We start from the raw sequence: 69840 nt of genomic DNA on the forward strand, positions 1-69840 counted from the left end.
CTTCTCTCTTTCTTCTCCTTCTGATATTTTCATTATACATATGTTACACTTTTTGCAATTGCCCCACAGTTCTTGGCTATTCTGTGCATCTTTTTCATTCTTTTTTTTCTTTCCTTTTCAGTTTTGTAAGTTTCTATTGGTACTTCCTCAAGCTCTTCTCAGCCACATTCAGTCTACTGATGAGCTAACAAAGGCATTCTTCATGTCTGTTACAGGGTTTTCTATTTCTAGCATTTCCTTTTAATTCTTTCTTAGAGTTTCCATCTCTCTGCTTAAGTTACCCATGTAGTGCATGCTGTCTACTTTTTCCATTAGAGCTGTTGGCATATTAATCATCATTATTTTAAATTCCCAGTTGATAATCCCAAAATCTCTGCCATACCTGAGTCTGGTTCTGATGCTTTCTCTGTCTCTTCAAAGTGTGTTTTTTGTCTTTATTATGCCTTGTAATTGTTATTGAAAGTCAGATACGAGGTACCGGGTGAAAGGAACTGAAGTAAACAGGCCTCTTGTGTAAGATTTTATGTTTATCTGGCTAGGAGTTAGGCTGTGTTTTCTGTTTACTGTTTGCTGTAGCTGTAGGTGTTTGAGGCTAAAATTTCCTCTGGTGCCCTTGTTTTTGTCTCCTCTTGTCCTTGGGTTTTCCTAGAGAGTTCTTCTCAAATAATGTCTAAGACATGCATTTCTTTCATTTGGATTCCATCATTGTTATCCAGGAATGCTATTGGTGAGGTGGTAAGGTGCAGGGGGAAGAGATTCTATTGTTCTATGATTAGGTCCCAGGGGAGTCTTTTAGTGAGGCTGTGCCTCTGGGCTGTGACCTTCACAAGTGCTTCTCTGTCCCTCCTCGTGTAGTTGCAGTCGAGGGCAGGCCTTGTTATGAAGAAAAGAATGCCCTGGGTGTATTTCAAAATGGCTGTCCCCACCCCAACAGAAGCACAAGAGGAGTTTTCTTTGACCTTTGCTATGAGAACCTAGTTGAGCTCCTGCAGGTAAAACTCATGACAGTGCAGGGGACCCTTAAGACTGAGCCCACCTGGAGGTTTTAACTCTCAACTTTGTCTACACTGAGCCTCCAGCAATTTGTCAATTACAGTTTAAGTTTTCCTACCCTAGTGCCAGCTCCAGAGGTGCACTCCAGTAAAATGTGATTCTCTGTGTCTATCTGTCTGTCTCTTCAATTTTGGAAGCAGCAGTTTGCCCCACGACCTCAATCCTCTGAAAGATCTAAGAAGAGTTGTTGATTTTCAGTGTATTCAGTTTTTAACTTGTTAGAACAGAGTGATGACTTCCAAGCTCCTAACATGCTGGACAGGAAACTGGAAGTCTACTTTGTTTTTTCTTTTTAACATCCCCTTGCCTCCCATTCTTGGCCTTATGGTTTGGGCAAGATTTATCTCACCCCTAGATCCAAGGGCAGGCCCTAATTAAGTTAAGCCTGTCAACGTATCCCATTCCCCTTGGTCAGTGTGATTGGTTCAGATCCAATGGAATATGAAGAAATGTGTGCTAGGGCTTCTGAGACAGAGAAACTTCCTCTCTCTTTCACTGGGATTTGCTAGAAAAGATGTTCTCTTCTCCCCTGGATGTGAGGCATAGGATTTGAGGTCAGGATTTAGGATACAGCCTGAGGGTGAATCCAACATCATAGAAGGTGGAATGGTGTCTCTCCTAGGGCTATAAACACTACCCTGACATTTGTGATAATAATTTCTTGCTTGTCTTTATAGTTTCTCATCTATATATGGGTTTCTAAACAATAGTCTGTGACTTTGCCTGATTTTGGACCTTATAAAAGTGGAATTGGACTTTATGTATTCTGTCTTGCTTCTTTTGTGCCACAGTGTTTGCAAGGTGCATCCCTGTAGTCGCATATGGTTGTAGTCAATCGTTCTGTTGCTGCGTAGTATTCCACCGTTTGAAATACTATTAATTTATATATCCATTTGACTATTGATGAACTGATTGTTTCCAATTCTTGACTACTAGAAACAGTGGTTCTAGGACCATTTTGTACTCATATACAGGTATGCGAATTTCTAGTGAAATTTTTGAGTCTTTATCTTTTGTTCCACCCTGTGAGAATCACTGCTTTTTAGAACTACCAGGCCTATTCTCAATCATTTAGTTGGACCCTTCCTAATTTTACACGGGCCACCTGAGGCGAAGGGGGAGTGGTGACTGGCCTGAGGTCACTCAGGCAGCTCGTGGCATAACTTAGACGACAATCAGGGTCCTTTCCAGATGTAGTCCACTTCTGGGAACCGGAGCAGATATGTGGCTGCCAAAGCTGAAGGGACTTGGCAGAGGGGCACGAGGGTAAGATGTGTGAGGCATTAGCCTCTAGTGCAAAGTTTAAGGGGCACGAAAATACTCAGATCAAGATAAACAATACTTTGGTGCAAGTTTTTTAAAAATCAGACAAGTAAAGCCACTGCCAGCCACCTGTTTTTGTAAATAAGGTTTTATTGGAACCAGGGCCATGATTAGGGTGAGGTGAGTCAGGCAGGGTCGTGAAAATGCTGGGTTGAATCCCGTCTTTATTTAAAATTTAGATATTTTTGTTCACCATGAATTTTTTTATTAATTTTGATTTTTTGAAATATTGCATTAAAATATTTACGTTGATTACTTAGTTTGGGATGCCAGCTTAAATTCCGTGCCAGAAGCCAGCGTCTCACTCGCCTCACCCTAATCCTAACCTTGCATCTCGTCCCTCCTCAATGTGGCCGTCTTAAACCTCCAGCGCTTTCCAGCCCGGCTCCCCATCACCGCCTCCTGACCCTAGGAAGCGCTGTAGTCCAGCCCTCGACACGTCGTTCCCTCTCTCAATTCCCAGGTGACGCGCGCGTCCGGGAGCCTGGGGGAGGAGCGCGCTCAAGGCCGCCGGGCCTGGGTGCCCGGCTGAACGCTCGCTGCGGTGATCTGGCTTAACGGTGGGCACGGGGCTCTACAACTTCTCGCTTGAGGAAAGCTCGCCCCTAGCCGTTTTCTCTCTAGTTGAGGACTGGGATGGCGGTTCCTACGCGGCTCTTTGTGGTGTGCTCACTACTCTGACCGTTTCGCCCCCTTCCCAGGAATGCCAGGGCTCAGATGGGGAAAGTTTTTTGGGAAGTGAGAAGCAAGCAAGACGGGCCAGGAAAAGAGCGCCCCTTGGCCGAGGCTGGATAAGGATGCTCGGGGCCCTCAGCATCCCACTCTCGGGGGCCAGGAGGACTCCCTCATACTTGGCTTCCGGAGCTGGGGTCAAGGCACCTCCTACTCCCGGCGCCCCTTGCGAGGGACTACATTTCCCAGCAGGCCCCTTGGAGGCTGCCGGCGGAGGGGCCTCAGCGGCGTCCCTTTGCAGAGCCCGGCGCCCTGCTGCGAGGACTCGGCCTCGGAACCTTCGTGATCCCTCGTTAGTCGGCCCTCGCGGGCCTGGGGCTTTCAACAGCGCCTTAGATGGCCTTCCCGGAGTTGGGGTGTGGCCTTATTTGGAGAGTGGGGGTGACTGGCTCGTCTCCACTGTGCAGGAGTCTGGCGGGTGTGGGATCTCTCTGGGTAAGAGCTTGCGCAGGGCCGCAGCCCGGGCCTGTTGCCTCCTACCTGGAGCAGGGCGCATTTCTGAAAACACGCCTCTGCCGAGGCCTTTTGATGGGACGCTCCGTGAACCCCCGCAAGCACGTTGGTTGTATCAGAGGTAGAAGGGGCAGGACAAGCATTTCCACTGCCCTTTACAGCTTTCCACCCTCCGTTTGATACTGGCCCTGATATCAGTTTCCCTACATATATGTGATTAAAACCAAAGCACTCCTTCCCTGCTTACTCCCTGGCTTCCTGCCTCCAGAATCCACTACCCACCACGGAGACAAATGGCCAAGGACAACCACCTGGATTTGTTATCTCCTCCTTGCTATGGGCTGGTGGGAAAGCTGCGACCAGCAAGGCGGTATGCTCCCCCTCCCTTGCCTAAAACCCCAAATAAAAACCCTTCCTTTTAGGTTTTCAGGGAGTTTGGGATTTCAGCATTAGCTGCCCTTTCTCCCTGTTCAGCGCTGTGCAATAATAAAATTCCTGTTTTCTCCCACTACACCTGGTGTCAGAGATTGGTTTGCTGCGCAATGGGTGAGTGAACTCACTCCAGGTTTGATATCACATTCTCATCCTGGAGTCCAGTTATTGGGTTAGCTAGCTCATCTGACAACTATTCCTCAAGCAGCGCTTACTGCACTGCAGCTCCTCCTCTAAGAATCTAGGCCTCCTGCTGCTATTCCCAAGGCCTTCCCCTGGATTCTGCGTTTAACACGGCCCCACATACACAGTGGCATAAACACCTGCCTCCCTCGGGTCTGGCTTTCTCAGAACTCTGCACTAAACCACTGAGACTAAAAGTGTGTATATCTCCAGCCCAGAGACACTCATTTAGGCTTAGATGATTTGGTGATAGATTTTGATCATGTAATATTGAGTCCAGCTACAGAGTGCTGCACCCTCCTCAGTTCACTTCAGGGCCTTGACCTTAGTTTCTTAGTATCCTGGACCCATTTCTCAGAAGGAAGGCACTGTAGTGAAAGAAGGATAAGCTGTGGTTACTGAGGATAAACTGAGCTATCCCATTAGTTCAAAGGTTCTCAGTCTTGGGTGTATGTTACTATTATCACTCCTGGGTGCAGCCTGGGCAAACGAATTTTTAGAAAATAATTCTAATGTGCAGCCTAGGTCGAGACCCATTGCTTTAACCCATAGGGCAGACAGGATGGGGCCTGGGATGACCAGAAACACTGGGCCAGGCACCTTCAGCTGGGAGCAGCCTCAAGTTTTTATCCCAGTGTGCTGCACAGATTGTTTTTAGCGTTTTCTCTGTGTCCCATAGTGTGAAAATAATCGGGGAGCCCTGCCCTACAATAAGAAATAGATCTGACAGACTTGTCAGATAATTGGAAGAAAGGCAAAACAACCAAAAAGACCAATAGGAAACACAATAATAGCAGGAAGAGGTAAGGAAAGCCTGGACTAGATTAGTGACAGAAAATGTAGGAGGGGACAGCTGTGATAGTCACAGAAAAAATGATGGATTATGGTGGCTAAATAGATAAAAGTTTTTGACAGCCTGTGGCACTTTTAATTGTCACAGGCTAATTGCACTAACATGTCCCAGCTGACTCCCAGAGGAGAGTTGCCAGGACTGCTGTGGTCTTCCTGTGGCCCTCAAGAGCGTGAATGGGCCGGGGTCGTTGTGTCTGACCCATCCCAGGCACTAGCAAATTAAACGGCAGCCATTCCTAATATAAGAAGAGCTTCTGCTTTGTGGAGACCAGAGGCTTGCTTCTGTGGAGCAGCAGGTGTGCTCCTGGGGATGATACCTACACAAGAGATTCAACAGGGAGAGACTAAGCTCTGTGCATGGCATGAAGATGCTCATTAGAGCTCTCTCTATAATAACGATATATTCCAATAATAAAGAAAATGAATAAAATCTGGTATTTGAAGCAAAAGAATTGTATGTAACCATTAAAATATCATTATGAAAGAATATGAATGAACCAGCAAATGTACATGAGTAAAATAAGAGTGCACATCTTTTTAGAAAGCAAATTTAGATTCAGCTTTGCTTGGAGTAGTTGCCTCTTGCTCAGTATCTAAACTGTGATTATAGAGTAGTTAAAATATGTAGGTATGTTGGCAAACCCTGAAGAAACATGCAAACGTGAAAATATTTTCTTAGAGCAGGTGGAATTATGGAGGAAAGGGGGTTTCTTTTTCAAAATTGTCTTAATGAGAGGCATGGTAACATAGAAATTAGGAGGCAGCTCTCAAGCCAGATTGTTTGAGTCCTGGTTCTGCCACTTACCATATGGATGACCTTTGGCAAGGTTAGGACCTTTCATTGCCTCCATTTCTTCATCTGTAAAATGGGAAAATAGTCTCTATCTTAGTGAGTTGTTGTGAGGTTTAGTCAATATATGGAAACTCTTAGAACAGTACCTGGCACATAGTAAGTACTCTATAAGTACTAGCTATTTAAACTGTTATTGTTTTACTTATACTTTAATAAAATCTTTTAAAAATAATTGGGCAATCAGCATCGATACTCCTGTCTACCCTCCACATCTTAGAAAAAGCTTGGCATATCTGTGCTGACAGCTTTATTGAAGTGACATGTAATAAAATGCACCCATTTTAAGTGTACTGTCTGATGATTTTTGATAAATGCATATACTAGTGTAACCACCATCACAATCAAGATATATGACATTTCCATTACCCCTCAAAGTTTTCATGCCCTTTAGCAGTTAGCCACTCCCTCCCCCACCCAGCCCCATAGATCTGCTTTCTCCCCCTATAAATTAGGGGTTTTTTTGAAGATTGGCACCTGAGCTAACATCTGTCACCAGTCTTTTTCCTTCTTCTTCTTCCCCCCAAAAGTCCCCAGTAGATAGTTGTATATTCTAGTTGTAGGTCCTTCTGGTTGTGCTACGTGGGACGCCACCTCAGTATGGCCTGATGAGTGATGCCATGTCCATGCCCAGGATCCCAGCTGGCAAAACCCTGGGCCACCAAAGCAGATTGTGCAAACTCAACCTCAGCCACAGGGCTGGCCCCCTCTATAAATTAGTTTTGCCTATTGTCAAATTTCATATAAATGGAATACAGTATGCACTCTTTTGTATCTGGCTTCTCTGGTCTAGCATAACTTTGAGATTCATCTATTTGTTGCATGTAACAATAATTGTTCCTTTTTGTTGCTGAGTAGTATTCCATTATACAGATATCCCACAATTTGTTTATCCCTTCACCAGTTGATGGACGTTGGATTGTTTTCAGCTTTTGCCTATTATGAATAAAGCTACAATGCAGATTTGTAAAAACGTCTTTGTGTGGACATGTTTTCATTTTTCTTGGGCAAATACCTAAGAGTAGAATTGCTGGGTCATATGGTAAGGGCTGTTTAATTTACTGTGAACAAACTATCAAACTGTTTTCCAAAGTGGCTGGATCATTTTACGTTTCACCAGCAATGTATGGGCATATCAGTTGCTCCACATCCTTGGCAACACTTGGTATTGTCAGTCTATTTAATTTTAGCCATTCTAGTGGGTGTGTAGTGGTACTCATCATGGCTTTTAATTTGCATTTCCCTGGTGACTGATGATAGCACATCACTTTTAAATAGTACCTCACTCCTGGGGAAGGAAGGAGAGAGATGAGTCAAAAGAATTTTCACCATTTCAAGCTTAGATGTCCAAGAGAGTGAAAACTAATGCCACTGACAGAGTGAAATTGGGAGTCAGCAATTATTTGGCAGAGGGATATTAAATCTGAAGTGATGGCAGAGCATTAAGGGGGAAGTATCCAGGGAGCAGCATGAGTTGCAGGCTTGGAGCTCAGGTAAGAGGTCAGGGGCAGATATCAGTAGAGCTGTGAAGTGAAGCACAAGCAGGGGGGCCCAGAGAGTGAACCGAGGGCCAGGGATCAAGTCTTGGGATTCAGAGAGGCCAGAAGCAGTGTCCCCCAGTCCTCATTTCCAAGTAATGGGAAACCTAGACTAATAGCCTCGATAGGCCTAAAAACAGAATTAGCATACTTCTATATGAGCCACTGGGATATTTACTAGTCTTATTGCAAACTCTCATCTTGGTTAATTTGACTTTTGAGATTTAAAATTACAAGTTTACCTATAGTCTCTTTTTAAAAATTAGACTTTCCAATCTTGTCTGTGACAAATTGTTTAATTATCTTCTTGGCCTGAGTGGCTCCCTTCTGTTAATCACCTTAGCCAATAAAACACTAATGTCTTTTCTTCTGCTGTTGAAGTTGATTCTTTCTTGATGGTTTGTGCTCAGATGTTCCAGGCTAATATGAATGATCCTTCCTTGCTATACTTTCATTCAGGATGAAGATGACAAAAGTCCAAGACAACTAAAAATCTTGTAACCCCAAGTGATGTTTTAAATTAAATCTTACTATCAAGACACACTGACTATTTGATTCTGAAAGCAAAATCTTCTTTACAGAAAACTATCGGTATCTATCTATAAATAGAAAACTATTTATAGAAAACTATCTTCTGTGGTTTATTCTCCCTCTCTGGAGGGAATTATGGTGCAGGAATCTGAAATCTCCAATTTCTTCCACAGGAATTGGGAACAAGAATGAGGACAAGTTTATTCAAGAGGAAGGGCCCAGTAACAGAGAACATCAAGGGATATGCCCAAGAACAGTGTCATCTATTTCTAGACTCAACCTCAAGAAACTTCAGATGACGTTGCCAAGAATCTTAAATTAGAGAAATCTCAAGATAACTCCTTGAAGATTGGAGGCTGGGTACCACTCCCACACTGTGAACTCACTGGTCATGGGAAACCTGTGCCTGGTACAAGACCCTACAGCTGCACCCACGGTGGCAAGAGCTTCCGGCATAGTTACTCTCTGACCCATCATCTTCGAAGTCATGCAGGTGAGAAGCCTTCCCCCTGTCCTGACTGTGGAAAACGTTCCAGCCAAAGTTCCAACCTCCTCCAGCATCAGCAGACTCACCAGGGAGATGAGCCCTACAAGTGTGGGGCCTGTGGGAAAGGTTTTGCTCAGAGTGCATCCCTCATCCAGCACAGAAGGGTCCACACTGGTGAGAGACCCTATCACTGTCCCCAGTATAGAAAGACCTTCTGTGGAAGCTCCAACCTCATTACGCACTAGCGAATCCACTCTGGGCAGAAGCCATATATCCGTGGGGGATGTGGCAAGGGCCTTACAGTCAGTTCTCTGCTGCTGCCTCACCAAGGAGTGCATACTGGCCTGAAGCCCTATGTCTGTCCCCAGTGCATTCTTGCAGATTCCAGATTCCAAGTTCACCCTCCATGGTGAACCAGAAACAGTCATGGCTGCCAAGTTTACCTGTTCTGAGTGTGGAAAGAATTTCCCAGCCATCGGCAAGTTCCTTCGACACCAGCTCACCCGTACAGGTGAGAAGCTTTACATCTGCTCCAAGTGTGGGAAGCGCTTCACCCAGAGCTCCTCCCTGATCCGGCATAGAAAGAGCCACTTAGCAGAAAAGCCACACCTGTGTGTAGAGTGCGGCTCTGGCTTCAATTACCCTGTCCACCTGGTCAACCACCAGCGGATGCACTCAGGGGAACGGAATTTGGCTTCTCTGAGTGCCAGGAGTGCTCCTGTGAAGCACTTGACCAGGCACTGGCAGACTGCCCAGCTGGCAGCTCACGAGGCTGGGAGTGATCGGGCCCAGAAGCTATACAGGTGTGGGACTTGTGGGGAACAGTTTGGCAACAGGCTGCTCTGAAACAGCACAAGAGGACTCATAATATAGACCAGCCCTACCGATGCTACCAGTGTGGCCTTGGCTTTGGAGAGGGCACCACACTCCTTTGCCACCATCAAACCCACACTGGAGAGAAGCCCTGCCAGTGTCTTCCATGTGGGAAAGTTTTCAGCCGGAGATCTAACCTTGCCAGACACCAAAGAACTCATGCGGTGCGGCCCTAGGTGAGCCCTTTCTTTGGTAGCCTTGCAGGTGGACTTGGGGATCAGCGACACATTTCCTTCCTTCTCCCAGTACTATCTGTGAAGGCCTTTCTCTACTATCAGTCTTCCTCAGAAGTGCTGAATGTTTGGGTTTGGTTTTATTTTCTTTTTCCTGAATCCTTCTCCTCTCTCCTTTCCCTCAAACCTCACAGTTTGCAGAAGGATTTCGGGAGGTGGTAGGTGAAATGCAAAAGTACTGAAGTACGGGCATGCCCTCAGTTTGGCCAAGGATAATATTAAGTGATGTCTTAATATCAGTGATTAATAAATTATTTCTCTTATGCTTTTTAAAATGTTATTTTAAAAATTATTTGTTGGTTTTCCCAACAATGTGCTATTAGAGTGAAGAAAAAATGCCGAGTTCCTCTATGAGAATTCAAACTGCAAAGAAGTCCTTAATATCCAGTTTCCAAGCTTGCTCCCCGAGTCCTTGATTCCTCTTTCTCTCATTGCACTGCACCTCCAGCTCGGATCCCATCAGGCACCGCATCCTAGTTCTTCTGCTTCAGAAAGTTTTCTCAAGTCCACTCTCTCTTCTCTGTTGCCAGTGCTTCTGCCTGAAGCGCAAATCCTTGTCATCATTTGCCTGGATTATTACAAAAGACTCCTAATCAGCTCCCCCTGCTTCCAGTCTCTGCATTCTGGCTCATCATCCATAGAATCCACTGGTTAAACTTCTCTCTTTTTTTTTTTAACTTTTTATTAAGATTATGATAGTTTACAACCCTGTGAAATTTCAGTTGTACATTATTGTTAGTCATGTTGTAGGTACATCACTTCACCCTTTGTGCCCTCCCCCAAACCCCCCTTTCCCTGGTAACACCAATCAATTCTCTTTGTCTCTATGTTTAACTTCCACCTATGAGTGGAGTCATACAGAGTTCGTCTTTCTCTGTCTGGCTTATTTCACTTAACATAAGACCTTCAAGGTCCATCCATGTTGTTGTGAATGGGACGATTTTGTCTTTTTTATGGCTGAGTAGTATTCCATTGTATATATATACCATATCTTCTTTATCCAATCATCAATTGATGGGCACTTAGGTTGCTTCCACATCTTGGCTATTGTAAATAATGCTGCAATGAACATAAGGGTGCATGGGACTTTTGGAATTGCTGATTTCAAGTTCTCTGGGTAGATACCCAGTAGTGGGATGGCTGGGTCATAAGATATTTCTATTTTTAATTTTTTGAGAAATCTCTATACTGTTTTCCATAGTGGCTGCATCAGTTTGCATTCCCACCAACAGTGTACGAGGGTTCCTTTTTCTCCACATCCTCTCCAACATTTGTCACTTTTTGTTTTGGTTATTTTTGCCATTCTAACAGGTGTAAGGTGATATCTTAGTGTAGTTTTGATTTGCATTTCCCTGATGATTAGTGATGGTGAGCATCTTTTCATGTGTCTATTGGCCACCTGTATACCTTCTTTGGAGAAATGTCTGTTCATGTCTTAAACTTCTCTCTTAAACCTCAAACTCCAACACTAAATCTGAAGTCACTCCCCTGCTTAAAAGCATTGGTGCCTTCCCCACCCCCACCCCCCACCTCCACCCCAAAATGGCCTGCAGAATAGAGTTCAAATGCTTCTGCACAGCATCCATGGCTTCTCAGTTTGGCTTGCCCAACCTCTGCAGCTTTACTGGCCATGGCCCTTCACACCTCTGGGTCTTTACACTTGTTTTATCTCCCTCAACTGCCCAGAATATGCTTCCCCCTTCTCTGTTGCCTAAACTTATCCTACTGATCACGTGAGCCACAGCTCCACTGAAAGCTTTCCCAAACTCTCAATCACACACTTGGTGTGGTAACTGCTGAAGTGGCATAGTTAACCATCGGAAATGTCTGATCACACATCTGTCTCCCCCAGTAGACTGAGCTCCATGAGAGCAGAGACTCTGATACACTGCCTGACTCAGCAAGTGCTCAGTAAATATTAATTGAATCAAGGAACCACTTCCAATTGCTCAAGGTTTTTATGCTAAGACTCAGGTTTCTTTGATCCTTGTCTTCCTGAGATACAGCGTGGACACACTTGGAAAGTTAACCAAAGTGACCACACTTGATCATTGATTCACCTCCTGTTCAACAGTTCTGTGGTTATTTCTATAGTGATAACAGAGAAAAGCAAGTGAAAACAGTGCTGTTTACTTGGGTCCAGTACATTTCATCCATACATTTGTAGTAATGAGATTACCACACATTGTCAGGTTGGTCTCATCCAATTTTCAGCAGCATCAGTGATAGTACAGAAAAGCCTTCAAATGTATTTTCAGTAATCAGCATTTGTGGTGGCAAAATACTGGTTTAGAAAATATCTAAGATTAATAAGTCACCATTTGGGGGCCTCTTTATATATCAGTTAGCATAGTGAACACAGCACGTAGGATGTGAGATGAAGGTCTCATAATGGGAGCAGAAACTTCAGATTCTTGCCCAAGGTATAACCGCTGTCTGGGCTTGAGTTACACGAGTCATGAGGCCAACTGAGCACCAGTGCACCTGGCTCAGCTAAAATCTTGTGTCCCAGCATTAGATACATATTTCAGAGAAATCAGATTGCAGCCTATAGATAGATAGATAGATAGATTGATTGATTACTGAGGAAGATTGGCCCTGTGCCAATCTTCCTCTATTTTGTGTATGGGACGCCACCACAGTGTGGCTTGATGAGTGGTGTGTAGGTCCATGCCCGGGATCCAAACCCATGAACCCCGGGCCACCAAAGCAGAGCATGCGAACCTAACCACTATACTACTGGGCTGGCCCTGTATGTAGATTTATTTTGATACATAACACTACACTATTAGGAAATGGAAGAAGAAAATAAAAGTACAAAGACTCAACCATGAAACTTTTAGCAAGTTGGACTATATCTCAATATGTAATTTATTTGACTACATTTTAACAAACACTAGATGCCTTCACCTCAAGAGGCCATTCAGTTGCACTCATTAAAACCATACATACTCCAGAATGTTTATTAAAGACATTTCTATCTATCATATCAAAAGAAGGCAAAAAACTTTCAATAAAACATGGATCATAGTACAGGGGAACAGAAATTGAAATTTTGCTGGTGAAAGTTTAGAGATCTTTGAAGCTAGAGGTCCATAGCTTCAAAGAAAATGTTTAGCAATTAATGAAGACTTAAAATCCCAACTCAAGCTGCCTTTTTGTTATTTCATGTAACTGAAAAGCCTAAGGATACAGATCTTTCTCAACTCTGGCACATCTTGATCCAGGGGTTCAAATAATATTAACAAGGCTAGATCTCTCCCCATCTTTCAGGTCTGCTCTGAAAAATGATTTCAATATTGGCTTCAATCTGAGTCTCCAAGTCTAGCTGAAGTACTACTGTGTCTCCATAGTCCAAGAAAGAAGTCCCAAAATTGAGACTCATGGACCTGTGCCCCTCCCAAACCAATCACTATGGCCAGGAGAACGGAATGCTCTGATTGGTTAGGCCTGGGTCATGTGGCCCCTCTTGGAGCTGGAGGAGAGAGTCAACCCCACCTGAACTGAAAATGACAGGTGGTGGAGGTGATTTCACAAAGAAAAGCTGGGGTGTTATTATCAGAAGAAGAAGGCATGGGTGTGTTGGACAGATGACACAAAACAATAGATGTCCACTATAACGAGATTCTAGCCCCTCTTTAGACCGTATCATCCTACTGTCATTAGCCCACTGGTGGCCTCTACTCTGATTCTGTCTTATCTCCAACTCCCTTTACTGTTCACCGTAGCTAACCCATGTCCTGTATCATCATTCAGTTGTCTTTCTGGGACAATGCCAATTTCAAATATTCTGTCCTAGAGCATCCATAAATAAAATTAATATTTAGTAGATCACATGTGGAATTGATCTTTGCTTTGGAAAATATGATCATGGTATGTAACAGCCCAGGAAAGAGGCACAGGAGAAACTGACTCGGAGTCATACCCTTCACCACCAACAGCTGAGGAGTGTCTGAAAACGGGCTAGGATGCTACTCACTGGGGTTTACTTAACAACTGGTAAGGTTGTTCTTCTTTCTGCCTAAAGCAAAGAAAAACCTAAACCTCTAGAAACTGGGAGCTTTGGCAGTAGCCCAATTAATTAATTGTATGAGTGAGAACTTGTGAAACAAGGTGGGTAGAAAGACTGCAGGAGCTGGCTCTGCACTGCCTCTACACAGTGATCAGCCTAGAAAAGACTGCCGCAACAGAGGGCTCTGCGTACCACATGAGGGTGACAGCAGCAGAGATGGGAGCAACCCTCAGGGCACTCACCAAGTACCAGCAAGAAAAGCTCTTAGTGGGAACTTCCAAGCTGAGACAAAGGGATGGGAATCCCCAGGGAACTGTTTGGCAATGACCAACAAACTCTGCGTGGAGAGAGGGGAGCCTAGAACCTTTCCAGGTAAAAACACCACTCTTTATTCCATTTGTCAGGTTTGTGGCTGTCCAGCATCTTTTGAATACTCTTCCTATATTTGGGGATTTTCTCCAAGATGCAATTCCTGCTTCCCTAAGGCAGAAGCTGGAACTCAATTTCTCAGCCTTTCTCAAAGCCAGGACCCAGGCAATGACGTAGGTGTTGCCAGTTCGTGCCCACGTGATTCTCTGATTCAGAAAAGAGCAACTCAAGGATGCAAGCTTCATGAAGAATCCATTTTCAAGGAGGGGGTGAGGGTGGAAGAATCTGGCTTTCCAGGGCAACAGTGATGAAGTTTTTGGCATCCACTGTCCAGCAGTGGAACCGTGGTGGTGTCTCACTGCAGCTGGCCCACAGACTGGTGTGTTTCTGCCTGTGTAGATCACAGGCTGCTCTGGCCACACCAGGGATACTGTGAGCTACCTAAGATTCTCAGTTGCTTATCTTTGTGTTTTGTTTTGCTGTTGTTGTTTTGCAGGGAAAGATTCACCCTGAGCTAACATCTGTTGTCAATCTTCCTCTTTTTTTTTTTCCTCTTCTCCAAAGCCCCAGTGCGTGGTTGTATGTCCTAGTTGTAAGTCGTCTTAGTTCTATGTGAGCTGCCACCACAGCATGGCAACTGACAGATAGGTGACATGGTTCCGTTACCAGGTAACGAACCCAGGCCACCAAAGCAGCGAGCACCAAACTTGAACCTCTAGGCCATCAGGACTGGCTCTTGCTTATCTTTTTAAAACTAGTTAGAGTGAGTTCTGTTCTTTGCAAAGAACTGTGGCTAATACATATACCGAGCTACTGTTAGGTGCCAGACTCTAAGCTGGCATATTTCTATGTTACTTTACTCAAACTTCATAAACATGATTTAAGGTACACATTATTATACATTTTACAGATGAAAAAACTTAGATTCGAAAGGACACAATTCAGTCTACAAATATTTATTAAAGGCCTACTGTGTGCCAGCCACTGGGAAGACAGTATTGAAAAGAACAGTTCCCTGCAACAATAAAAAGAAAGGCATATATTGTATTTTAAATGTCCGCTTACCAAAATAAGAGGCACAGTATAGCAGCTGTCTGGAGAGAAGGACTTCATGCCAGTCAGGCCCCATTTTAAATATAGAAAACCCCTAAAAATAGCCACCCATATTACAGACTCAACAGGTGATTGGCCCAAAAACAGGGGAGGGGAATGTAGGCCTCAGTGAAGGAGAGTCAAAGGACAGTCTGTGGTTCCCGGCTTCTCTCGCGGAATGGCTCTGCCTCTGAGGTCCTTGAGTCGGGGCTTGGCCAGTGCAGCCAAGGGAGACCATGGAGGGGCAGGAGGTGAGTAGGGCTGGGGCCTTACCCTGTCGCTTCCTGACCTTGCCCACCCGTCCCCCCCATCCCACTCTGGGCCCTTCCAGGGTCCTGGCGACACCCCCAACCAGTCAACCTCCCCCTCCCCCCCGCCCCACCCCCAATTCCTCCCCAGTCCTTCCAAGGCCCTCGCCGCTTCTCTCACCCCTGCCTCTCCCGCTGCAGCCAGCACCTGGCGCCTCCTGACCTTCGTGCTGGCCCTCCCCAGCGTGGCCCTCTGCACCCTCAACTCCTGGCTCCACGCGGGCCACCGCGAGCGCCCCGAGTTCATCGCCTACCACCACCTCCGTATCCGCACCAAGGTACGAGGCCTCAGCACCGGAGTGGGAGCGAGCGGGCGGGCAAGGGGGTGCAGGGGGACCCCAAGGCCCGGACAGCGCTGACGACTCGCTCTCCCTTCCTCTCTCCACAGCCCTACTCCTGGGGAGACGGTAACCACACCCTTTTCCACAATCCCCGCGTCAACCCTCTGCCCACGGGCTACGAACAGCCCTGAGGCCCGGGCGGCCGCCCCCAGGTGCAATAAAGGTGTAGAAGCTGTGAGTGTCCGCAGGTTCCGTGGGGACCACAGGGTGACGTCGGGGGCGGGGGGCCGGCGGCGTCGGTGGCTCTCCCACTGGGCGCTTCCACACAAGTGCAGTTGGCGCTCCATGTGCTCCTCCCAAGGCCTTGGTTTGGAAGGTGCTAGGGGGAATATCCTTGATGAACAGGTAGGAGATTGTTGCTGCTTCTCTCTCACCTATTAATAATTAGGGCTCTGGGCTGTAAACAAACGGCTTTCACAGACACAGTAACTCTGGGAACAAGACATAATTTTGGTTCCCGTTCTCCAGAGGAGGAATTTGAGATTCTCAGAGATTAAATGACTTAAATTCAGGCAGCTCATGAGAGGCCCCATGGGAACCCAGAGCTGCAGGCCCTCAAGTACCACTTTTTGCCTGACACACACTGACAGCATGTGGGAATTCCAGCTATCTGGAGACAACCCTGATTTCAAACGTAGGATCTACAGCCCTATGTGTGAGCCTTCATGATCTAATCCTTGATTTGGAATATTGCAGGCATTCTCTGTGACCACCTTTAATGGATCTTCTGTATTAATTTGGGAAATCAGATGCGCCTTTCTGGAAGCCCAGCTCTCCTAGCTTCTGGGGACTCCATTCAAGGGGGACATTGGTTCAAACAAGCTCTGAACATTTCATTCACCTCCTAGGACAGTCTGCTCACTTGCCATTACCAAGGAGCCTGAAGCCTGTGCTGAAAATCACGACCAAGATACACACACAGATTCCTTTGGCCGCCTCCCTTGACACTACTCACAGAACCATTAAGAAAAGATGATCACAGGCCCCAGTCACCTGAGAAAGTGAGAGAATGCTTTCTATACCACAAGTAGGTTCCCCCAACTCTTCTTAGAACAGCACGCCAGTCCCTGAATTAGAGCTCTTTCATACAAGGAAAATGTGTGTAAACATCATTTTCATTTAATGTGATGATTCTTATACATATGAAAATTCATGCTGGCATCATGCCTGTTTCTGTTAAAGTGGGTCATCACTGAAGAAGTTTGGCAGATATGTAAAAATACAAAAATCTTTCGATGCCTTGAGAAGGTGGCTTAGCACCTGGTAAGTTGCTCAGGCCAGTCCAGGTCTATGCAGGAGTTATTCCCACAGTAGTAGATTTGTGGTCTAAGGCAAGACAGCCCATGGCAGCAAAGATAAACAGGAAAGTGGATTATTAGTACAAAGGTGGATTTGGGGCATCTGAGTTGGAATCCTCCCCACTGAATGTGGCAGTGTCTTCAGGCTTGTTATCCAGCATTTCTTTGTACTGACGTTTGAAGAAGCCAAGCTATGAGGGGAAGTAAATCAGAAAAGCTGGGTAAGAGGTCAGGAAACAAAGTTGGGAGTAGGAAGAAGCTGAGAGAGAAGAAGGGACCTAAGCTGACTTGTATTTGTGTGCCAGAACACTTAGGTAAACAACAGCTATCATACTGAGTATCTACTGTGTGCCAAGCACAGTAGTTATACACATAATCTACAGCAGAAAAGCATAGATTCTGTAGTCAGGAAGGGCTGTGTACGTACCCTCGCCTCATTTCTGTCTCACTTCGGCCACTCGGTAATGGAGGCATCATTATCATTTCAAAAATTAGGAAATAGTTTCAGAGAGGTTGAGCAACTTGCCTGACATTAAACAGTGAGTAAGACAGAGCCAAAATGTGCACCCAGTCCTGCCTGACTCCACTGAGTGAGTTCTTCCTGCTGTACCATCCTGTCTGTGGGAGGGCTTGGGTCAGATGCTGGTGGTGTCACGAGTGGGATAAAAACACTCACCTTGTATAGTGTAGCTGTGATGAGAGCCAACAGCAGCAATCCTCCCACAGAGCTGCCCACAATGAGGGGGATAGGATTGTAGACCTCATACTCTTCTAGTACCATCTCCATCTGATTTGGGGATCAGAAAGTGTTCGGCCTCTTGCTGTCCCAGATTTTTCCCAGTTTCCCCAACCTTTAACTCCCTATCCTCCCCTTCATCAAGCCCTGGGTGAGATACAGAAGCACTCATGGGCTTAGGGACAGCTTTCCTGCCGAGGGACCTTCATCCTTCCTTCCTCCAGGCTTGTGAACCTCCCACCCAGCATCACAGATTTAGCATCAGGAGCCCTCTTACCAGCCTGACCACTGCCTACCACACAGCCACTACCTGGGCTCTCAAAAATGCCTCCTGTCCTGGAAGCTGCAAATACACAGATGTGTTGAACGTGATTTCGGCCACACTCACGACCAATACTTTCTTCTGCAATGTCTGCAAAAGAGAGGGAGGGAGCTGGGGAACTAGCTCTGGGAAGGCTCAGAGTTAGAAATGTCCTGGCTTGCGCATGAGCACAGAGATATCAGGCGCCACCTGAATCCAGGGAAGGCACTCTGCTGTTGGGCCTACACACCTGGCTGACCCAACCAAAGCTAAGGTCGCCCTTCAGGATGAAGTCAAGTTCCTCCCGGATGCCGAAGGAGGGGATGTCACAGCGGAACCTCAGGCAGTCAGCAATGGAGCAGTCCTAGGGACGGAGAAGAATGAAGTTGAGGAGGGCCTTAACTTAGGCAGGAACCACAAGGGAAAATGAAGTCTGTCAGATTTTGGGTGAGGAATAGATGAACAACTACAGGCCATATATGTAGCTCTGAAACCTAGCAATTCTTTTCCCTGTCCCCCAGTGCATAGCTGGCCCTGCAGTGGGAGTCCAGGGCCTTTCTCACCAGCATGAGACTCCTTGGAATTTGGGTCTGGAAGTCAGAATGCTGGGGAGGTTCCCTCTCTGACACACAGGGTAGACTCTAATGAGAGAGAGAAATAGCCACAGAATGATCAAAATTTCACTGGTAAGAGCCTGTGAGGCACTGTGGGATCAAACCCTGGAAAGTGAGGAAAGGCAGGTACCTGCGAAGGGGCCACCACAGCCACATCCCACACAGCCACCCCGTTCAGCAGGATGGGAACCCAAAAATTAATGCTGATGGCCAGATCTCGCTGACTCAGGTTATTTACCTGCAGAAAAATTGAAACAGAGTGCATTACTGTGGTCCCTGCAGCATCCCAAATCCCACTTCTTTCCCGGCACCAGCCCTCGGTTGCTCTCCATCTTTCCCTACAGCTTCCAGTGTTAACAGCACCATGGGAGGGCAGACATGGAGATTCCCTGGCCTTACACGATATCGATGCTCAGCTTCTTTCCTGCTCTTCTCATGGGAAGTTGAAAAGTTGAAGTACTTGGTGGATTCTTCCTGCCTGGGGAGAGAAGGCTTGTTGGGGAAAAACAGCCCTGGGATCATCCTCGGTTGTGCCCCAGTCTGCTGCCGAGGTTCTGGTGGGCCCAGCAGATAGATGACTCAGGGAAATAGTAATGGTCCCCATGTGCTTCTGCAGCCTCAGCTTCAGCTCCTCTCCCCCCATGTCCTTTGCCCTGGTCACCCAGAACTGGTAGCTCGTTCCTTGATACCTCAGTTCTTTCATAGCCCCACGACTTTGCTCAAGCTTTTTCTTCTGATTGGAATGTTCTTACCCACTCCCCTACTGGAAATTTTCTCTTAAAGTTCCACCTTAAACATCACTTCTCATAACATTTAAACATTTCCCATGGGAAAAAGGTGTTCACATTGCTTTCTCTAGTAGGTGTGGTTGGCCTCAGGTAATGCTTGCAGAGGCTGTTGCCAGAACAAATAAGTCTAAGGGGACTCCAGGGAATGATGGCTAGGTCAATCAAGAAAAAGTGGAGTGCAAGCCCCTCCATGATGGGAATGAGGAAAGGAGATGTGGGTATCCTGGGGCAGTTAAGTAAATGTGAGGGAATGTAGTGTATGAACATAAGCCCATGGAGTGGAGTGGAGATAAATATTCCAGGCTGCAGGTGACTTTCCACCTATTCATCCATCCGCCTATCCATTTATCCATCCATCTCTCCATGGCCTCCTTCAACAAAGATTTACCATGTGCCAGGCTGTGTGCTTGGTCCGGAGATTCAACAGTTAATGAGCCATAATCTCTGCCTTCCCAGAGTTTAACATCTAACGTCTCAGTGGAATCAGGCAAACAAGCAGAGGGACCTGCAGGTTTCACCAGCAACTAGCATACAGAAGCCCGGCCAGCCACAGAGAAACACTGTGGGTCCCCCAGTTTCCCCACAGATGTGACTGTCAGCTTGATGATTAAGAACAAAAGGCCGGACTGCCTGGGTTCACATCTCAGTTCCACCACTTCCTATATGAGTAAGTTAAGGCAAACTACTTGACCTCTCTGGAGCCCTGCAGTTCTTTCTCGGTAAAATAGGGATGCTAATAATAGTGCCTACCTATAATAGAGTTGTGATGAGGTTTGTAGCAGTGCCATAAATGTTAAAACTTATTTTTTTCTCATAGTATGCTAGCCTTCCTCTCTGCTCTCCACCCCAGCCCTTTCTCTCTCTGCTTCAGTTTTCTCACTTAAAATCTTCCTGTTCTAAACCTCTTTTCATATTTGAGTAAATCACTCAGCTTTCCCAGCTCTTGGAGAGGTGTGCAATATATGGCCCATGGGCACAAGCTCTGGAGCCAGACCACCTGGGTTTGATTCCTGGTTCTGCCACTTACCAGCTGAATGACAGGACAAGTTATTTAACCTCTTGATTTCTTTGTTGGTAAAAAGGGGGATAACAGTAACTACATTATAGAGTTATAAGAAGGATTAAGTGCATGTAAATACATGTAAAGTACTTAAGACAATGGCTGCCACATCATAAGTATATATGACTATAAGCTCTTATTATAAGTTTTAGTATTTTCAAAGGACAGAAGGGGAAATTCACACATGGAGTTTGGAAGGGGAATGACACTGCTTGATCCCCACCTTACTAGTTCTTCTAAAAATTTGTATATCAGCAGCAGCAGCAACAGCGCAAACCCTGTCCCATGGCAATATTATAAGCTTCTGACCAACTCTTTAAACCTCTAAAGTTTAGCCAGGTGTGTGGGGCTCCTTGCTCTGCCTCCAGCCTAGCCTGCCCCTGCCCCTCAACCCACCTTCAGAACCCAGACCAGCAGCTCTACACTTGCCTTTCCTGTGGCCTGCCTCGGCCTTGGGCTCTGAGAGACCTTCTGACAGTTTCACACCTCTGCTCTCCTCCGAGTTTTGTGAAAACCTGACCTTTTCTTTCCTCTGTGTAGTGACAGACCATATCCTGTTGGGCATAAGCTCCCCACTTCAGAGTGCTCAGAAAAGCCTCAATCTCAATCTGGTGGCTTTGCTTCAGCACGTTTGTGTCTAGCACAAAGGAAAGGATTGACTTCATTTTAAATGAAGCCTGCATCTTGGAGAGAGAGGAGGGAATACAAAGTGGTGGCAAAGTGGTGTATCTCACCAGCAGGCCAATTCATCAGAGAAGAAGCAAGAACCATGGTATATGGTATTATGGTATAGATATATGACTGGTCACAAATATTCCCATGTGAGGAATCAGAGGGGCTGGCTTAGCTACCCATCCACAAAAGAGCAGGCTGGGCTGCAGGAGGAGGTACTTAGAGGAAGGTCAGAGGTCCAAGGGGAGGGCTGGGGATTAAGCACCTGCTGATCACTGTGTAAACAGCGTATTTCACTGGGAGCTCCAGCTGGAAGGTAGTCTTGCTGCTTGTAGGCTTGTTATTCTCACTGGAGAGAGAGAGGGGAACCTAATTGGAAAGGAATCCAGGAAAGGAGTCTCTGGCTGGGGCATGTGACTGGAGGGTGAGGGACACATCCTACCTGGCCTGGGCTCACCTGCTTGCATTGGCCCTCAGAAGCAACTTGTCTCCCAGGTTGGCCTTGTAGGAGACATCAAATGTGACAATGAAGGTGCCCTGAGGGAAGAAGAAAGAAGGAATGGGGATAAGGAAGGTCATAGGGGAGTGAGGGAAGGAAATGGGTCAGGACAAAGGAGAAGAGTGACAAGGATTTGGGAGGGACTACTGACCTTAGTGCCCTCTTGGAAGATGGGGTGGTTGATGTTACAGCTGGTGCTCCTCAGGCCCTCACTTCCAGTAGGCACTCCCTCACATGCCAGGCGCAGTGGGCGCTGATGGGGTCTCTTCCAAATGAGGAGACTGAATTTTAAAAAGTTACCCACATGCATTTGTGGGCTTTATATATAACACTTCAGAGCAGTAAGGAGAAAACAGATTTTTCAATAAATGGTCCTGGGAAAATTGGCCCATACCAAAAAACCTGGAAAAACATTGGATCCCTACCTCACTCCATACATTAAAATAAATTCCAACTGGATTAAAGACTTACATGTGAAAAGGCAAAATTTATGAAGCTTTTAGAAGGTAATATAGCAGAATATTTTCATAACCTTGTGGTAGGGAAGTATTTCTTAAACAAGATCCACACACAAAAACACTAAATACAAAGGAAAACATTAGCAAAAATCACCCACAATCAAATTAAAACATTGTGTTTATTAAAAGACACTATAAAGAGACTGAAAAGACAAGCAACAGGATCAGGAAAGCTATTCGTACATATATAACTGGAAAAGGACTAGTAACCAGAACATGTAAAGAACTCTTACAACTCAGTAAGAAAGAGATGGACAACTCAACAGAAGAATGAGAAAAAAACTGAGACAGGCACTTCCTAAAAGAAGAAATCCAAATGACTAGGAAATATATGAAAAGTTGCTCAGCCTCATTAGAGAAATGCAAGTTAAAACTGCAAGGAAATATCATTACTCACCCCCCAGATTGACAAAAATTTAAAAGTCTGACAATGCCAAGTGTTAGAATAGATGGAAAGCCACAGGAACTCTCATACACTGCTGATGGAAGTGTAAGTAGATGAAAATGGTTTGGCTTTACTTATTAAAATTGAAGATACACATACCCAATGATCCAGCAATTCCACAAGTGGTACATACATGTTATGCATGGGTGCACCAGGATACATGCTCAAGAATGGTCATGACCAAAATCAGGAAACAACTTAAATGACCATCAATTGTAGAATGGGTAAATAAATTGTGGTATAGTCATACAAAGAGATTCTATATAGCAATGAGAATGTTCTACAGCCACAAGCAACGACAGGGGTGAATTTCACAAACATAATATTGGAGAAAAGAAGAAAGACACTAAAGAACTTAGAACATGTTTCCATTTATATAAAGCTCAAATATTGGCAAAACTGAACAGCATTCTCTAGGGATATTCTCATGGGTGTTAAAACTATAAATAAATACAAGAAATTGATTATCACAAAGTTGGAATGGTGATTACCTTTTGGGAGACAGTGAGGTTATGATAAGGACAGGCACATAGTGAGAGGGCTTCTGAGGGTGCTAGCAGTGTTTTTTTCTTGACCTGGATGCTACTTGTGTAGACATTTGCTTAATATTATTCATTAAACTATACATAAAGCATAAAAGTGCTTTATGCACTTTTCTCTGTATGTGTATGTGTTTTATATTTCATCATAGAAGAATTCAAAGAAACCTACTATAACCCAGGGCAGGGGAAGGGTCCCAACCAACTAGAGCCCAAAGGAGCTGTTTACCTGGGTTCCTAATACTCGTCGATAGGACAGCCCTGCTGGGTAGTAGAAGTTGACCATGGTTCCATAGGAATCCTCACCCTCATTCCACAGAGTCACTATCACATTGAGCTCCAAGGAGCTCCCCACCACCAGGGTCTGCAAGCTGAAGGAGGAAGGACAAGAATGGGAAAAAGACTCCATTGGAAATAGGTTGGAATTGGATCAAGGGCCGGGGAAGGACTGTGAGAACTCATGAGCTCTGGGCTGATAACATTCCAATGAAAACCATGTCTTTGTTAGGAGAGCCAAAGGGCAGCACAAGCACTTCTCATCCTATAAGGATGGGACACCCAAAAGCTTGAGGATCTGGATATGAAAGAAGATAGAGCTCACCCTGAGAAGCTGAGGTTGACACTCAGGTCCCCTTGACAGAGATTATCTTGCCCACAGTTCTTCTCAAAGGGGAGCTGCAGCAAAATGGTATATATTCTCTTCCCATCCATGTCTTAATCCATCTCCAATCCCCTCATTAGGACACTCATCAACACTGAGTATTACTAAGCACCCCCCTGAACCCAGCACTGTGCTAGACACTGGCAAGGAGTGGGGCAGTGGGGGAGGGGCAGTTAGACTATAAAAGAAGAGAAGACAAGATCCTTGGCTCCAAGGAACATAAAGTTTAGTTGAGGAGTCAAATCCATCTCACACTGGAACAACTACTCAACAACATTATTAAGCGTGAATAATGGGGCAGGTTCTGGGTTGGGTGGGGGTTTAGGAAAGGTGGAAACTACAGGTGAATTAGACATGGTTCTTGCATTCAAGGAACCTACAATTCCAAGAAAGCCACAGAAGTAAATGCAGATTGCTAGGATTCCAGTCATGTGATATTTGGATGGTATCACCATGACGTAATAGGAGGCCAGAGAAGAAGTGACAGATATTGAGTGTGGTTTTCAAAAGAGAGGGAGATAAGACTGGGGCTTTGGGGACTAGAGACGATCTTTGAGGTGGAGGGAAGGAAATGTTTTCCAAACAAGAGAGACAACATGGAGAAAGGCACAGAGGTAAGAATGAGAAAAGTTGGGAAGGATTTGCAGAATGAGAACCAGAGAGTTTATGTTGGGATAAAGTAGATAACCAGCTGGGATGTGTGTAGGGGTCCAAGCTAGGCAGGGCCTTGGTAACTGGGTGGTGGCATTTTGGACATCATGTGGTCGGTGGGCAAGTGGGAGCCACTGTAGGTTCTTAAGCACACGTGTCTCTACACAGTGAAGGCACAACCCTGGGACTCCATGGGAAGACTCACAGCAGCAGTGAAGAGGTCCTGTGAGCCCACGGCCAACACAGGGCGAAGGTTCTGGAGTGAAGGATTGGGCTCCCCCATCAGGGAGAAGTTGAGGCGCAGGATGATGGGGCTCATCACATCTTCCACACAGTCCTGAGAGAGAATGGGCTTTCAAGAACCCACTATCCTTTTCCTTACTTTCTACCCCTGGGGCTTCTCCTCCACCGCATCCATTCCCCGCTGTCAGACAGTGCCCCATCCAAGCTGTGGAGCCAGGTTCTCTGGTCTCAACTTTCCTCTCTCTAGCCCCCATCTCCCCACCCTTCCCATCTCACTCAGCAGGGAGCAGGGATGTGAGAGGCTGGCCCTGGGATCCTCCTCCTTCTCCTTTTCCCAGAACCCAAAGCTCTCACTGGTAAAAGCAGCTTCACGGTTTCACAGTGATCCCCTAGCCCTAGGGTTTTTCTTCGAGTCAAAGTCCGGTTCTTGGTCTCATCAAAAATGGCACGAGAAATCAGACGGCCTGCGTCTAATGCCAGATCGTATATGACAGAGCTTTTGACATCACCTGAAGTGGAAGGTGGAATGGAAGATGGAAAGTCAAAGAGAATCTCAAATGTTGTTTTCATTTATTCATGCAATAAATATTTGCTGAGCAATTTCTCTGTGCCAGGAACTGTACCAGGGGCTGAGGATACACGTGGAGGAGAACATAGAGAAATGCGGTGCCTGCCCTCATGAAGCCCACACCCTAGGAAAGCAGACAAGCATGTGGGGCATAAGGTCAGGTCGATGCAAGGGCAGGATGCTCAGACCTAGGGGTCAGAGATGCCTTCCTGGACGGGCCTTCTGAACTCCAACCTGGAGCATGAGCAGGAGAAAGTCCCAGACTGTGGGAAGAGTGGCTAAGACCAGAAGGGAGAGGGAGGCTGGCCCATGTACAAAAAGTGTATGGAGTAGAGAGGAGCGGGATGAAGTGAGGCTGGAGTGCAGAGAGGGGCCCAATCAGGGGGGGATTGTAGGGAAAGATGTGGTCTTTATAAATGCAAGAAGGGAGGAATTGAGGGGCGTTAAGCAGGGAAGTGAGGAGACTAGATTTGCATTTTAGGGCCAATCACTCTAGTTCCTGCGTGGAGAATGGGTGAGAGGGTACAAGAACAGATGGAACAACCCAAAGTATAGGTGGGAAAGAGGAGCCATGTAGAGGGAGTCAGTGGCTGGAGCTGGTGGAGAGAAGCGGATAGATTCCAGATCTATCCTGGAGTCAGAACCTATAGGCCTGGGTATGGGAAAAGGGGGACAGAGGGGACCCAGGCTTCCGACACCAGCAGCTGGGTGGATGTGGAGATGAGATTTGGATTCCTGGGCCTATTCGGTCCTGAGGATGGGCTGGGGGCCTCCAGGAGGGTAAAAGACAGGGTCCACTGGGAGGAAACTTACCTAGCTGGTCCGGTGAGCTTTTGTGGATAGTGAGACAGACTGTGGCATCTGCAGCTTCCAGGGTGGTAGGGACCTCTTCCCAGCACTGGTACACAGCCTTTGCCACCTCCGAGGGCATAAATCTCATGGCCACTCCCACGTTTAGCACTGGCAGGCTCCTGAGGGTGTATGCAGAGGCTGAGGACAGGACTCTGTCCTCTGGGAGGAGAACAAGGGAGCGGGCAGCTTGGGGAATCAGACACACAGCAGGCAAGGGTGGGATGTGGGGAGTCGTCACCTGAGCAGCAGCACGTGTCCCTGGGCCCCCACGACCAAGTCCACCAGTCCATCCTGGGTGAGGTCCTGACCCCCACTCAGTGACTGCCCAAAATACCGGAGCCCGGAGGAGAGCTGGGAGCCTGTGATCCGCTGGCCAGAGAGGGAAATGAGAAGTGGATGTCAAAGGGAGTGATCAGAAAGATTTGAGAAGAGACATTTGGAGAGGAGACTGCAACAAAAGCAGATGTAAATGAAGAAATGGAAAAGGAGAGACGCGGCGGTAGGAATGGAGAGCAAGCAGAGTGAGGACCTCACGGGCCCCAGACCGAGGGAGGGGAGCTTTTCTGGTCCAAGTCATCATGAGGGTGCAGGTTAATGACAAAATAAAAGCATAACAATAGGATTAAAATAGATTCATTTATTCATCATTTATATATTCATTCATAAATATTTGGTGAATGGAGTGCTTAGTGCTCCCACTGAGTTATCTTTGCAAGAAGCCTATGGAGCTGCTTTATCATTTAATGTTTCAGAGAAGGAAACTAAGGCTCACAGAGCTAAATCAGTCACTTGCCTGAAGCCACATAGCTAACATGGCTGGCCAGGCGTTTGACCGGGGGGCCTGTGATTTCTTAACTATTATGCTCCCCACAAAAGATTGAAGTCTGTTTAGAGCCAAAGGAGAGAAGAGAGAGAATTTGTGGTTGGCTGGGCCTGGTGAAATTCAGGGAAGGAAATCACTAAAGAAGGAGGGGAATGGCCGCTGCTATGGCCAGTGGTGCGAGGCAGCATCGGGGGAATCCAAGACATGGGAAAGGAGGTGGAACTAGAAGAGGCTGAAGACAGGGGGCCTCACCTGGCTGTGGGAGGGGCTGATGCCCAGTCCTGAGGTTCCATGAAATAGGTAGACAGCACCCTGATTCTCCTGCTCTCCTGGGGCCCCGATGGCCACGTCCGTCAGCTTGTCCCCATTCACATCCCCCAGCACTGTCAGGGCTGCCCCAAAGCGGCCCCAGGGGTGGCCCTGCTCCCCACGGAGAACAGCCTCACACTGCCACTTGGCGCTCTGCAGCACAAAAACAGTGTGAGGCCCCAACCCAGGCAACCCCTCCACCCCACACCCAGGCCCCACCCAGCCCAGGTCTCATCAGCCACTCACCCCCCGGGGCAAGGGGCACACAGACACCTGGCCCCCCTGCGTCTGCATATAGTAGTGGGGAGCCCCGATGAGGACCAGGTCAGAGCTGCCATCTCTGTCCACATCCACAGAGCACAGGGAGGCCCCAAAGTAGGAGCCGATCTGCAGGGCAGAGCCTGAAGTCATCCTGCGCGCCCCTGCCAGAGGAACCCCTTCTGGGCCAGGTCCCGCCTCTGCCCATCCACCAGCACCTCCCACCATGGGCCCCAAACCCTCCATCTCCTCCCTGTCTGCCCTCTCCACTCCTGGATACCCTGCCACCCTCGCATTCTACTCGTGCTTTCTCCACACCAACCTGAGTGCCTGTGACATTAGCCTTTGGCCTCCACTGCCTGGACTGCTGGGTGAAGATGAAAACCTTCCCGGTGTGCTGATGGCGGGGGGCCCCCAGGACCAGGCTCTGCACCCCCTGCCAAGTGGCCAGCTCGGTGGAGTAACCTGAGGGGGCCAGGCCTCAGCACAAAGGCTTCTCCTCCCGCCCCCAGGCTCCTGCCCCTCCCAGGCAGCTCATCTCCCGCCTGTCCCCCCAGCCGCAGCCTTTTCTCACCCAGGTAAGAGTCTCTCATGTCCTCTTTCTTCTGAGACACGTTGATGAAGGTGGGGCTCGTCTTTGGTGGGTATAGGAAGGCACCTCCAGACCAGCCAAAGCTTCCCACAGCCCCCAGAACTGGCCCATCCTGAGAGGAAAGGATTCCAGGGCTGAGCAGGCCGGAGTGAGAAGACAGCCTAGTCCAAAGCAATGTCTGCCACGGACTCTGCTAATTATTTGGAATTCTCCTCCTCCTCCTTCCCAAGCCCACACCAGCAGCCTCGGTGTCCCTGACTCCCTACTTCCCTCAGTCCATCCCTACTGCCACCGTCCCAGTCAGGCCCATTGCCTCTCACCTACTGCCCCTCCTGCCTCCTAGCTTACTCTCCTCTGCTCCATCTTCTACTGCCCCAGGGTTAGGTTTCCTTAAAGCCAAATGTGAGCACCATCCTGCTGGCAAACTCAGATGGCTCCCTGACACCAGGTCCCCGAGGATGGCATCTAGGATCCTTCCCAGGCAAACCTGTGGAGTCACCCTCTGTTCCAAAACATATCAAGCCTTTGGCCTGAACACTTCTCTCCTCTTTTTCTTGGACTCCTCTCTGGAAGAGTCAACCTCAGAGCCACTGCCCCTGTGAGATCCTTCCGCAGCTCCCTCAGGGAGCCATGGGGGCTTCATCCTTCGCATACTTTGTTTATTGCCTTTTTAAACTTTTGATTATGGACAATTTAGAACGTATACAAAAGTAGAAGGAAATATATGATGAACCCATACGTACCCATGACCCAGCTTCAGTGATCAATTCATGGCAAACCTTGTTTCATTTCTACATCCCCCTTGGTTGCCCCTAAAATCCTTCTGGATATTTTGAATACACATCTACTTTCAGACAGGTCATGCCATGTTGTCATTTCTTTGGTCTGGCCCTTTTCCCCTCTATGGCCCTCTCTTCACACACTGCCCCTCACTCACTCTGCTCCAGCTATGCTGGCCCTTCTAGCTCTCCAGCACAGTAATCTTGTTTCTGCCTCAGGGCCTTTGCACTTGCCTTTTCCTCTACCTGGAGCAATCTCTCCCCAGATTTTTCCAGGGCTGATCCATTCTCACCATTCAGGCCTCCTCTGATCACTTCTCTTTCTCCCTCCCAACACTGAGCAGAATGTGAAAGTCTTTTGTTTGTTTGTTGTTTGTTGTCTCTCCCACTAGATATGTGCTCCCTGAGAGCAGGAACCTTGGCTATACTGTTATCTGCTGTGCTCTCAGCACCTACATATACTATCTGTATGTCTCTCCCACACTGGACAGTGAACTTGAGGACAGGGTCTGCTTGCTTATTTACTTCTGGGTCCTAGCTCCCAACCCAGGGCTGGCGCCTGAGATCTGTTTACCAAGCGCATGCTCCACCCACCGTCGTAAGTACTGAACTGAAGCCTTCTTGTGACATCTCATGCTGGAAGGAGCTACTTGTCCTCGACTGGGTTCCTGTGGGGGAAACAGGTCGCTTAAGCTCCCAGAGACCACAAGGATTCAGAATAGAGGGAGGAGAATACCCAAGCAGAAAGGCTGGCAGGTTCCTCCTCCTCAGCTGCCTCTCTACTGCAGGTGTGAGTGCTTTCCAGGAACCCATTGCCAGGCAAGAGCTGAACACCATTGGCTCAGCGCCCTCTCAGGTCTTGGGTTCTGGAGAACAATTTTGGGTGAGCTGTGAATAGGGATGGACCTCAGGACTGTGGAAGACAATTGGGTTGGGACCCTTTCAATTCCAAGACCCAAGCTTGTTCCCCATTTACCCTCGACTGCAAAGATCTTCTCCTGCAGCTGCTTCTGGATGCTGCTGAGTGCTGCAAAGTTGTCCACCTTGAACACGTGGTCCTGAGAGGGCGCTGAGCCAATGGTGTTCAGCTCTTGCCTGGCAATGGGTTCCTGGAAAGCATCTCCCACCTGCAGTAGAGAGGCAGCTGAGGAGGAGGAACCTGCCAGCCTTTCTGCTTGGGTGAGGTGCAGGCTGAGTCTGGGGGAGCCGTGAGGAATAGTACACACCCCGATGGCATAACGGATGATGCCAGCTCTCTCTGCCTGAGGGATGACATCGCGGTATTCCCACGGATCTTTGTATTTCTGCCCATCTGTGATGACAATGAGGATCTTCTTGGCACTTCTGCGGGCCCCATTCTTACTATGAAATAGTTCGTTCCTGTGAGGGAAGAAAGGGAGACGACTCTATCAAGATGGGATTGATTCCAGAAAGAAATCATTTGCAGCACTAGAAGTTCATCTGGAGAGACTGAGGAGTCCTGGCACCCTCAGACTCTGTTAGGCATGTTAAGAAATCAATTCAGTCCTTTTTGAAAGTCATACTGACAGTAATTAGTAAGACCAATAATAAAGGTACTCACATTCCTTGTTCCCAAAATTCCATCCACTACAAAACCTCATTCCCAGGAGGCAGTATGTTTCAGGTAAGAGCTTTGGAGTCAGACACATTTGGGCAAGTTACTTTACCTCTCCGAACCTCTGCTTCTCTCTATGCAATATGAGCATAACAACTGAGCCATAGCTGGTCTCCGAAGATGGCCCCCAATGAGACATACTTGATTCCCTTCCCATATGGAAACTGACTTATGACTTGCTTTAATCAGTAGTGTGCAAGGGAAGTGACACCACGCCAGTTATGGGCCTAAGAAGCCTGGGTAGCTTTTGCACTTTGTGGAACCCTGAGCCACCACAAGAGAAGTCCAGCTAGCCTGTTGGAGGTAACCCATGGAGCGGCCACATGGAGACAGAGGCCCAGCCATCCCAGTTGAGCCAGGCCTGCAGTCAGTCCTGCCAAGGCAGCAGCCACGTGAACGAAACTCTCATGTTCCAGCCTCAGACACCGCCTGACCACAGCCACACGAGACCCTACACAAGAACAGCCGAAGAACCATCGAGCTGAGCCCCAGGATCTTGAAAAATAATAATAGAGTTGTTTTCTAAGCCACTAAAGTTGGGACTGGTTTGTTAGGCAACAGTAGATAACTGAGACAAACAGCGTCCAGTTATGCTGAGGATTAAATGAGGTCAAGCTGTTACAACAGTGAATGGCCCACAGGTGAGCATAATTCTATAGTAGCTGTTACAACGATTAAAAATGTAACTATACGCTCATGTAGTTCTACAAACTCAGAATAAATACACACACATGCCAAATAACACGCAGGTGGTAAATAGAATAGTGGAAACAACCTAAATGTCCAACATTAGGGAAGGGGGTTTTCAAATTATGATTCAGCCCCCTGGTAGAAAAGCACACAACCATTTCAAAAGAAAACAATAAAACCTGTAGAGAAAAATGGAACAGGTTCATATAACCTAAAGGAGAAAAAACGTTGCTGCCCTGATTGTGATCATATAAAATATGCCTCGGGGCCACCTCGGGGCCGCCCCGTGGCGGAGTGATCAAGTTCCTGTGCTCCGCTTTGGTGGCCCAGGCTTTCCCTGGTTCAGATCCTGGGCGCGGACATGGCGCCGCTCCTCAGGCCACACTGAGGCGGCCTCCCATCTAGCAAGACTGGAAGGACCCACAGCTAGAATATACAACTGTGTACCGGGGGCTTGGGGAGAAGAAGAAGAAGGAAAAAAAGAGATTGGCAACAGCTCAGGTGCCAATGTTTAAACAAAAATAAAATATGTCTGAATAAAGACAAGGATAGAAATGACACCATATTTTGCGGGTGGGATTTATCTATTCATTTGTCTTTATCCCTTCTTGTTGCTAAAATACTGTGAGGTGGTTGGCTGAAGAGACTGTAGGTAATACTTTTTTTCAAAGCTTTCCTTAATGTTATTGCCATTTTATCTTTTCTGTAATGAAACTTCTAAAAAAATAGTCAGTGGCAGGAAGGGGCTGAGCCCAGCCCTGAGCTGGGCTTGGCTCTGGGGAGCGGGGAGGCTGTTGTGCTGGGCGATGGGGAGCAGGACAGGTGTGGATGAGAACCACACCATCGTCCACCACTAGGAGGAGCCTCAGCGGCTAGGAAGGGATGCCCCTCCAGTGTGACTGTCAACTTAAGGAATAGAGGCTTTCCTCCTGGTTGTCCAGTCCCAAGCGGCCAGTGTTCAAGGCAGAAAAGCCACCCAGAAGAGGGTGCATTTGGCGGGAGTACCCTTATTCAGCATTCCTCCAGCACTACCCCTAGTACAGCACCCAGGAGTCAAGGAAGTCAAGGATCCTAGGGGCTAGCCTGGTAGTGCAATAAGTTCACACATTCCCCTCCGGCAGTCCAGGGTTCACCGGTTGGGATCCCGGGTGTGGACCTAGGCACTGCTGTCAAGCCATGCTGTGGCAGACGTCCGACATGTAAAGTAGAGGAAGATGGGCATGGATGTTAGCTCTGGGCCTGTCTTCCTCAGCAAAAAAGAGGAGGATTGGTGGCAGATGTCAGCTCAGGGCTAATCTTCCCCCCAAAAAAAGGAATATAGAAAAAAAAAATAACACAAAAGAAATGGATGGATGTGTGTTTGGGGCCAGCCTGGTGGCGCAGCAGCTAAGTTCACACATTCTGCTTTGGCGGCCCAGGGTTCGCCGGTTCGGATCCTGGGTGTAGACCTATGTACTGCTTATCAAGCCATGCTGTGGCGGGCATCCCACATATAAAATAGAGGAAGATGGGCATAGATGTTAGTTCAGGGCTAATCTTCCTCCAAAAAAAAAAAAAAAGGGATCCCAGACATTCAGCCCAGCTCCTTCCTGTGAGAATCCTCTTCTGTTCTGGCCCCAACACCTAAGCCATTTTCTTCATGAACCACCTAGCACCCGATGCTGGGCAGGCATATAGTAAGCGCCTAGTTAATGTAGAGGGCACACATGGATGAAGAATGAGGGAATGGAGGGAGGTGGGTGGGGTGAAAGGCACATAGAAGACATTTGGCAACAATTCCTGAGTCCCCACCAGGGAGGTAAAGAGAGACTGCACCGTTCTCCGGATAAATCCTAACCACTTATCCGGCACTTCCTGAGCAGAAGCACCTCACACATTTATCCCATTTAGTCATTCCAATTATGTTGTGAGTGTGTCCTCATTTGACATCTTACTGAGGCTTAGAGTCAGTAACTCCCAGGGTGGCCCAGGTAGCAAGCGGAGAGCCAGGAGGGGAACCCAGATGTGTCTGAAGCAAAGCCCAGGCCTCTGCTAACCCAGGTAGGCTCAGGGTTCTGCCAATCCAAGGCCAGGCAGGGGGAAACAGGTGCAGAGGAGTCCCATCCTATGTCGGGGGGAACGCAGTGAGCAAGGTAGCCAGAAACACTCCAGGGAGGACTCTGCCCGCAGCCCCCATACTTTCCTTTTGAGCCCCTTTCCCCAGAGCCTCCCTCAGCCTAGGAGAGGGCCTACAGACCAGCATGAGGAAGCCATGCGGCAGCGTATCTGCAGGCAGCAAGAGAGGGCGCTTACACCACTGCCAGGATGCCCGTGGCTGTGAATGTCAGGCCCTGCAGTTGGACGATAGGATCCACCAGTCTCAGAGGGCTCAAGCTGCTCCGGAATTTGGAGAAGGTGAAGTGAGTCTTCAGGCCGCTTGAGTACTGCATCAGCGAGAACTGCAAAGACCAAGAGGCGGGCCTAGGGCTCAGGAGTTGCTTTTTAATGAACTTTTTATTTTGGAATAATTTTGGATTTACAAACCATATCCCATGTGTTTTGGAGGCCCTACAAATAATATACTGAAACCCAGAAAAAACTTTGGCCTAAAAAGAAAACTGGAAAATTGAAACCAAATAATGTTTCTTTTGTAGTTTACAAAGAGTAACCTTGCCAACTGCAATATTTGTTAAGCTTAGTTTTTTTCTAATTTTATAACATGCGAAGTCAATTTGTAGACTGTATTTCCTTACTTCTCAAGAATTTATACATACATATACACTACTGGGAAATAAAATAATAAATAAATCATGAGTTACACGGAAAACATAATTAAAAAATCATCAATTCTTTGGCCAAGTTACCTTCAAATTTCCCATAAAACAGAAAAAGATCGTATTTCCTGTGGCGTGTGGGGACATACCATGGGGGAACCTCTGGAACCAATCTTGACCCTGGACCCTAGCCTCATCGTGGCAAGGGTCCACTGAGCCAACCCCCCAGGATGCCAGGCCCCCTCCCAGGACCTTCCCCAGAGGCACACCCTCCCACAGCACACTCCCCAGGCCTCGGGGGCCCAGTCTTCACCAAGGTGTTGGTGCCCTCAAACTGGCCCATCACAGCTCTGACAAAGTCCTTCATCTGCTTAAATTCACTCGGGGCAATGCTGCCAGAGCCGTCGATCAGGAAGACAATGTCAATCTCTTGATTTGGACACTCTGCAGAGATGGGAGGGAGGAATCAGAGATGTACCTGTGGTCCCAGCCCTCTCTTGGGGCCCAGAAACCCTTCCTGTTCCACACAGTCAGAGGGCCGTTCTTGGCATAAGGATCAGACCCCACTGGGTTTCTAACCCTCCGCAGAGGAGGCCCAAACCTGTTACCCCAGCCCCTCCTCCCCTCAGCAGAGTCCCTGTTGCTCCTCTCCTCCCACAAGGCCTGGAAAAGGGGGAGGCAATTTAGCCAAGTGGTTCGGAGTGTGCTTTCTTCAGCCAATGTGCCTGGGCTCAAATCCCAGCTCCACCACCTACTAGTGGTAAATTCAGGCAAGTTAACATAACTTCTCTGGGCTTCGGTTTTCCCCATCCATAAAATGGGGATAATAATAGTGCCTATCACATGGGATTACTGCAAGGATAAAAAGAATTAATCTGTACATAAAGTGCTCAAGACAAGACTTGCCCCGCCTCATAAGGGGTAGCCATTATCACCATCATCACCTTGTGCCAGGCGTTGTTCTAGGCCCAAGGACACACCTGCAAGGGATGCTGGGGTGTGCCGCCAAGATCCACCTCTATCAGGACAGCAGTGCTCATTCCCAGCTGCAGGGAGTTTGCTGTCGATGGTTCCCAGCTGAGTCCCTCCCCAGGCATCACCCCAGTCAAGAGGGAGCCGCTTTGCCCACACTTACACCTCCTGCTCCTGGGAGCAGCCCATATACGGCCACGCTCCAAGCTCCCTGTGGGTCGACTGAGGCTTCTGTTCTGATTGCTCTGCAGTCTACCCTCTGCCCAGTCCCGCTTCCCTCACACTCTCACAGGTATTGCTCCTGAGAACATTCCCAAATGAGCCTCAGAGTCTCCTTCCAGGAAAATCTGATTTAAGACCATAGATTTTTGAAAAAAGATACCATCCCTGCCCTCATGGAGTTCACATCATAATGGAAAGACACACCATATGTGCAAAACCAAACAAGACATTTCAGATTGTTCCTGGACTCACGTGGCGGGTTGTGGCTTGTGTGCAGGACCCAGTCAGTGCCTCCACCAGCACCCCACATCCTGTGTTGCTCCCAGGGCGGTGGGAGATCAGACCATCATAGCATTGAGGTGTGATGCCGAGCTGCGATAGCAGCTGCCTCTGGCCACTGAAGCAAAAATGCCTTCCCCTCACTCCTCACTCCTGCCCCACCCCACCTGCTCAAACAGCTGTTGCTTCACCAGTGCTGAGAAGAAATGGAAGATCACTTCCCTCCCTGCTTCCTCAATGACCAGGACATCCAGCCATCTACACGGCAGGCCAAGAAGCCCTCAGGCACTCCCCTTCTCACCTGAAATTTCCCCATAGCTGGGTAGCTGGAGTTCCCTATCACCACATCTTGCACTTGTGCCCACTTTTTAGCTGTGACACAAAACCAACCTCCACATCCTCTCTCAGGCCAGGCCTGTGGCAACCTCCCTCATAATGTCACTTCTGTTTTTTGCTGCTTTTATTGTATCCACTGGGCTTCCAACAGCAGGCACCTGGCTGTAGCTGAGTGCCTTCCGAAAAAGGACCAAGCCAGTTAGGCAAGGTTGGCTCAAGCTCTGGGCTCTACCACTTGCTACCAATGGAAACTCACCTCTCTGAGCCTCAGTTTTCTTATCTGTAAAATGAGGATCATCCTGCCCACCACCCAGAGTCTTATGAGGATGCAATAAGGTAAGGCACACCAGACACCCAGCACTGCCTGGCACACAGTCCCTTCCACTTCTACTCAAACCTGCCTTGCCTGCCCAGGTCTACGCGCCTATGTCCCATTTTCATCAGGCATCTTACCTCACCAGCCATGGTGATATCTAAGAGAAGACATTTACCTCCTGGTGTTTAAATGCCACATTCCCTGCCCTGGCTGCAAAGACATCCCAGGTGGGGCATAGTACCCCCAGGAGTCCTGGAGACCCTTTTTCCACTCTCCCTGTCCCCTCTGTAGACTCTGCTCTCACAATTTGGTCTGGGGGTGTTTTTGCTGCTGCTTGACTTTTGGCTAAAAGCCCACCATGCCTGGCATCATGGCTTTTCTGGTCCAAAGCATTGTTCTCCGTGAGCACCTTGAGTGGCCTCTGGCCCTCACTTGGGGGCCATTTTTCCCTCTGATACCACAGATGAGATAGTTTATCTATATCTTCCTCCTAGTCCAAACCCATGGTCCTCAGCTATCACATATATGTGTCAGGCAGGGATCTAAACATTTTATATATATATTGTCGTTTAATCCTCATAATCACCTCAATTATTAAGCCCCATTTTACTAATGAGGAAACTAAGGCCCAGGAAATGAAGCCACTTGCCCAAGGACACAGAAGACAAACTTATGCAGACTAACTCTCTGAGAGATGCCATTGCTGTGTCCTCAGGCGCCATTCTCTGTGGAAGACATCAGTGCTGGTAAAATTGGCATCACACTTTCCATGGCTCTATCGTTCACTCCCCTTAGAAGGGTAAGAGTTAGTCTGAGGACTCCTGGCAGCTCAGCAGCGAACAATCCAGAACTGCCTCCTTCTTGGATCCCTGGATCCATCATCCTCACCACACATTTTCACCATCCCAGGCCCTTCCTCTGAAAGTTCGAGAAGTGTCCCTGCAGCTGTTGACAACTGTAAGATCCTTATGTCTCCCGCAGCCAGCACACTGGGGCTCCCTTCTGCCCCATCAGAACATCTACCCCTCGACCAGCTTAGGGTTCCTGCCATGAGCTGCCCTCCCTGCCAGGCCAGACCGTACTCTTAGCCCCTCTTGGGCCTGTTGAGGCCTCTGGGAAGGAACCATGGGCACAGGAGGCCAAGACCCAGGGTGGGAGCTCTGCGCACTCCTCAGTGCCAGCATGCGCTCCACACAGAGTTGCCATCTCTAAGGGACCTACCTGGCAGGGCAGTGGGGACCCTCCGGATGATCTTCAGGTGCGAGCCCAACAGGAGGCAGGAGCCTTCTGCATACATGTTCTCCCCGCAGGCTCTGTGACTGGTCGGGCCGCACACCTGGAGGCAGAGGCCTGTATGGGCAAGGGGGCCCCAGAACACACCCCTCCTCTTCTCCCCCAGCCCCAGCTGCCTCTGGCTCCTCCCCTCGCAACTCTCCTGTGACCCAGGAAAACTCACCAGCAGCCAGGAGAGATTGGCGGAGGCCACCAGCGACAGGCCCAGGGACATGTTCACGGCCTCTGGGGGTGCTAAGAGGGAAGACACACATGGTCACACTCATAGGCACACTCTTATTTAGGAAAGGAGACTGGGCTGGAGTTTGAGGAGCAGGCAGTCAGGTGGAGGAGGTTTGAGGACCCAGGTCCTGGGTCAAGTCACTCACTGTGCAGCGAGATGGGCTGACATCGGCTGGTGGCAACCACGCACTCGTACAACCGTCCTGTTTGGTTGACCGCCACCACCTCCAGGGGGGCTCCTACCACGAATCTGAAGGCACAACCATGACATACAGTTGCAGGAAGGGTGGGGGGCACAAGGAGCTTCCAGCAAGGAAGTCTCGCCGTGCAATGGGAAAGCGAGACTGTGAGGGAAGCTCTTAGCTTTTGCCATGTGTGAGGCTACTTGAAAACCAAGACCTGAATTTAACTCACAAATGCTGAAGGACCATGCTGGGCTTTTGGTTTATTTGTGTGTGTGTGTGTGTGTGTGTATACATAAATACATGTGTATGTGTGTATACAAGTGGTTTGGGTTTTGTTTTGTTTTTAACATTCATCAAAAATAAAGCTATTCAAAACAAAAACAGCATTTCTCAACCATGTGTGAGTGCGCTTGTTTCAGGGTTGCCATCGTTCTGAGCAACCTAAGGAACAGATCACCTCAAGTCAAGCGGAAAAACTTCTTGAAGTTATAAGCTTTCAGAACAAATAGATGATTCATAATTAATTGAACAACTTAAATATAACATAAACAGTTTAAATTGGACCATTTAAAGCAGTTGTATCAGAATCCATATCTCTATCTATAGTCACATAAATGCAACAGTTTATTTGCAAAACCTTGAGAGGAGAGAATTTTTTAATTTTGGAAAAGTTTTGTTGCTACCAACAACCTCTCCACTCAGGTGAGAAAACTAGACAAATACTGGCATATTCTAATTAATTAGCCAAGCAAGTCTTGTTAAATTGGCATTTCAAGTTTCCTTCTAGAGAGCCATTTCTTCCCAGAAAGCTGAAATCCCTGTGTGTGTAGACTTGCTGATGGAAACGCAAGCAGATGGCTAGAGACGGGACCTGCTGGCATAAATGGGTGACCAAACTTTTAGTCTTAAACTATTGACCTGAATGTTTTTCTTTACACCAACCCATTCTTCCACGTAATTTCAGTCTTTTCAGTATTCGGATTACAATTCAGCAGAAACCAGGAAAAACAAGAACTTTGTAGCAATCAGAATGTTATCCAGTATATATTACTTACTTTCTTGTAAATACTGGTGAATAGTGGTCCATCAGTAGTTTTATATTCATTTTTTAAGAAATTGGGCCTGAATGCAAATTGATGGTGAGGAAGGAAGGACAGTGGGTATCTCTGGATTTGTTGAGCGTTGGGGGATCAGAAGGGGCCCAAGGGAACAGGGGTTGGGGGGGCCTGGGGGCTGAAGATGCTCCACACCTTGATCTAGGTAGTGGTTATCTAGGTACACACATATGAAGAATTCATTGAGTTGGAGCTTTTCGATTTTCGCACTTTGGTCTTTGTGTTATATTTCAAAAAAAACGAAGCTCTGGTGCCTGGCGCTTGCTTCCATGTCTCCAGCCTGCCAGCTGGGAAGGATGTGCACTCAGGACTCAGCGACCTCAGTACACTCCTTCTTGGCCAACTGAAACTTCCCGTGCTCTCAGGCACATTACCAATGCCACCTCCTCTAGGAAGCTTTCCTGGAATTCCCTCCAGGGTTTGATCTCTCCCTTTCTGTGCCTCCCAGACTTTGGTTCTGCTTGCATCACATTGTGGCTTCAACTCCTTGGGTCTCTGTCTCTGGCACCTGAGAATGTGAGTTCCTAGAAGCAGGGTCAAGTACATAATTTGCCAGTCATGATGTAAAATTAAAAGGCAGGGCCTCTTGTTCTTGGAAAAAGTGCTTTTCCTTTCTTTTGTGGTCTCTTCCTCTCTACCTGTCCTGGTGTTTCCTATTTGCACTCCCTCAGGTACAGGGATACTCACAGGAGACCCTCACAGGACTGGATGAGCTGGAAACAACTGACCCTGACCTTGCCCAGCTCATGCCAGGGTCCCTGGGTGGGGGACAGGGGACAGGCTGCTGAGAACTCTTCCTCGGGAGGCAATAAGAGCTGGGCAGTGTGTGAGGTGAGACTCCAAGCCCCCAGCACATCTTTACTTACAAAACACAAATGCAAAGACGAAATCGTAGTTCGGGCAGGTTCAAAGCCTCCTTCCCAAGGCATGTCTTGCCCAAAGTTCGTGGCCCTTCCTTGGATTGTGAGTGGTTAGCAGTGTGTCAGAGGCCTCAGAGGAGTCCTTGTCAGGGCCTCACCCATGCTGCCCTCCCTCCAGGACACCTCCTGGGTGTGCCACACGCAGCCACCTGCCTGCAGGCTGAGGGGAGGGGGATGACGGGGAGTAGGGAAGCCTACCTAGATCTGCCAAACTGGGCCACACTCTGCCCAAAGCCGGCTCCGTCCTCCCGGAAGACCTTGGGCTCCTCCACATCCAAGTTGAATCCGTGACAAGAAGCCAGGACTGAGGGATATAGGGAGGCGGAGTGGCAGGGAAAGTCAGAGACCCCGACTGTCTTCTCTGGACCCCTGGCTTTTTGGGGTCTTGATGCCCACCCCACTCCAGCCTCAGTTCCCCATCTGCCCAGGAGAAGGGTGTTCTCGTCTTTGTTTCCTGATTTGCCTTCTGTATGGTTCCCATCTCTCTGCCTCCCTCAAAAGGAATCAAACCACAAGGCAAAGGGCAACAATCTGGAGAAACGCCCCATCAAGGACACTTTAAAGGACACCCACAATTTGAAATTAGGCCAGTCACCTGGTACGTTAGATCAGGAATGTCTCTTAAAGATAAAGTGACTGCACAGTTTACTCTCTAAACCGAGACCTTCTGAGAATGAAAGGGGTACCGTTAATAATGACACCAGGGACACTGGCACTGCCTCAGGCAAACCAGAGTGTATGGTCATCCCGCTTAAAGGCTGTCCTGCTCCATCTGCTCATTATACAGAGACACTAACGTCCAAATTGGGGAACAGACTTAGAACGCTGCAATTAATTATTTGTAATTATGTGTTTCCCATGTCCCCCTCCCTTGGCACCAAGCTCTGAGAGGCAAGGACAGCATCTGTCTTGTCTCTGTGCCTGTACAATGCCTGGCCCTCAGCAGGTGACTAATTACTATTTGTTGGCTGTCCCAGAACTGCACAATAAGTCACTGGCGCAGCCGGGATTCCAACCCACTCTCCTGATCCTTGACCGAACACATTACCCTCCCTGGTGGCTAAGCTCAAAAGCCTCAGGAGAAGACCCCTACATTTCAAGGGCTTTTTCTGACTACCCTGCTCCCAAATGGCCACCTTTCCTCCCCATTCCTCCCAGAATTCCCAGCTGTCTCTGGATTGAGGAGTTAGGTCCCATCTCAAGAGTAGGAAGCTCTAAGGAAGTCAAGCATCAGACCAGGCAGTGACAGGGAGGGTCCAGACACCTGAACCCTGGGGTTCTGAGAAGAGGCCAGATGTTTAGGGTGCTGAGACCCTACAATGGCCACCTGCAAGGGAACCTCACATCCTGCATCTTCCTCTCAAAGAATCATTATGTTTCCGAGTCTGAAAGCAGCCCCTATGACCTGACAAGTAGCAGGATACCGAGGGTCTCCAACTCAAGTGCCCCAGGGGCCTGGCAGGTGACCTCAGTGAATGAAGTGGGTGAGTATGAGCACCAGGAATGTTGGGCGCTTAGAGCTGTGGCCCTTCTAAAGGAGGGAGCCATTCCCAGGCCCTAGTACCCAGAGCTGCCAGACCTTCCCATTTCTCAAGAGAAGCTGGAATCGGTTTTTGTGTGAAATCTGATTTTTAACTGACACAAGACTAACTTTTTAAATGACACACATATGTGGTCCTATACAGTTTTCAACTTCTGCGCTATTCTCTCAGCAGCAGGGGAAAAGCCTACCTGAAATCAAGACTTGGGAGAAATGAAGGACAAGGAGAGGCTCCGCAACCTTTTCCCTCCCTCACGTGTCCTGTGGCCTTCCCCTCCCAGGGTTCTGAGGCAGACTCCTCTCACCCCCACAGCACCCACACCAGGGCCCCCACGAGAGGGAGGGAAGGAGGGTAGCCTTGGGGAACACGGAGAGGCAGCTCATCCTCCATCCAAGCATGACCCACGAGCCCATCTTCCCTCACCTTTGCTCAGGTCATGCCCTTCCCCAGATTCCAGGCCATTCCTCCTTCCACACCATATCCTGGACACTAGGCCCCTTCCCTGCCTCCAGCTCCTCTTGAGAGCTGTATGAGCTGACCACCAGGTGCTAGCCTGCCCTGCAGAAAAGAGACCCCCCACCAGGCTTCTGTTAGCCCTGAGGATACCCACTCACCACCCAGGAGAAGCATAACTTCAAAGGCCATCGCTGAGCAGTGCATTGGACGAGAAGTGGAGCGCTGTGTAACAGAGCACGGAAAGGTGCTCAGTGTCTTGGGGGAGAGTTAAAATAATGACTCAGGGCCTTGAAGGGTGGGAGGAAGGCACAGTGAGGAAGTCCTTGGTTAATCATAGAACAGAGGCAGGGGCAGGAGGTCAAACACACCCTTGGGGAGGATCCCCCATACTCTCCCACCACTGTGACTTCCAGGAATCCGGCTTCCTTCTTCAGGGCCTGGCTGTCCCAGAAGACCACCCTACCGCAGCCCTTGAGGCCCAGTTGGTACCCAACGGGTCCTGGGAGCTCTCAGGTGGGTCCCTGGTAGCCTCAGAAACCAGGCTGCATATGAGTGGAAAGGGCAGAACAGATGGCTATGGAGCCTCCACCATGTGGATGGAGCCTGGAAAGAGGCAGACCACCACCTCAGATAACAGTGTCAGGGGTGTGGGGGCAGGAAGGGCACGGGTGAGGGTGTTGTTTAAAAAAGCAGACGCCATCAAGAGGAGAATGGATAACCAAACTGGGAAATTCACACAATGGACTTAGTAGTCAGCAGCAAGTAACAGATCTGCAGAACAACATGGATGAATCTCAACCTTATAATAAGTAAAAGAAGCCAGACACCAGGATGCATAGTGTTTGATTCCTTTCATATGAACAGGCAAAACTAATCTATGAAGATAGAAATCAAAAGAGTGATTGCCTCTGGTGGGGTGGGGAGGGAACTAACATTTGTTAAATTTAACATTCAACACAATATTTTAACATTTGTTAAATCAGGGAGGGGTAAATGAATGAGTGGTTGTTATTTATTCTCTGTAATTTTCTGTGTGTTTTAAATATTACACAATTAAGCATAACTGAATGTTTTCCAGAAACATGAAAAAAGGTCCAATGTATAAAAGCCCAGGAGTACACTTAGAAGTTTAGACTATATGACAAAATCCCTAACTATGGCATAAATTATTTTAAGTATATATGTGGCGGTAATTTAAAACACTTAAAATGTAGATTGAATGTACAGGTATAGACAATACAAAACAGTTTTCTAAACAAAAATTATAGCTCAATTTACTTAAGCTGGTATTTAATGAATAGAGGAAATTAATTAGAGGCTCGGAAAATCATCGATGGTGGCCTTGCAGGGAATGGGGCCTAAGGGTGTGATCACCAACTTTGAGGCTGACTTACCTACTTCCTGCAAAGACTCTGAAGGCCAAGCTGGGCAGTAGCCTTCTCTCTCTCCTGCTAAAGGGTCTGTAGCAAACAGCATCCTGTCATCGGTGCTGTGGATCTGTGAACGTCTCTCTGTGTTTGGAACCACAAAATAATTTTTTAATGGTTCTCAATCCAAAAATTTAAACCTCTTTATTTTCACCATCTACACCACACCTCATCTGTTAGACATGATCTTGAATGATACCACATTTCTTACATAATCTTTAATTTTGGACTTCCCTTTACAAGCCAGGCTTGAGGCTAACAATTTGCTGATTTCAGCAACTATAAAGATCTCCAACTTTGCCTCAGTTGTGTTATCACTTGTCTCAGCAAAAGTTGTTTGTTTTCCGCTCTGTTTTAAAGAACAGTAAGAGCAAATTGCAGAAAGATTTTCAAATACTTGCAAAAACCACACAGGACCATGCAAGTGTCTTTCTCCCAAGGCTGGCGCTGAAGCTGCCAAGGCTCGGACTCCTCCAGCAGTTGCTGTGGGCGATGTTCCTCAACTCCGGGCATCTTCAGAGCACTTGATGAGTGTTCCACACTTCGGAGAACCACCAACTCTCAGGAAATTTTTTTAAAGCTGGTGATACTGTAATTTATAATAAGAAATATTTATTTGGTCTTCATCCTCATTGCTGGCACAGAGCTCCTACAGCTCTTAGAATTTCCTAAGTAATAACAGCGATAAAGGTGTCTTTTGTTACGTTAATGAGGGGACTTTTGGAAAGTACCTAAGGATGGGGGCTGGTTGCCAGTAGAGCCAACCATGTGATTGGAACTTTCAGTCCCACCCTCTCTGACCTTCTGGGAAGGGAGAGGGGCTGGAGGTTGAGTTCAATCACCAATGGCCAATGGTTTAATCAATTGTGCCTATGTAATGAAGCCTCCATAAAAACCCAAAAGGACAGGGTTCAGGGAGCTTCTGCACTGGTAAACATGTGGACATTAAGGGACAGTGGCATTCTTGGAGAAGACATGGAAGCTCCGGCCCTTGCCCATGCCTTGCCCTATGGATCTCTTCCAGGAGTTACATCCTTTTATAATAAACCAATAATCTAGTAAGTAAAATATTTCTCTGAGTTCTGTGAGTCACTCTAGCAAATTAACCAAACCCAAGGAGGAGGGGTGGTTGGAATCTCCGATCTATAGGCAGTCTGTCAGAAGCCTGGGTGATAACCTGAACATACAGCTGGCATCTGTAGCAGGAGGGGGCTGTCTTGCAGGACTGAACGCTTAACCTGTGGAATCTGACACTAGCTTCAAGTAGATAGTATCGAAATTGAGTTGAATTGTAGGACACCCAGCTTAAATTGGAGAATTGCTTGGTGGTGGGAAACCCCCCCCACACACACCCCCCATTGGAATTGGGGTTCTCAGAACCCTTAGTTGGTATTAGGAGTGGAGTTTGCTAAACTGGCCCTGGGTCATGGAAACCTGTGGTTGGGGAAGAGAAAGGATAAAAGGGCAGAGTTGAAGAACCTTTGATCCCTAGATGGCTCCCTAGTCACCCATACTGTGGAACTGCAGCTGTGCTGTGATCAGTTCCCAAAGGAAAAACTTACCAATGGAATTTAGAAATGGTAGGAGACCCTACTCCTAAGGAGTTGGTTTGCTGACTATCTAAGGAAATGCAAAATAGTAAGAAGCATGCCAAACATACAATCCCTTGGTTACTGTTCTCCACAATAGCTAAAATGAAAGCAAAAGAAAGTGTTGGTTTGGGCCTTTATGCTAAACCCAGCTCAGGTTTTACTGAGTCCGAGCTTTGACCACTAGCCTCAAAGCAGCCACCCAAAGTGAAAATTGTGCAGGGACAACAGAAAGTACCTCTAAGACCTCTGGTCACCAAGAAGGTAGTCAATGTGGGGGAAGGGCAAAGCCAAGAAATGACTGAAACCAGGGGGTACCGTGTGAAGGAGGTGTTGCATTTTGTGGATCAGTATCGTCAGCTTCCTGAGGGACCTTTACTAAAACGGATGGTGAGAGTAATGAGTTTGGGGCTGTGTCTTTGCTTTCAAGTCCTGCAGATGGAAGAGCATGTTTGGGTTGGTACAGGACGCACAGCTCCCCATGGAACAATCACGGATGGCTGTATGTGACCCAGACACACAGGAGGTTAGTCCTGAGGGAACAGCCAGCCTGGTGGACTGGATGAAAGCCACTGTGGCCACTGTGAGGTCTGTTTACCCTGAGGAGAGGGGCTGTCCATCTACAAATGCCAAGTGGAGTATGCCCGAGGGAGCAGCTGATACGCTTCAGACGCAAGCCACGTGGGGCTGGCTTTATGATGTTTGGGATATTCACCCACTGAATATGCCCCAGGTCATGGTTAATGCTGTGGTTAAGGGGGCCACTTCACCTGGGCACCCCACATCACCTTATTGTTGAAAAACCAGGGGACAGTTCAGGAAGCTGTGCATGTGTCTTACAGATGCTAATAAAAACATTAGTCTAATTAACAAGAGAATGGGAAGAGGCTGAGGGGAGAGTCAAGGCACTTTCCAAAAAAGCGGAAATTTTTAAATGATTATTAAGCAATAAGGTGAATAAAGCAAATATTGACAGGAAGGAAACAAGGAGGAAACAGAAAAGGGGAGTCGTGGGATGCATCCCAGCAGGGGGACCTTTAGCTGGTTAAGAAATGGGGTGAATAAAACAGACACTGATGGGGTTAAAGCAAAGGTTTTAATACAGCACTACCAAAGGTTGGGTGGGCCAAAGGGACCCCCTGTTAGTCCTCCAACATTAATGGGCACAAAAAAGAGCACTCTATTTACCCCAGTTTGGAGAAATTTGAAAAGCCAGAAGGCAAAAATTACAATGAGAAACATGACCAGTGCAGGCGACTGGAATTGGCCATGCCAAGATACGTCTCCTTGGCATGAGGATTATTTTGGGCTGGTTACTTTTAAAAACTGCAGTCATGAGAGAAACTCTGAAAAGTGGGGGTTACCCTTTGTTAAGAGACATTTGTAAAGGAAATTTCCATCTGTGAGGGTGTCTCCCTCTCTGTACCAGGAAGAAGGGGAGATGACCTTATCTCTAGAAACTCTCATCAATGTGGAAGGCGAGGACTTAAATCTGCATAATAACTTGTTTACTGTGCTCTTCTGGTAATCTTCTGTAACTGACTCCCCCCACCCCCAACATCCTCCTTTGCCTTTAGCTGAGTGTGGTATTTAAGAAGAGAACCTCCACCATTTTGGCAAGTTTATCAGTTTTTCTGGGTCTCTCCTGTGTGTACATGTTATAAAGCTTTGTTTGATTTTCTGCTGTTATTCTGTCTCATGTGAATTTAATTCATAGTCTGGCCAGAAGGACCTGGAGTGGGTAGAGGAAATGCCTGCCTGCCCTACACCAGCAATCGCTTGAGCAATGATTAGGCGGATTAACCGGGTTAAAGATTGACTACAGGGCCCGAGTCCCTTGGCTCAACCCCCTCCCTGAAGACCCAAAGTGTTTTGCAGAAGAGTGAGTAAAATGGTCAGGAGGTGGAGAAGAGAAGTTTCCAGGACTTCTTGATACAGGAGTCCCATGAACTGTGATACCAGAGCCCCTCGGTGAAGACAAAGAGCTGCTTGGCTTGGGGGCGGCGGTTCCACAGTGAATGGCCAAACATTCTGTTCAGAAGGCTACCACTCTGATCAAAGAAGGTAAAAACAGATCAGCCTGGTGTGCTGAATTGCATGCTGTTTTCCCAGCAGTGATGGAAGAATCGAAGAGTGATAAAAAGTCCCTATGTCTGGGTTTTTACTGACTCACGGGTATGGCCAAGTCCTGGCAGGAAGTCAATGGGAACCTGGCCTATTAAAGGGATGCCCACGTGGGTCCACAGCCATTTGGAAACTAGAGGGTGCAATAAAGTAGGATTTATTGATGCCCGTCAGAACTCCTTTCCAGGTTTGGAAGGTGACTGGAATGAACAAGCAGATATCCTCATGTGCTCCCTTGAGATGGCCACCTGAGTCCCTGAGATGAGTGGCCATGGGGGCCCTGCAGCAATGCGGAGATGGGCTGAATCACACATATTCCTCTTGCACCCTCTGAGGCACAAAATGCCGATAAGAGCTGTTCTGTCTGCCAGTGAAAGAGACAGAGACTGCGGATGGCTATGTGGTGGATTCCCTGGCGGGATGGCCCTGAACGTAGCTGGCAAGTGAAACTGATGCTGGTATCCCTGGGGGCTACAAGTAGGTCCTGACAAGAGTAGACACGACTCTGGACTGGGCTTTGCTTACCGGTGGTAGATGCAATTGCTCAGAGTATTATGAAAGAACCAGAACAGAAGATCTTGCACTGATTCGGATGGCTGACCATGATTTCTTCAGACCATGGGACTCACTTTACAGCCATAATGTCCAACAATGGGCAGACAGATATTCTCCTCAGAGTAGTAGTTTGATGGAGAATTGGAACGGGCAATTAAAACATGGGCTGTCTAGAAAGGGGAAATAAAGGCATGAAGGGCTAGCTGACACCCCTTCACGAGTGTGTGCTCACACTCGACATGAACCTGAGTGGGGCTATAGGAGTGTCCCGACTGGATAGGGTTCTCTGTTTTTCTGGTGGATCTGGGGAAGAGGAGGAGGAGGAGGTGCTGGTATTTCTCTTCCCCACATCACTTCATCTTTTTTTCTTTTCCCCCCAACTCGAGGCTGTGACCACAAGGGCTGCTAGCAGGGGTGATTCCTAAGCGGGAAGCTGTAACTACATTTTAACCTCTATTTCAGATTCCTAAGGGCCCGATGGGGCAGGATGTGCCTTCACCCCATTTGGCAAAATTGAGGCAAACAGCGAATGCAGCTATATTGCCGGGTGCTAAAGATAGCCCCCTAGTTCTGCATCTGTGCCACCTCACGCTATGTGAACAAGGGCGGGGGGGGCACTTGCTAGACTAGTGTTGTCTCCTGCAATCTTCCAAAGATGGGAAGTTTTGGGATATAAATGGGAAAGGAAAAATAGTTGCTGAGGGTAAGGGAGGGAGTGAATAAATGGGTTGTGTAACGAGGGAGACGCAACATTAAATTAATACCTCGAAAGAGGTCAGAGCAAGAGATGATACTGTCTCTCAGCTTGATTATACCAGATGTCCGAAAGGATGAAGCCATGTGTTGCTGGGACCACTCCTGCTTTTGGAAGCTGACAAGATCAAATGGAAGCTGCAAACTTGAGGGGGCCTCACCCTTGGAAATATTTTCATACCATATGATGATGGACTAGATAGTTATTAGTGACTGAATGGGATTCCAGTAATTTGCCAGTATCTTTTGAGTCTTATGATTGCTTTGTTCTAAGAGATCCATGATCGAAAACCAGGGAATGGACTGAGATATTGTGATTTATAATAAGACATATATATTTGGGCTTCATCCTTGTTTCTGGCACAGAGCTCCTAAAACTCTTGGAATTTCCTAAGGGATGACAGCAATAAAGGTGTCTTTTGTTACATTAATGAGGGGACTTTTGGAAAGTACCTAAGGATGGGGGCTGGTTGCCAGTAGAGCCAACCATGTGATTGGAACTTTCAGTCGCACCCCACCCCACCACCCTCACCCCCTGCCCCGACCTCCTAGGAAAGGAGAGGGGCTGGAGATTGAGTTCAATCACCAATGGCCAATGGTTTAATCAATTGTGCCTATGTAATGAAGCCTCCATAAAAACCCAAAAGGACAGGGTTCAGGGAGCTTCTGCATTGGTGAATATGTGGACATTTAGGGACAGTGGCATTCTTGGAGAGGACATGGAAGCTCCTGCCATTTCCCATGCCTTACCCTATGCATCTCTTCCAGCAGTTATATCCTTTTATGATAAATCAATAATCTAGTAAGTAAAATATTTCCCTGAGTTCTGTGAGTCATTCTAGCAAATTAACCAAACCCAAGGAGGAGGGATAGTTGGAACCTCCAATCTATAGCCAGTCTGTCATGTTACCGAAAGTTCAGTCTCTGATCCCGATGCCAATCCAAATAACAAGAACAGAGTCTTGGGGGTAAAAGGGGAAGACTTTACTTTGCCAGGCAGAGAGAGCAAAGCAAAGGGCCAGTGCCCCGAAAGCCGTTTGCTCCCCATTAAGAAACAGGTAGGGGTTTTTATTTGGGGTTTTGGGTAGTGGAGGGGGGCTGTGGCCTTCTTGGTCAGCGTTTTCCCATCGGCCTGTTCCTGGGGCTGCTTCCAGCGGAGGAGACAAAGGATTTCTCAGATGAGTGTCCTTGGCTGTTTATCTCCATGGTGGAGGTAGACTCTGACGTCAGGAAGCCACGGAGTTGGGCCTGGGAAGCTTCGGTTTCTTGATATTCTCCGGACATTAGTTTCTCTGTAAAAGAGCTTCAAGGTCCTGTGATTAGCCACAACTTTAGTGGGAGCCCAGCGTGAGGTTGTCTGGGCTTGAACAATTTGTAACTGCTATTTGGCTCTATAGCTCAGGGAGTCAGAGGTTAAAGAAACAAGCATTTACATATCAGTGTGCTAAAGAACCAGGAAACTGGAAATGAGCGCTTTTATTTTTAACCCATATGTGCTGGGTTCACTGTAGGGGAACCAATGTCAGGGCTGATGTTAACTAAGAGCCGGTAATAGTCAGAAGCCCGGGTGATAACCTGGACATACAGCTGACATCTGAAGTGGGGGTGGGAGGTAGTCTTGTAGAATTGAACCCTCAACCTGTGGAATCTGACACTATCTTCAAGTAGATAGTATCAAAATTGAGTTGAATTGTAGGACACCGAGCTTATGTTGGAGAATTGCTTTGTAGTGGGGAAAACCACACACACACACCATTGGAACCGGGGTGCTCAGAACCATTAAAGCTATACTTAAAAAATAATTAAACAACACACTTACTAATCTTTTCAATCAGTGTGAGGGAGGATATTTTTGCAAGCTGACACCAGAATGATCTGTCATTGCCCCAGTAATGGAAAATATGAACATAGGTCCCCACAGCTTAATCTCTACCTTCAGTGGGCTTTGTTTTTCCCTCCTACTCTTTATTTTAATTAAACAAGAAAATCCTAACTCAAAATTATAGGTCAACGGAATGGCAACATGTGTTGACAGCTGTGTATGATAGTTCTAGATTCTCATATAAAATATGAAACCCGAACTTACGGAGAAGTCTCTCAGATTACTTTTGGAGTTTCATCAGATGCTACATCCATGAGCATCCCAAAGAGGGGAGCTTGCATGCGGAGGTTCAGAGATTCCAGCAAGTGGATTCCTGGTCCTGTCTTCAATTGCATTTGATCAGAGACACTATGCTCTGCTGCAGCGTTAAGATGCAGTTTTAAATTATGCCTAACAATGCATAATTTATTACTTGTTTTTTTCTGACAAGTAAAGAACATCTTAAAGTCAGGGGAAAAGTTTGTAACATAATTTGGTCTTAAGAAATCCCAAAAGATTTTCCTTAACATTTAAAATTGTGATATTTTGGTGCTGGAGAGACAGGTTTAGGCTATTTAAGATGCTAAATAACATATCACTGAGATGTGAAGCTTGAACAAGTCTCTGGAAATTTTAAAACTGGACTTATGGTCATCATCTGAGTCTGATGAAATGCTTTAAGTCTCATTAATCATTTTGAAATCCCACGTGATTACAATGGAATATCACTCAGTAATAAAAAGAAATGAAGTATTGGTACCCACAACAACACGGATGAATCTCAAAATAATTATCCTGAGTGAAAGAAACCTAACGGAAAATAGCAAATACTGTATGATTCCGTTTATAGAAAATCTTTAAAGAATGCGTACTAACACATAGTGACAGAAAGATCGGCGGTTGCCTGAGGATGGAGGACAGAGGGGTTAAAAAGAGGCACAAGGTTGGGAAAACTGGATATCCACATGCAAAAGAGTGAAGTCGGACCCTTAACGTACACCATACACAAAAATTAATTCAAAATGGATCAAAGACCTAAATGGAAGAGCTAAACTACAAAATCTTCCTTAGAAAAATACGGAAAATTGAATTCATGAAATTGGGGCCAGCCGAGTGGCATAGTGGTTAAGTTCATGCGCTCTGCTTCCATGGCCTAGCGTTTGCAGGTTTGGAGCCCAGGTGCAGACCTAGCACCACTCATGAAGCCACACTGTGGCTCATCAAGCCTCTAGTTTATGTGGCAGCATCCCACACAAAATAGAGAAAGATTGGCACAGATGTTAGCTCAGAGCCAATCATCCTCACAAAATGAAAAAAAAAGAAATTCATGAAATTGGGTTTGGCAATGATTTCATGGATATGACACCAAAAGCACAGGCAACAAAAGGAAAAATAGATAAATTGAACAACATCAGAATTAACTTTCCTGCATCAAAGGACACAATCAACAGAGTGAAAAGATGGAATGGGAGAAAGTACTTGCAAATCACATATCTGATAAAGGGGTTAATATCCAGAGTACAGAAGGAACTCCCACAACTCAACAACAACAAAAAAACAATTTAAAAATGTGCAAAAGACTTGAATATACATATATCCAAAGATATACAAATAGTCAACAAGCACATGAAAAGATGCTCAACATCGCTAATCGTTAGGGAAACATAAAACAAAAAACATGGGCCAGCCCAAGTGGTGTAGTGGTTAAGTCTGGCGTGCTCCACTTCGGCGGCCCAGGCTCAGTTCCTGGGCGTGGACCTACACCACTCGTCTGTCAGTGGCCACGCTGTACTGTTGGCTCACATACAAAAAGAGGAAGATCAGAAACAGATGTTAGCTCAGGGCGGATCTTCCTCAGCAAAAAAAAAAATTAATAAAAATAAAATCAAAATTAAATCTCAAGTGACCATATTTCTCCCTGACATTACTTTAGTATGAAAGTGATATCCTACTTACCTGTTTCTCCATGCAGCACTGCAAAGATGAATACCCAGTGGCCATGATTTGATCAGATTCACAATTCTCTCTCTCTCAGCACTGAATCAAGGGTGAAGGGTGTGTTGTTAACTGCCCCATCCTCCACGAATAAAGTGTACATAGACTAGCTGCTTCAGGCTGGTGCTCCATCGCAATGATCCCACCCCCTTTGCTGCCACCCACAAGATAAACATCAATTACACACAAACAACTAAAGCTCATTTTCCATTACTTGAGTTTTCCGTGATAAACAAAAAATCATCAAGCACTTCTCCCCCCTATATGCACTGCAAAAAGCCTAGGGCTGAGTCGGACTTTCTCAATCAGTGACTGAATGCAAGTGTAAAGTGACATTTTTACTCTGCCACACATGTTAGTCATTGCTATTCCACCATAGACGCAATGTCCAAGCTGTCCCTTGATAAAGGGATTTTGCCCGCAGTTTATTCGTCAAGCATAGTATTTGCCAGACACTCTGGGCAGCCTAGCCAACAGGCACCAGCCCTGCCACCTTCTTCCCTGCTGTCACAGCTGCCTCTACTATGAAGCTTGCAAAAGGCAGATGCTGGCTTTCTCAGCACTCCATGTAATCAGGAGATGGAATTTGACTCAATCCTGGTCAACCAGACCTAAGTGGGAATCAGGATCTGTGAAAAAGATCTACCTCCCTGATATATAAAGATGTGAAAAGAAACTGTGTTGGTTTAAAACCTTGAGAGTTCCCTGGGTGAAATTTGAAACCAGGCCCAGTACACGAAGGGCAAGGAGAAAGAGAGAGAAAAAGGCAGACTACTCCAGGTTGGTAAGTGGCAGGTTTAATAAGCAAAGGAATTTACACACGAGGCTTATCTTGGGTGGCTGCAAAGACAAGTAGATCTTTGCTCCCACCCACCAAAATCTTAAAATTTTATATAAAGTCCTTAATTGGGTTCTAGTCACATACATCCTTCAGATGGTCTCAACAACACATTGCTCTCTCAAAGCTGCATCCTTGAAAACAGCTCCCACTTTGGGCAGGACACACATTCCGAGGAAAGAGGGGGAGTGAGGAGTCTCCTATTGCCTGGGCCCAGCTCACGGATCAACTGGCGGTCAGGTCCTCTTGATGACCTCCTCCAACACTCCACCCCTCATGGTGGAGTGAGCAGTTCTTGCAATCTTACATGCCCCCTTCTTCAACAAGGTGCCTTGAGCGATCAGCAAGGGGTTTCACCAGCATGGAAGTAGCCCATTTGGCAGCTATCTGGCTGCATTGGAGGCAGATACCACAGCAGTAAGAGGTACATGCAAGAGAAAACACGGGTTAAAATAATGATTCCCAAAATAAGTAACACTTTTTTCACCAAGAGCCCTTGATCCGAACCAGTGATTTATTACGTCCCCTGAGCTGGGGGTCGGATCACTCAGGGCATTCCCTTATGTCGTCATGTGATTTGGTAAAGATGCTGTATTAGCAGAGTCAGTGAGTATGAACACACAGCACTCTGTTTGGATAATGACACGAGTACCTCCTTGTGACGCAGTAATAATGCCCAGGGCCATTCTACTTTGGAGGACACGTTTTCTCATTTGAGTCATTTCGGTATTCAGTAAAGAGGCTGTCTCAGCTATCATTTAAGGCTTGCTGGGTGAATTTAGTAAGGGCTTCTATGTGTGCTACAATGTCCTCCAGGCCAATGGAGGGACCAAAGACAGTAGGCAAATGATCATACCAGTGGAAAACACACCATGCCCGTCTGGCCATGAGGAGAGGGAGGTTGGCAATTTTTGTTACCGTGAGGTGGATTCTCTCTTGTGCCCAAGGAAAACCCAGGATACAATGGCCCAGCCACCCAGGTAGAAGCCATGGCCAAAGATTTGTGCCAGACAAGCATTTAGGTCCCTTTTAGGGCTAGCCAGTAGACACCTGGGCTCTGCAACTGGTCGGTGCCAAACCAGTCGCTATCCTTTAGTGTGGCCGAATGACTACACAGTCCCAGTGAGATCCATATCCCTGTGCAATTGGTTGGTTCCGTTTAGAGTGATTTTTTTTCCTGTTCCCAACATGGGAGTGCCGGGGTGCTCAAATGTTCATAACTCAGGGTAAGCCACATGAACTCATCCCAAATATGAACATAGTCACCCATGACCCTAATGGTGGTATTTTTAGGACCCTCTGGTCAGCAGTTTGATAGACTGTCTGTGCAGTTTGATTGACAGAAAAAAATACTCATGCCCGGTGTTATTGATAGTTTATGCTACAGGCCAGGTTTCTGGATCAGTATTGGTAATATCGGATGAATTAAGAGTACTAGTCCTAGCTTGTTCTTCCTTAATATACTTTGTTAGGGCCTTCCAAACCCCTCCCTAGAGTGGTGATACCCGTTATGGCAATCCTGACAAGCTAGAGAGGGGCAGCTCCCCACATACTGGACAGTTGGATTGATTCCTTTTCTAGGCATACAGGTGGGCCCACTGTAGAAAAGTATTTCCATCAGATGCCCATCCCATGACTGGATACCACAGGAACAGCAGAAGTCTAAGTTGAAAAAGGTAGATATTTAGTAGGAAATTGTATGGGGAGATCTTCCCCTTCTATAAGAATTATACTTGTGGCCTTATCCTTAGATACTAATGTGGCTGCAGCTTTAGGAATTTGACCTAGTTGTGCATACCACACATGCTGGCCAGGGAAGGTAGCACTGTCGGGTGTGGGGAGATGGACTACAGGCAGAATATGCCAGACCAGGACCCCCACCTTCTCCCCTCTTTCAATAGTACGTGTTCCATTCTAGGTATAGTGTGTTTCAACAGGTCCAGCTTACAGACGAACAATGGGATCCCCGTGGAGATTGATTAGTTCCCCCTCACCCAGGGGTGCAAAGTAACTCACTCATTCCAGCGGGACATCCCATTACCAATTCCAGTAGATAATGCCTTACTCGGGCATGATGGGTCTTGTTGTTCTCAGCAGCACAGCACGTTGATCCACAGTGAGAGTCAGAGCTAAATGGTTGCTTCTTGTGACTTCCATACCTTTATGGCATTGGGTGTCTCAGCAGGGCTCTCCAATCTGGTATATGGGGCAGTAGGCCCTACTGGTTGATCATTCAAACGTATTAAAGTCTAGGGCAGTACTTTAGTTTTCCTGGCCAAGATGGTTTAATCTGGTGCTTTAATGTTCCATTCTTCCTTTCTACCATCCGTATTGCTCGTGGGTTATAGGGGAGATGGAACCTCCATTCAATGTCATGTCCTTTTGCCCAGTTTTGTACATCATGACCTTTGAAATGTGACACCTGATCACTGTCTATTCAATGAGGGTATCTGCACATGGTACTCAGCTTCTCTGATCCCCTAATGGTGGCAGCCTGGTTTGCGTGGCAACAGGGGAAAGCTTGAGTTAAGCCAGATGCCGTGTTCACACAAACCAAGGCATATTTAAAACACTCACCAAGAGGGAGGGGGCCAAGATAATCAATTTGCCAATCACTCACCCACTGGAAACTCCAGTGGATAGCCCCAGGCTCCTTTGGCAGTTGCCTTGGATGTTGTCTAGAACACGCAGAACATGCTGTTACTCCATTAACCAAGTCACTGTATTTCAAGGGCAATCTGGCATCCTTGGCAATACTCCACCCCACCTGGCACTGCAGTAGCCACTCTCTACACACCCAGTCTGCTGTATCTACCAAAGGGTCAGTTGCTAGGGCTTGTATCCGAGCTGGGGTATCAGCTTCCTGGTTGCCAGGGGACATCATTGCCTTGTAAGTTGGGATGTGGAAGGCAACGAGGACTGCCTCAGGCTTTTGCAGGTGAACCCAAATGTCCTTCCAAATATCCTGACCCCACAAAGGCTTATTCATGATCATCCACTCCTTGTCTTCCCATTGTCCAAGCCATAGATTTAATCCCTTTGGAACAGCCCAACAGCCTTTGTCAGTGCAAAGGGTTAATGGCCAGGGCTTAGGAGTGATCACCAGCCAAACTGCTCTGAGTTCAGCCCACTGACTGCTGCAATTTGTTCCTGTTTTCGTCTAGGTCTTGTCAGTGTTAGACTGAACAGCGCCTGCAGTCCATATGGACAGGTTGCCCCTAGACGACCAATCTTTATACCAGGCATCAGTGGGGATTTCCCCCAGTCCCTCTCCACAGGGCCTAGGAGCACCTGCATTTCTAGAGACAGTGGGCTGGCGAACAGGGTGCTCCTCTGCTGCAAATAGGCATGCCACTTAATCAGCATGGGAGCTTGAGCCACCTTGATAGGAAGGGAAGTTCTTACCACGAAATTCTGTTCCTTTGTGAGAGGATCTACCGAGAGGAGCACTGCATACAGTGCTAGGAGCTGTTGCTCTCTGGGGGTATTTCGGGTTTTTGCCCCCTTCCAGAGCTGGGGCCAAAATCCTAGAGGTGCTCTCTCTTTCTGTTGTCCCTGCCACAGCACCCAACCCATGCCTTCCTGAGTCACAGACATCAGAGCTTCAATCTGCTTCACTCGTATTTTTACTTTCTCAAAGACAGCTTGTTGTTTTGATCCCCACTCCCACATATGCCCTTTCTTCACCAGGCAGCATAAGGGACGGAGGCACTGTGCCAGGTGCGGAAAGAAAGTCCTCCAAGACCCAAAAGTCCCTGTAAAGGCTTGCATCTCCTTTACTTTCTTAGGGGTTGGATAGACTTGCATGTTGTCAATTACAGTTTCTGGGACAATGTGTGTCTCACCTGACCACACAATCTCCAAAAACTTTATGGCAGTGCTGGGCTTCGGGTTTTCTGCGGGTTCACCGCCTGTGCTCTTCCTCACAGATGTTCCAGCGAAGTCTGCAGAGTGTTCTGCAGCAGAGGCGGGTCACCCCATGTTAACATCGTATCGTCAACGTAATTGGCCCATTTTACCGAGGCGGGGAAGGAGAACGAGGGTGGGTCTCGGGCTACCATTCCACGACAAATCATGGGGCTGTGCAGGCAGGCTTGGCAAAGCACTTGAAAAGTCCATTATCGCCTCTGCCACACGAAGGCAAATTGATCTTATCACTCAGCAGCCGGAGGAATACTGGAAAAAGCATTTGCTAAGTCCTGTACAGCATGGTACACTCCTAGGACCATGACCACGGCATCTAAGATGCTGGCAGTGTTGGGCACAGCCACTTGGATGGGGGGTGGCTTTGTTCAATTCTTGGTAGTCCAGTCATTTGCCATGAACCGCCTGGCTTTTTTACTTGCCCTACTGGGTTATTGAAAGCACTGTGGTCAGGGTGTACAATACCATTCAGTGCAGTTCTTAGATAGTTTCTCCTATTTCCTTATGCCCCCGCCCCCGGAAGTTTATATTGTTTGAGAGTTACCACCTTCACAGAGGCAGCAGGCTTACTGGTTCCCAGTTGGTGTTTCTCCTCAGCAGTGGTTTGATTACCCTAACCCGGAGGTGGAATTCACGGAAGAGGTTTGCAGAGTCTGACCTGGTGGGATATCAATATCCAATATGTTCTCTGGTATTGGAGAGACAAAAGCTTCATATTCTCATGGGGGAGAACACCTAATTTCCTGTGTCCAACGGACCTTCCTGACCATAACCGTTTGCCCTCTGTAACCATCGATGGCACTGAGGGGGCAAGAAAACTTCTGAGGGTTACCATGTATTAAAGAACATTCAGCTCCAGTGTCAACCAGAGCCATCAGCTTTGGTTTATTTCTGGGGGACCAGTGAATAGTTAGCTCAACATGAGGCCTTCGATAGTCTCACTGGAGACTATGGCTCTCACCCGAAGGCGATCTTGGCCTGCATCCTATACCTGGGGTGTGAGAGGCGCTCACTCCAAATAGGACTGTAGCCCTGAGGCCTCTGCTGAAGCAAGTAGGGCATCCGGGATGGCAGGGGCAAGTGGGGCAGGTCTGAACTGTTGTTCAGGTTTTAAGGCTCTCCACAGGCTGACCTCTGGGTTGCAGTCTACTTTTTCAGGTGGGGTCCCAGCAGCAATGAGGTCAAACTACATCTCTCCTGGGTTACTTTCACCAGACCCTTTACAGCTGATTGGCATAGCTTTTTGGCTTTTCCAGCTCTCTCTCTACCTTGAGTCTTTCCCACAGTTCGTGCTATTCCCGGGATTTGAGAGTCTCCCACAGATCAGAGATGGATTACCCAACAACACAAATGTTTTGTCCCACAACTGGGCTCAGCGTGGATATCAGCGTCCCATACCAGGCACTGGGGGCGGACTAGAGTACCTTGGCTTTCATTCCTGCAGTCAGTGTGGCCCAATCAGAGCCTTCAAAGACAGGGGTGTAGGTGGCCTGTCTCATTCCCAGCTCTCTAAGGATTCGTTGTCCCTCCTCTATAGATTTCCAGGGTTCCATACGCTCAGGCAGATCTCACTCATTGGGCCAAGGCTCCCTGCAGGCTAGAATAATCCAATCTATAAGAGAGTGAGTACCCTAAATCCCCCAGTGCCACGCAGGCCCTGCCAGAGGGCAGGATGTGTGGTGATGTCGCTCATTTTCTCTGACTCCTGCCCCCTCAGAGAAATGCCATCACCCTCCCGTATCCCATAGCCTCACCATCATGCCTGGATACTTTCCCTGGCCTTCTCCTGGAACTTGGCAGCTATATCAATAAGCTCAGTGGGCGCATATTCTCTCATCATGAACATTTCCCAAACTGGGGGCTGCCCTGCTGGCTGAGGTTGTTGTTGCTGTGTTTTTGCTTTTCTCTGTATTAGGAGTCAGATGGCACAGGATGTTTCGTCCATTTTACTGCCAATAACCACGACATCCTCCTCTTCACTTTCTTCACATTCCAAGAGATTTTACCTCTTTAGCATCCCAATCAGGCTTTGTCACAAGCACTTGGACCTTACTCTGTAGCAGCTGACACCATCCCAAATTTGCAAAATGGCATGCTAAGCTCTCCAACTTATTATCCTGCTCTGCCACCTTGTCTGCCAGCCCCAAAGCTAGCACAGTAGTGGACAACTGCACTGAAACTGGTAGACAGTTAGCCACTGATGATTAGATAGCCAGTAGCTAAAGTGGTTTTGCAATTACTAATTATAGCTTTTAGCTGTTCACCCGCCCATTGTTAACTGTGCTGCTTAGGCAGTATACTATCCAACTCCCACTGGGTTCCTATAGATAACATCTCCCTGGTGCCTGGGTCGTCATGGTAATGGATGTTTGAGCTGTTTTTCAGGAATTAGGACCCCTTGTCCAGTTCAGGCTGGTTGAGACCACCAACCCATCAACTGGGCCTGCACAAATGCTTGACAAGTGACCTTTGTGAAGTCAAGGAGCTAAAACTCCACCTTCAGATCATAAGGCTTCCACCATTTCGTGAACATGCTTCATATGAAGAGGCGTGAAGCTTGACCATCCTTGCGCAGACCATCAATTACCTCACTTCTCCTCATCTCCGATCATCTATTCCCACACTTCAGACCGCCCTGCCCCCTTAGCCCATAAATATCCCTGAGTCCCCATTTTCGAGGAGGCAGATGTGAGATTGATTCTCCCACCTTGCTTGGCCATGTTGAAATTAAATCCTTTCTCTTTACAAATGTTGTCAGGGTGATTGGCATAATCATGCAGCAGGCAAAACAAACCTGGTTCAGTAACAGCACATACTTTTCTAAATCAGCTCTTCTTCCAACTTTCTAACTCAAGCTTCAGCCTCCAGCTGAGCCAGCCAAGCTGCCCACAGTAGAGGCCAACCCACTACAACAGCCCTCATTTCCTTTCTTTGCCTCTGTGCACTCTGTGCGGTTCCTCAAACAAGTACATCAAACCAGCCAGCATTTTCAGGGCGTTCCTGCACTCGTGGTAGTCCACAAGCATCTAACATATGGGCCACCCCTCCCCACATAGAGTTTGATAGCTGGCTTGAGATTTCCCCCACAAATACCTCTTTCCCAAGGTCCGTTTCTTCGGTCTCCTGGCTGGCTCACCAGTTGTTAATTTGCAACCTTGGGAGCTCCTCAGGGTGAAATTCAAAACTGGTTCCCACAGACAGAGGGCAAGAAGTGATGGAAGAAAGAGGCAGACAACTCCAGATTGGTAGGTGGCAGGTTTAATAAGCAAGAGAAGTTCATTACAAGGCTTGTCTTGGATGGTCACAGGATAAGTAGATCCCTGCACCCACCTGACAGAATCTTAAAAGTTTGTATAGAGGCTTTACACATTACTCTCAAGGCTGCATCTTTGAAAACAGCTCCTGCTATGAGAACGGTGGACACAACACACATTCCAAGGACAGGGAGGGGGTGAGGAGCCTCTGATTGCCTGGGTCCAGCTCTCAGGTCAACTGGTGGTCACAGCCTCTCAATGACCTCCTCCAACAAACTGCCCTTTTGCCTTTGGGCACTGTTATCTGAGTACAAAATGCCTGGAGCTATGGCAGCCATCTTGCAACCATGAGGGGATAGTCTAAGGGCAAAAGCGTCACAATGATGGCTGCATCTTAATGTCATTGTTGAGTCACTGAATTCACTAACAACTATTTCTGGACCTCTTGTGTGAAGGCCTCTTATATACCCCTGTGCAGTTTGACTGTCTCCTGTTGCTTGCAGCCAAAAGCAAGCTTCTAATACAGACTTTAACCTCACTGCTGGTTTTATAAGCTTCTTGGAAATTATATGACTCGTACACACTTTTGCTATAAGAGCAACTTTGATTTACGCCACTATAGTTTTGCTGTTTCTCTGTATTCAATGACAAAATTAGTCGATTTGGGATAGGAAAGTGATATATTTCCATTGTTCTACAAGATCTCACTTGCTTTATCTTAGCGGTCGTTATGCTGCGTTCAGAAATGACACAAAAGCTTTGATAGCTTATGCCATTATTTGATAAAGTTTCATAGTGGATAACAGCCTAGGAACAAATAGATAGCTGACCCAGTAAAATCCAATTTTCGGATGGTATAATATTTTCTAGACATATTTTAATTTTCCGGCTCACAATCACTCATCCCAGCATTCATACATCCCTATATTACATGTGCACTGGAATCTCATTCAATTTTAATTTTGACGACATTATTCTAAGTTGGATCAATTATGTTTTATTTTTTAAATCATCACTTTCATGCTTCAATGAATAATTTTTGAGACATTGATGGATTTTTCTTATTTGGGGATATAATACAACACAAAAGCAACCCTGAAAAACACAAATATAAGCAATATATCTAAGCAATAACTCATAAAGGAAAATTGTGTGAAAGCAGCACATGTTGCCTGCATGCTAGACAAGAGCCCACTGCAGTCCTTCGTGTCCATGGACAGCTTTAAAAACACAATTCGGGTTATAGCAGTATTTCTGTGAAAGTCACCAGTTTCAAATGTGTGAGATGCGTGGGTTTTAAAGTGTTTCTTTCTTTTTTTCTCTAAAACTTAACAATTAGGAGACCAATGGAGATGACCAGTGGTTCGTTGATCACATTTTGAGAAACAACACCCTAAAGCTGGAGTCTCATAAAGTCTAATCTGCAGCCCTTCTTGCAGCTATTGCATAATAATTGGTTTTTCTGGAGACTCCAAAGCTTCAAAATCCAAAGGGATTTTGGACCCTATGATAGTGGATGGGGAAGATATTTTTGGGTCAAGGTGAAGGACCACTTTCCAGCATTCCCTCCAATCACATGGTCAACTGCCTCCTCCTTCTGTTTTTCTAACTAAAACGTCCATGTGGTGGGCATCATGGTGGTGGCAGCAGCAGTGGGATCTCTCCAGGACAAGGAATGGTCTGCTATGTGTTGGTCCTCAGCTTAGTGCCAGGCACCATTTTGAGCTTTATGCTGAGATGAGTAGCATAATAATAAGAATGAGCTTATTGGGGGCAGCAGATCCCTGATCTAGGACTTTGAAGTGCTCTTCAATCACTAACCATATGCGAACAATGTCCCCTTCACCACATCCCAGGATTTGCAAGAAATATCTGTGTATTGGTTCACTCCAGTGACCTTTCCAGCTGAGAGGATAGCGACATGGAGAAGTCCTCCACGGAACACAGCAGTGATCCTGTCCTAGGGTTTCCAACTGGAGACTTGACAAGACAAATGGCCCTTCCCAGGCAAGACTCTTTGTGCAAACATGCTGCATCCTCCCAAAGGGAGAAAGCAACCTGATCCCAGCCTCCCTTACATAGAAGATTTCTTCCCCCACAGGCCTGTCTTAGGTGAGAGTAAGAGGGCCAGGAACCCTCTCAGAGAGTAGGTCCAAAAGAGAACAAGAGGTAGTTTCTTATTGGGCAACTTGGGGGTCTGATGTCCCATTTTCTGGGACAGTGTGTCCATTTGCTTCCCGCATCATTTCCTTGTACTGACGTTTGAAGAAGCCAACCTGATGAGGAGGAAGGAAAAGAAAATCAGGAAGTCCAGTGGAAGAGAAGAAAAGAGAAGACTGCGGGAGGGGGAGGGGGTCACCATTTCTGGACCTTACTATGTTCAAGCACGGCACTAGGAACTTTACACATATTGTGTCATTTAGATTTTACCACAATTCTGTGAGCTGGGTATAATAACCTTCAGATTGAGAAACTAAGACCCAATGTGGACAAGGCACTTGTCTATAGTCACAGGAAGAATCAGTGGTGGTGTCAACATCAAATCCAGGGCTGTGTTTTATGTTATAATTCGCTGTCAAAGGAAATGTAGAGAGATGGGGAAGAGTGGGAAAGAAAGGGAGAGAGATTAGAAGAGGCCTGAGAATCAGATAGGAAGGCACAAACATGAGGGACAGTTGGGGACTGGTGATGTCATAGGTGGGAAGGAATCTCCCACAAGTAGTGACTTAGTAAGAATGTGCACCTGTCTCCAAGGTGAGCTCTTTTTTACACTGTAGAAAGAATGGAATCAAATGCTGTTGGTGTCAAGAGTGGGATTAAAACACTCACCTTGTACAGTATGGCTGTAATGAGAGCCAGCAGCAGCAGTCCTCCCACAGAGCTGCCCACAATAACGGGGATGGGGTTGTAGACCTCATACTTCTCTAGCACCATCTCCATCTGGAGTGGAGGTGATCCCATAAGAAATTATCAGGCCTCTTGCTGTCTCAGTTTCTTCCCAGGTACCCCAATCTTTAATTCCCACTCCTCCTTCCCTAGGCCCTGCTTCAAGAGGTGAGCTACAAAAGCATTTAAGAGCTTAGGGACAACTGTCTTGCCCAGGGACCTTCATCCTTCCTTCCTCCAGGCCTGCGAGCCTCCCACCCAGCATCACAGATTTAGCATCATTAAGGAGCCCTCTTACCAGCCTGACCACTGCCTACCACACAGCCACTACCTGGGCTCTCAAAAATGCCTCCTGTCCTGGAAGCTGCGAATACACAGATCTGTTGAACGTGATTTCGGCCACACTCACGACCAATACTTTCTTCTGCAATGTCTGCAAAAGAGAGGGAGGGAGCTGGGGAACTAGCTCCGGGAAGGCTCAGAGTTTGAGAAATGTCCTGGGTTGCGCATGAGCACAGAGATATCAGGCGCCACCTGAATCCAGGGAAGGCACTCTGCTGTTGGGCCTACACACCTGGCTGACCCAACCAAAGCTAAGGTTGCCCTTCAGGATGAAGTCAAGTTCCTCCCGGATGCCGAAGGAGGGGATGTCACAGCGGAACCTCAGGCAGTCAGCAATGGAGCAGTCCTAGGGACAGAGAAGTAGCATCAAGCCAGAGAAAGATGAGTCTGAAGATAGAAGACAGCATTAAACTGTCTGATTTGGGGGGAGCAGCCACATCAGAATTCAGGAAGGCTGTTCAGCAGATGGCCATCTGAATGTAACACTGATTCCTGAACAAAATTCCTCTGATGTGTGGCTTAAAGTGGGGGACAGCCCAGAGCTCTCCTCACCAGCACAGGATTCTTCTGAAGGTGGGTCAGGAAATCAGACTCTGTGGGTGCTATTCTCTCTGAAGGACACTGAATGGCTGGATTCTAGGAAAAGACAGACAGCAAGCATCTCAGGGGGGCCATCAGGGATTCATGAGGGGCAGGGAATCCAGGTAGCAAGCATTAGTGGAGGAGGCATACACAGTCCTTGAGTACCTGGGGGTGGAAGACCTCCATCTCTGTCCATACAGCCACCCGGTTCAGCTCCACAGGCACCAAGAAGTTGATGCTGACAGGCAGGTCCCTTTGTCCCAGGTTGTTCACCTGCACAGAGGGCAGTGAGGACAAAGACCATGCCAAACCCCACATCCCTCCCTAATCTCTGGCTCCTGGCCTCTGCCCCAGCCCATGCTCCTGAGTCACCATCACTTGCCTGACATCTATGCTGGGCCCTGCTGCTTTCCTTCTCCTCTGAGGCTGAGAAGTTGAGGTACTTGGTGGATTGTTCAGGGCTGGGGAGAGAAGAGGCATGGGTAGTTTTGAAGTTCCATGGACGCCTCCTGAGGAAGCTCTGGCTGGGAGCATGAGGGGGTCAGTGGGGCCTTGGAGTGGCCTAGAATGAGGTTTTTGTATAACTTGGGGTGATGAGAGGGTGTAGGGAGCAGGGCTGGGCTTCAAGCTGGGTGCAAGGTGCCGGCAGAAGCTTCCAACAGAGAAAAGTGTCAAGGGGGCTTGTCAGGGGTGTGGTGAAAGGGATTGAGAGCTATGTCACTGACTCGCTGGGGGAGCAGGTGCCAGGGCCTCCCTCTCTATGCCTCAGTTTTCCTTTCAGGCCTTCATGGGCATGCAGGATGATGGATGGGCATGTGGGAAACAGCAAAAGTTTGGGGAGACTTGGGCTGATGCTGTTGACTAATGTCTACTGGACACTGCCCCAGTCTGGTCTTTCACAGGCCTTCCCTGGGGCTTTTCTCCCCTGTTTCCTTGGCTTTTCTGGGCCTAAGGCTTGGAGATGAGAGAGGGCCCAACAGCAGACTCCTCACTGGGTTTCAGTGTAACAACAACTCCTGAGGCTTGCCTAGGCCCATGCCTAGAGACTCAGCCTGGCCCCTCACGCGGGTGGCTGGTCTCACTTCTGCCCCTCCCTGCTCCACTCTTTGGGTACCTGTCCTTTGCCCACACAGTCCAAATTCCAGACCACCACTCCTACTCTAAAGTTTCATCCCTCTTCTGCAAGGGGCTCCCAAAAAATGCCCCAGCCTCATCATGGGGGACCCTTTGAGTGCCCCCACCCACAGGGTCACATCTGCAAAGTACAGCTATGTGTGGTATGTGGTATGCCCTGCCTGTGAGTCCCTACAAGGAAGTGTGCTAACCCCAGTGCACACTCCAGCAAGCAAGTTCAGAGCATGCACCCAGCTGGGCTGCTGAGAGCCCACAATGTGCAGGTGTGAATGAAAGTGTGCAACTCTAGGCAGGAAGAAGACATCCAATGAGTCACATGGGCCAAACTAGCAAGGAATGTACCCAGACTAAGCCACGTCAGCCTGTTGCAAATCACAAGTGCACACACCCCACAAGGGCAAGGGTTTACGTCTGGTTTTCATTACACATAATAGAGGCTCAATAAATCTTTGCTGTGTCTGGAACATAGCAAATGCTAGGAGGGTATTTGTTGAAGGAAGATATCTGCTCAAACACCTGACTTGACTCCTTAGTTTCAAACACCTCCTCTACCCCTCCTTGGGCAGCATTTTAAGGCCTTTTCCTGTCATCCAGCTTCTTCCTGACACCGAGCCTCTGCAGCAGACAGGTCATTTCTCCCTTTCTTTCCCAAAGAGGACTGGGAAAAGGAGGAGTCGTGGTTCCAAAAGCCCTGCAGGGTGTGAATCTACTCCTTGCAATGAAGAATTTTCCCACCCAAATGCCAAGGGCAAAGTCCAATGCCATGGCCCCTTCAACACTTAGCTGAGGCCTCCTCTGGCAGGAGACCCTGCTCGCTCTTGGAAACTCACATAGCCTGAGGGTACAGAATGACAGGGAGGCCCTTGAAGAGCTTCTGCCTTGGATCAGGATAACCTTACTCCCCAATAAGGCTATAAGAACCTTGAACACAGGGACATGCCTCATATCTCTAAGGCAATCCAGGACAATCTTGGGGCTTTTGAGAAAGCATTCTAAGAACTATAACCTCTATTAAATGTAGGATGTAATGATAAGAATATCACAATTATTATTATCATAGCTAGTCCACAGTAAACACTAGATGATTGATTAGTAAGTACAGCTAGCAGTATCATCTATTGATTGAAAGAAACAGTGATGAGAAAGCCTAAATATCCCAGATGTTTCGCTGCTTCAGGGAGTGAGGATTTCCCTGAGCCCCATCAGAGTGAAGGAGAAGAACCCTTTTGAGGCCGCAGTGTGGCACCTGTGGATCACGATGTAGACAGCGTACTTCACTGGGAGCTCCAGCTGGAAGGTGGTCTTGCTGGTCCTGGGGGTGTTATTCTCACTGGAGAAAGAGAAGGATCCCAGTAGACAAGTGTTCCAGAGGAGGAGGCTGGGCGTGAGGGGGCACTGCCCCAGGCCTGGCCTAGCTCACCTGCTCACATTGGCCGTCAAAAGAAGCCGGTCTCCTAGCACAGCCTTGGGGGAGACGTCAAACGTGGCCGTGAATGTGATCTGAGGAAAAGGCAGGAACAGAGAGAGGTCACCAAGGAGTGAGACAGGGGAAGAGCAGGGAAGTAGGGGTTGGGCAGAAGCAAGGCTGACCTGGGCGCCCTCACGCAAGATGAGGTGGTTGATGCTACAGCGGGTCCTCCAAGTGCCCTGCCCATCGGCCAGGGCACTGTCACAGGTCAGGCGCAGCGAGCGTGGCTGCAGCTGGTTCTAGGCAAGGGCAGGTGGGAAAAAGTGAGCATTTGTTAGTGTTTCAAAGAGACTCCGTGAAGTAGTGACAGTTTGCTGGAATCTACCTTAAGGTTATGTTTTACAAAATACTTGGACAAAATCTTGGTAAAACCTCCTCCTAATGTAGAAATCCCAGATTTATTAGTTTTCCCCTTTTTTATGTATTTTTTTTAAAGGTTTTGTTTTATTGCGGGGGGGGAGAAGAGGTAGGTTGGCCCTGAGCTAACATCTGCGCCAATCTTCCTCTGTTTTGTGTGGTGTGCTACAAGGCGTGGTTTGATGAGCAGAGCTAAGTCTGTGCAGGATCTGAACCTGCGAACCCTGGGCCAGTGAAGCAGAGTGGCGAACTTAACCACTAAGCCACAGGGCCGGCCCCTTTAAAGAGCTTTTTAATGGAAAATTTCAAACATACTGAAAAGTAGGGAGACTAGATAAATCAACCCCCACATACTCATCACTCAGCTTAAATTATCAACATTTGTCTACTCTTGTTTTATTCAGCTGCTCTCCACTTTTTTTTCAGAATATTTTAAAACACATTCTGAACATCATATTGTTTCATCCAGAAGTACTTTGACGTATACCAACAACAGATAAGGGTATTTTTTTTACCATAACCACAAGACTCAACAAATCATACCCAACAAAACTAACAATAACTCCTAAATATCAGCTAATATCCAGGTCATGTTCAGTCTTCCTAGATTGTCTCCAAAATGTTATTTTACAGCTCATATTTAAATTGCTATCCAGCAAACGTCCACATGTTGCATTTGGCTGATATGTCCAGAAGTACTTTCAGCGATAGGGCACTCACCCCTCATGCATCTGGAGCTTGCCATTCCCAGTGCATTCCTTCATACATTAAGCAAAATATGTTTTTGATGGGAATACTAGCCTAAGACATAGGAGACCAACCAACCAAACGTGATGTGCGGACCTAGGTTAGATGCTGGTTCAAATAAACCAGGTGTAAAAACATATTTTTGAGACAATTAGGGAAATTTGATTATGGTCTAAATACCAAGGAATCATTTATTTCATTGGGTGTGATACTGGAATTGGGGTCATGTAAGATATCCCCACTCTCCAGAACTATAGAGTGAAATAGGGAGGAGTGCAATGACATGATGTCTTGGATTTGTTTTAAAATACTTCAGAAAAGGCAAAAGAAAGATGAAATAAATGTGGCAAAATGTTGCTAACTGTTGAATCTGGCTGATAAGTTTTGGGGAGGTTTGTTGAACTACTCTCTACTTTCACAAATGTTTAATATTTTTCATAATAAAATTTTGGTTAAAAATCTGTTTCCCTTTGACACCCTGTGGTCCTAGTTCTGTCTTCTAAACCAGGGATTGCCAAAAAACAGCCCACCACCTTTTTTTTTTCTTTTTTTGGTGAGGAAGATTAGCTCTGAGCTAACATCTGTTTCCAATCTTCCTCTTTTTTCTGAGAAAGATTGTCACTGAGCTAACATCAGTGCCCATCTTCCTCTACTCTGTATGTGGTACACTGCCACAGCATGGCTTGATGAGCGGTACGTAGGTCTGCACCCAGGATCCAAACCTGCAAACCCCAGGCCACCAAAGCAGAGCACGTGAACTTAACCACTACACCCGGCCAGCCCCAGCCTACCACCAATTTTGTAAATAAGGTTTTATTGGGACACAGCCATGCTCACTCATATACATGCTGTCAATGGCTATTTTCACGCTATAACAGCAGAGTAGATGTGACAGACACTGTATGGCCCACAAAGCTGGATATTTAATATCTAGACCTTTACAGAAAAAGTATGTCAAGCCCTGATCTAGAGTAACGAATAAATTCAACTCCATCTACAGAACAGTGTTTTAAAATATTTGAGGACCAAGTTATGTCTTCCTTTAAAAGAGAAATATTGATACCATGCGGAATACAAAGACATATAAAGCACGGTCCCCTCTCTCTCCACAGTAACAGCCTCTTGGGATTTCATTCTTGCTAGTCAGTATCTTTAAAATGCAATGGCCAGAGTTGAACACAGCATGAGCCGAGGTAAGTCCCAGATAACACAACCAGATCCAACCACGATGAGCCCAGATCTCTTGGCTTATGAGAGGCTGCTAAGCAATGGCAGCCCCAGCCTGAGCCTTGAACCCTGCACAGGAGTCTCTGCTGATTCCCACCGGTCAGCCTCTTCCTTTCCTGGAGGGAATAATACCTGGCCCTCTGCCACACGTCGATAAGACAGCCCTGGAGGGTAGAAAAAGGTAACTGTGGTTCCATAGGAGTCCTCGCCGTCATTTCGCACTGTCACTTCCATGTTCAGCTCCAGGTTATTCCCCACCACCAGCGTCTTCAAGCTAGATGTGGGGAAGAGGGCAGGATTCTGTGACTGGGTCTAGAAATGGTCTGTGGATGAAACCAGAGTGGGGAGGTAGGGGAGAGACAAGGGACAAGATGTCTGGTTTCTGAGCACAGGATAGAAATGTTAGTGAGAACCGGGGCAGGAGCTTCAGGTTTCAGAGAGGGGCAGGGGGACCAGGGCGGATCTAAGGGGGTGGAAGCTCACCCTGAGAAGTGAAAGGAGATGCCAAGGTCGTCCTGGCAGACATGGTCAGCTCCACAGTTCTTCTCAAAGGGGAGCTGAGAGGGAAGGCAAAGCGGGGTTTTCCCTAAGATCTGGAGTGCACACCCTCCACCCTCGCTGGAAGATCCCCACACCAGGACTCACAGAGGCTGTGAAGTATCTCTGAGCATCCACAGCCAGCACAGGCCGGATGCTTCCAAAGGAAGGGATGGGCTTGCCCTCCAGGGAGAAGTTGAGACGCAAGGTGATGGGGGTCACTGTGTCCTCCACACAGGCCTAGAGGACGGACATTGGAGACGGCAGGTAACTAAGGAAAGCACCCTCACATTCGCTAGCTCTGTCCCATCTCCTCATCTGGAAAATGGGGTAAGAATGATACTTACTTGCACTCAATAAACACTCACTACTACGATTCCACCACGCAGAACCTCTGCTGTGGTTGTCCTCTGCCTTGAACTCCCTTCCCCAAGCC

General features: G+C 47.4%; 3 protein-coding genes and 1 long non-coding RNA gene across 11 annotated transcripts in view; 2 read left to right on the forward strand and 2 right to left on the reverse strand.

The window, feature by feature from the left end:
- The first annotated feature begins 2831 nt into the window (after nt 1-2831).
- On the forward strand, nt 2832-4072 carry LOC138917121 (uncharacterized). The gene is made up of 2 exons (XR_011424643.1): nt 2832-2936; nt 3830-4072. It is a non-coding gene; the product is annotated as an uncharacterized lncRNA (long non-coding RNA).
- A 4998-nt stretch (nt 4073-9070) lies between these two features.
- Nucleotides 9071-15840, forward strand: COX6A2 (cytochrome c oxidase subunit 6A2). 2 transcript variants are annotated; one of them, XM_070231851.1, is made up of 4 exons: nt 9071-9483; nt 14418-15264; nt 15463-15599; nt 15710-15840. In XM_070231851.1, the coding sequence occupies exons 2-4, from the start codon at nt 15192-15194 to the stop codon at nt 15791-15793; spliced, it is 294 nt and encodes a 97-aa protein (XP_070087952.1). In that variant the 5' UTR covers nt 9071-9483; nt 14418-15191; the 3' UTR covers nt 15794-15840. The 2 variants fall into 2 exon arrangements, with proteins under 2 accessions (XP_070087952.1, XP_001500382.1); XM_001500332.5 differs by having other exon boundaries at nt 9231-9483; nt 14486-15264.
- Nucleotides 15841-16759: 919 nt separating this feature from the next.
- Nucleotides 16760-42505, reverse strand: ITGAD (integrin subunit alpha D). Of its 7 annotated transcripts, none has more exons than XR_011424642.1 (30): nt 41963-42470; nt 40006-40111; nt 37734-37837; nt 37529-37599; nt 37294-37408; nt 34261-34391; nt 33487-33632; nt 30095-30248; nt 29845-29995; nt 29463-29536; nt 28072-28201; nt 27820-27962; nt 27486-27626; nt 27183-27392; nt 26346-26476; nt 26069-26226; nt 25042-25196; nt 24650-24781; nt 23734-23807; nt 23362-23503; nt 21782-21895; nt 21589-21668; nt 21397-21480; nt 19011-19089; nt 18742-18849; nt 18561-18638; nt 18248-18361; nt 17974-18108; nt 17637-17747; nt 16760-17151 (listed from the first exon to the last, which is right to left on the reverse strand). XR_011424642.1 is itself a non-coding variant. In XM_001915386.5 (30 exons), exons 1-30 carry the CDS (start codon nt 42006-42008, stop codon nt 17038-17040), a joined length of 3498 nt encoding a protein of 1165 aa, XP_001915421.3. In that variant the 5' UTR covers nt 42009-42505; the 3' UTR covers nt 16760-17037. The 7 variants fall into 7 exon arrangements, 6 of the variants coding, with proteins under 6 accessions (XP_001915421.3, XP_023511342.1, XP_070087950.1 ...); XM_001915386.5 differs by having other exon boundaries at nt 18007-18108; nt 41963-42505; XM_023655574.2 differs by lacking the exon at nt 40006-40111 and having other exon boundaries at nt 18007-18108; nt 41963-42505.
- Nucleotides 42506-60126: 17621 nt separating this feature from the next.
- The window catches only part of ITGAX (integrin subunit alpha X), a 20613-nt gene continuing 10899 nt past the window's right edge, over nt 60127-69840 (reverse strand). Inside the window, 13 exon segments of the mRNA NM_001114177.4 lie at nt 60127-62400; nt 62954-63064; nt 63342-63443; nt 63585-63698; nt 63905-63988; nt 64100-64207; nt 64317-64395; nt 66315-66398; nt 66489-66568; nt 66659-66775; nt 69000-69141; nt 69351-69424; nt 69513-69644. Coding sequence (NP_001107649.2) covers nt 62302-62400; nt 62954-63064; nt 63342-63443; nt 63585-63698; nt 63905-63988; nt 64100-64207; nt 64317-64395; nt 66315-66398; nt 66489-66568; nt 66659-66775; nt 69000-69141; nt 69351-69424; nt 69513-69644 — 1326 coding nt within the window. The 3' untranslated portion in view covers nt 60127-62301.

The sequence above is a fragment of the Equus caballus genome, chromosome 13, assembly GCF_041296265.1.
Source record: "Equus caballus isolate H_3958 breed thoroughbred chromosome 13, TB-T2T, whole genome shotgun sequence".
In the NCBI taxonomy this organism is placed as follows: Eukaryota; Metazoa; Chordata; class Mammalia; order Perissodactyla; family Equidae; genus Equus; species Equus caballus.

Bases quoted from the DNA above. Each gene is read 5' to 3' on its own strand.
- COX6A2 (XM_070231851.1), top strand. From the start codon at position 15,192: ATGGCTCTGCCTCTGAGGTCCTTGAGTCGGGGCTTGGCCAGTGCAGCC. The intron at 15,265-15,462 runs GTGAGTAGGGCT...CTCCCGCTGCAG, and splicing joins AGACCATGGAGGGGCAGGAG to CCAGCACCTGGCGCCTCCTG. The intron at 15,600-15,709 runs GTACGAGGCCTC...CTCTCTCCACAG, and splicing joins ACCTCCGTATCCGCACCAAG to CCCTACTCCTGGGGAGACGG.
- ITGAD (XM_001915386.5), bottom strand. From the start codon at position 42,008: ATGCACTGCTCAGCGATGGCCTTTGAAGTTATGCTTCTCCTGGGTG. The intron at 26,227-26,345 runs GTGACGACTCCC...ATACACCCTCAG, and splicing joins GGACACGTGCTGCTGCTCAG to GAGCCTGCCAGTGCTAAACG. The intron at 23,504-23,733 runs GTGAGCTCTATC...TTCCTCCTTCAG, and splicing joins GTCAACCTCAGCTTCTCAGG to CTTGCAGACCCTGGTGGTGG.